Below are 72,089 nucleotides of genomic sequence, written 5' to 3'. Positions count from 1 at the left end.
AGGTTTTTCTAGTCTTAGGGCAGGATCTTGACAGTACCACGTCTTTTGTGTGAAGAGAAGCACATTATTGTCGGTCGCGACATAATGTGGGTCTCTTCTGTCTTGTCTTTTGCCCCGCCCCTCTCGTTCTCTCATTAGCTTCCCTTTAGTGTTTCAGTCCCCACACCTGCCTTGTATTAATTATCCTTGTTAGTCTCCATATATATTGCCCTTGTGTTTGCTGTCATGTGCTGGATTGTTTTGCATTACATTCATGTCTGGTGATCCTGTTGCCCTGCCTTGTCGTCATCGCAATACCTTGCAAACTATTATTTGGTCTCACCATCGTGTATCCTGTGTTCTCGTTTTTGCCCTATTGTGGGAAGTCTTTTGTTCTTGTTCCTATTTAGTTTTGTTACTGCTTTACCCCATCGTGGGCTTTATTTTATTATTAAATTGAATTGAATTGAATTGAATTGAATATCTTTATTGTCATTGCACAAGCACAACGAAATTGGAAAGAAGCAAACCCCCAAGGCAAAAAAAAATACATATAAAAGTACTAATAATTCACAGTTACATTCACACTTCCACAAATACTCCTCTCATTGCCCAACAAGTGCAACGCAGAATTAGGTCTTCATTGTGTTCAGTGCAGTTATGGCTCTGGGGTAGAAACTATTTTTCAGTCTATTTGTCCGAACTTTCATTAATCTATAACGTCTGCCTGAGGGCAGCAGTTCAAAGTAAGTGTGTCCGGGGTGAGATGGATCTCTGAGAATATTATTGGCCTTCCTAAGACAGTGGGAACTATACCGATCATCCAGGGAGGGGAGGGGACATCCGATAATCTTCTGGGCCGTATTGACGACCCCCTGGAGCGCCTTCCTCTCTGCAACTGTGCAGCTGGAAAACCACACACAAATGCAATATGTGAGGATGGTCTCTATGGAGCAGCGGTAGAAGGACACCAACAGTTCCTGTGAAAGTTTATTGTTCCCCAGAATTCTCAAAAAGTAAAGTCTCTGGTGTGCCTTCTTGATGGTGGCGGTGGTGTTGGTGCTCCAGGTCAGGTCATCATTAATGTGAATGCCCAGGAATCGGAAGTTAGTGGTCCTCTCCACATGATCCCCATTGATGAACAGTGGCTGAATATCAGTTTTCCTCCTCCTGTAGTCAATAATCAGTTCCTTGGTCTTGGCAATGTTCAGAGCCAGGTTGTTATCTGTACACCACGCTGAGAACTGCTCCACCTCTTCCCGGTAAGCAGACTCATCTCCCCCAGAGATGAGCCCCACCAAGGTGGTATCATCAGCAAACTTGATGATGGTGTTGCTGGAGTGGGTGGGGGTGCAGTCGTGGGTGTAGAGAGTGTATAGAAGTGGACTCAGCACACAGCCCTGGGGAGAGCCGGTGCTGAGACTAAGGTATGAGGAGTAGTAGCGGCCTACCTTCACCCTCTGAGGGCGATCGGACAGAAAGTCTTTAATCCACAGGCAGATAGTGTGAGGTATTCCCAGATCTGACAGTTTGGTCACCAGTCTGTCAGGGAGGATGGTATTAAAAGCAGAGCTGAAGTCCACAAAGAGCAGGCGCACATAGCTCCCCCGCTGCTCCAGGTGGCATAGAGCCAAATGGAGAGCTGTGGCGATGGCATCCTCTGTGGACCTATTTGCTCTGTAGGCAAACTGGTGAGGATCAAAACTGGGTGGGAGGGTTGAAACTATATAAGTCCGAACCAGTTTCTCGAAACACTTCATTATGATAGGTGTGAGTGCCACTGGACGGTAGTCATTCAGAAAACTTTTTAAAATTTCCGTTAATGCACTGCTGCCTGCTCTTGGGTTCTTCCCCCACAAACCCTGACACCTTGGGCAAGCATGGACTCACTACAATGAAAGTCAATTGTCAATGATGTTAATGGTGATGTCCATGGCTAGCAACATTGACCTTCAAAAGCACAAATAGTCCACAAAATTACAATCCACCGAGTCAAATCCTTAAACTCAGGACGTTTATTAATCCATAAGGATTACTGGATGAAAACATTGTCTTTCTAGCAAACCTTAATATCCAAAAGGTGGAGCTTTAGTAAATTGTACAGATTCTTCACACCATAATACAAGATTACCTATAAAGAGTCCATCTACAAAAAGGAACAGAAGTCTAGCATTAGTTAGAGAGCCTATACACGAATAAACAAATGCACAACATAAAAAAGGAAAAACTCAAATTTACAAGATTGACCTAGAAACTAAATTTCTCAATCTGGACTCCCAACATGTGTTCGCTGGAGGTGCTAGGACAACACCATGGTTCACTCTTCCAAACACCACTTCTTCCTCTACCCTATTACTAGTTTAAATCAAAGGAGCTTTAGCGCTCAAGCGCTACTAGGAGTGTATATGAAATATTACATGGGTAACATCTAACACTGTTACAAGGGGATGATGGTTTATTTAAATTATTTATATTAAATTATTAAATAATTATTTAAATCATACAGAAATTAGATTCAGTACTGTATTATAAATACATATAAGATTGGAATGGAGGTGGAAAGGCTCCAGGACACCTTGACAGACCTTCTCACAGACACCTTATGGGCCTGGAAAAGCAGGCCGCGAGGATCTGGAATGTAAACTCCAAAAAGCAGAGACTCTTAAAACGGGCTGAAACTGAACTGAAAGAGAGAGAGGCAAAAGCCATAGACTCTGAAAGACACTTTCAAGCAGCCCGAGATGATGCCCCAGCCCTGGCTCAGCAACAAGACAAGCTTAAAGCTGAATTTGATACAGTGCAAAGAGAACTAAAGTACGCATATCAATTTCATGCTGAACAAAAGGGAGGGAAGACCCCACTGAACTTCCCCCGACAAGCAGGACCAGACTTCCCAGCCAAGCATCATCAGAGAAAGGGGAAGCTAGTAGCCCGCTGTTTAAAGCATCACTCGCCAGCATCCAAGGGCCCTTAACCGCCACTGAGGGACGGGAGAGTCTCCAAAGAACCCCTACAACGACCCACGGCATGGCTTCCAAGGACCTTGACAAGCTGGCCATAAACATCCCCACGTTTACCCCAAACCCTGCAGGAGGACATGATGAACACGCTTACCTGCAGGATATTGACTTTCATTTGCAAACCATGGTAAATGTTTCCACCAGAGACAGACTGTACTTGCTCAGGATTACCTCCAGCCGCTAGGTGTGCAGTTTCCTGGACCGGCAGTCAGTCAAAGGGTATTACAAGCAACTGCAGCAGGCTCTGAAAAAGGAGTTTGCTGCCATGGACTGCCAGGGCTGTCTCGAAAGCCCACAGAGACGAACCTACTTTGGTGCCAGAAATGAGCCAGGAATGGAGGAGGATTTTAACTTTAGAACTCTTTCCTGCGCATCCTGCATAGTGTGAGTCATCAGTTAGGAGTTATGGCATGCCCCCACACCATGACCCCTCAACAGCTGCGGGACCTAGCCCATAAGGCCCATGTTAAGGACAAGACTGCCACTGAAAATACTGCCACGGACTGGGTTGCCAGCTAAACAGCCATCAGACACAGAACAGGATTGCCCACATGACAGCCGGCAGACACAAACAGGATAGCCGGCAGACACGGACAGGATTCCAGTGCACTGGGTGCTGGCGCTGCTGGACCGGACAGGATAGCTGGCAGGACATGGACAGGATAGCCCAGTCATGAATGGCCGCATGCACCGGGCATGGAGATCTGTTACGGACGCAGGATTCCGGCGGCTTCAACCCTGAAGGGGAGCCTGGCAGTCTCGACCCTGGAAGGGAGACCGGCAGCCTCGGCCCTGAGCGGGAACCCGGCAGTCTCGACCCTGGAAGGGAGTCCGGCATTCTCGACCCTGGAATGGAGTCTGGCATTCTCGACCCTGAAAGGGAGTCCGGCAGCCTCGACCCTGAAAGGGAGTCCGGCAGCCTCGACCCTGGAAGGGAGACCGGCAGCCTCGACCCGGAGCAGGACCCTGGCAGTCTCGAGTCCGGTAGCCTCGACCCTGGAAGGGAGTCCGGCAGCCTCGACCCTGGAAGGGAGTCCGTAGTCTCGACCCTGGAAGGGAACCGGTGGCTTCGACGGCTGCCGCAACGATTCCTCTGTCTGCTGGGTCCTAGTTTGGCTGGTTCATTCTGGCATGATCAAGGGGGTGAGACACGGACAGAGGACCCAGGTGCAGGCAGCGGGTAAGGGGTGACAGAGACTTAATAATACATACAAAACAAACACCCACAAGGGGGTAACATAACAAAACACGGGAAAATAATAACATGACCAGACAGGACTAAGACTAACTACACTTAAACAAGACTAAAATGAACTATTAACATGAACATCACAACTACACTAGACTAAACTAACAAGACACAGGAACTCACCCAACAAACACAATGAACCAGCACAAGACAGAATTAAATAAAAGACCAAATCAAGAGGGGAACAGGTGTAGGGCACGAATCAATAACGAGGAAACGAGAGGATGGGAACAGAGTTCATATGGCAAGCCAAATAAACAATAGTCGCCTCTCTCCATATTAAACATGAGGTTCTGTCATGATCCTACCACTAGACCAAGAGAAATATGGCATGATGCGGCAGAATCATGACAATTAATTTTATATTTTGATATCCACAGTATGTATGTATGTATGTATTGTAGGCTCTGTGGCGTTAGGGGAATGCACTCTTAATAGAAGTCTGATAATTAATATGTGTAAATAAATGACAACATACAAACAGCAAATGTAATGTAACAATTAAAATGCTCATTATAAACAGTAACAAAGTTACTTACTAAGTTGGCATTTCAATGCCATTCATACCAGAACTACTATCTTTAAATTATTTCCCAATTAAATGTTGTTCATTACAAAATGTGACCCTGCTTGTGAAAACCCAGTCCTTCATAAAATGATCCTACAGAATAATAGCCCTAGGTTTTTATTTAACACAGTGGCTAAATTAACCAAAAATAAATTGTCAGCGACTTCTGATTCTTTATACCAGCATAGCAGTGATGAATTTATGAACTCTTTCACAAATAAAATCCAAGATATTAGAGGAAAAAATATTATCCATGCAACCAGAAGTGAAACCCGCTGAACAAACGACTAACTACAGCGCCCCTAAGGAGAAATTGCTATTATTATCTACCATAGATCATCATGAACTGTCTAAAATCATTAGAACATCTAAATCAACTACATGCATGCTAGACCCTTTACCTACAAATCTACTGAATTTTGATTAGATTAGATTCAACTTTATTGTCATTACACATTTACAAGTACAGTGTAACGAAATGTAGTTTAGGTCTAACCAGAAGTGCAGTTAGCAAGTGCAGGATATACAGTTAGAATAAATACAGAATACAATATGAGAGAATATAATACAGTGGGCATGGACTATAAAAATATTTTGCAGTAGGTATGTTCTATGAAAATATGACAGTAGGTATATACTATGAACAATATTTACTGATGGCTATATACTATGAACATTAATGTACAGGTGGATATAAACAGATAATAATTTAGACTAAAATCACACAGTGCAACTAGTTATTTTTTTATACTGTTTAATAAAATAAAAATATTAATATACAAATATAAAAATATATATTACAAATATAAAATCAAATATTGGTTACTATATAGGTGAAATCTGATTTTACAGATTTGCTGGCTTTCCCTTACACTCACATGAAATTCAATTTACTTATATTCCACTTTTATTGTATCACATGTATTTGCATTGCATTTTTTACATTCTTGTCTGTGGTGCGGAACACTTTCAAACATCTAGGAACACTTTCAGTTTCACTGTATTAGGACATTTTTCTTTGTCCTGAACCGTAGTTTTTATTAAGGCTTCACTGAAATGACTGACCCTGGTTAATGGCGCAAAGACTAGTCTATTAAAGGTAGAGGCTTATGCATTCTGTTGTAAAAGCAGGCCGTTTTATTAAGTGTAATTCTTATATTTTCTTCCGCTTCTCTGTGTTGCAGAACACACCGCTATTTTATAATTCTGAGCTCCGTCTTCTTTCTGCAAAAAAAAACGATTTTTATCATATCAGACTAAAAGGAGACCAACATGCAACCAGTCCGCGTTATTTTTTGGGCAACTTGTTTGACATGAACCATCAGTACACGGTGCATTTATTGATTTTAAACACGTAAGATGTTAGAGTTTACAATGCAGAAGCGATGCGTGTCATTTGCCTGTGAAATTAGCTGTTTGCAGCTTTAACAAATTTGTACAGAAGTTCAGAAATATATGAGAATGAACTCCTCTCATGTGTACTCGGAAGGGAAATGATGAAGCAGATGTAAGGTTAACTTTCTTGCTTCTGCTGCCTGAATGGATGTTTTTTGTCCGCGCGCAGGTTAAAATTGCAATATGCGGGAGCTTCAATGAACATTGTTGTAATATTTCTGTACCCATGCCTTACATAAAAAAGTTGCCCGCAAGGACACGGACCCCTTGTAGTTCCACCGAGGACCCCGCGGATCCTGTTTGCCTACAGCACTACAGTAAATATGTGTACTATATAGTCTTTTAACTTGCGCATTAATGCAATCAGCAGTGTTTCTGAAACACTTCTCTCTTGCGTAGACAGCAGAAACATATCAGTCCATGGCTGAAATTCATGTTTGTGTTCATATTGTGGAAATTGCTTTATCCATTTATAATGCAATTCAATTCAATTCAATTTTATTTATATAGCGCTTTTCACAATTTGCATTGTTCCAAAGCAGCTGTACAGGGGAAAAACGAAAAACCCAAGAAAGGGTAAAACACACTACATGGTGTGTTATATAATAAATCCAATTATTCTAGTAAATAATATCTAATGTCAGCATCTCCTGGTGGTTTATTAAGCATATTTGCTTTAAGTGAATGCTTGGCTGAAAAGATGTGTCTTTAATCTAGATTTAAATTGGGCGAGTGTGTCTGATCCTCGAATAGTGTCAGGAAGGCTATTCCAGAGTTTAGGTGCTACGTATGAGAAAGCTCGGCCCCCTTTGGTGGATTTAGATATTCTAGGTATTATCAAAAGTCCTGCATTTTGAGATCTTAGAGAGCGTGATGGGTTGTAGTGTGATAGAAGCTCTGTTAGGTAGGTAGGGGCTAAACCCTTTAAGGCTTTATAAGTGATTAAAATAACTTTAAAGTCAATACGATACTTAATGGGTAGCCAGTGAAGGGTTGATAAAATTGGGGTTATGTGATCGTATTTTCTGGACCTGGTTAGAACTCTGGCAGCTGCGTTCTGAACTAACTGTAGTTTGTTTATTGATGATGCAGGACAACCACTAAGTAGAGCATTACAGTAGTCAAGTCTTGAGGTCATAAATGCATGAATAAGCTTCTCCGCTTCAGCAACACACAGAATATTTCGTAACTTGGCAACATATCTTAGGTGGAAAAAGGCTGTTTTTGTGACATTTGAGATGTGATTTCGAAATGACAGGTTGTTGTCTAATATAACGCCTAGATCTTTAACTGTATTTGTTGGAGTAAGGGTACATCCTTCAACTTGCAGTTTATAATCAGAAATATTCGGTTTGCGTGTCTTTGGTCCGATAAGGAATATTTCTGTTTTATTAGAATTTAAAAGAAGGAAATTACATGTCATCCAATGTTGTATATCTTTAATGCACTCTGCCAATTTGGATAGCTGGGAGGAATCATCTGGTTTTGATGAGATATATAGCTGAGTATCATCAGCATAGCAGTGGAAGCTGATTCCATGTTTTTTAATAATGTTTCCTAGGGGAAGCATGTATATGGAGAACAGCCCAGAACCGATCCCTGAGGTAATCCATAATTTACTTGCGTTAGATTTGATTATTCCCCATTTAAATGGACAAATTGATGTCTGTCTGACAAGTAAGATTATAGTGCCTGTCCCTCAATACAGGTATAATTGTGTAAGCGATCTAGAAGTATGTTATGGTCTACGGTATTGAACGCAGCACTAAGGTCAAGCAGGACCAAGAGTGAGATGTTACTTTTATCTGATGCTATAAGCAGGTCGTTTGTAATTTTAACGAGCGCAGTTTCTGTGCTATGATGCGATCTAAAGCCTGACTGAAATTTTTCGTGCATGTTGTTATTTTGTAAGAAAGAGCACAACTGAGTGCACACTACTTTTTCTAGTATTTTAGACAGGTATGGGAGATTTGAAATCGGTCTATAGTTTCCAAGTTCATTTGGATCTAAGTTTGGTTTCTTGATTAGAGGCTTAATGACGGCCATTTTAAAGGGTTCTGGGACATGGCCTAGATTAATTGACGAGTTGATAATGTTATAAATGGGCTCAATTGCAACAGGTAGTAGCTCTTTTAATAGTTTAGTTGGTATGGGGTCTAACAAGCAAGTTGTAGGTTTAGAAGTTGCGATAAGTTGAATTAAATCTTCCTGTTTTATAGGTGTAAAACGCTGGAGCCTTTGTTTTGGAGCGATAGTTGGTGCTAATTCATAGGACAGATTTGGAGGTTGAGTTTTTACAATTTTGTCACGAATGTTTTCAATTTTCTCTGTAAAGAATTTCATGAATGCGATTGGTTTAGCCATGCTGACGTCACTCGTTCATGTGCACGCGCGCGCAAACTAATCTTAGCTTCAGGATCAAAGCTTGAGTTGACAAAGAAACTCCATGAGCTGCTTCATGGTACCAACAAAGCTTGATCACGTTGGTTTGGTTTTGTCAACCCAAAACTAATCAAACTACCCTGAGTTTGTTCAGCTACATTCATGGTACAGGCCCCAGGTGTCTACAGTTCAGTCTTGCATGGCAGTCCTGTAGTGCAATGTAAACAATGTTATAGCAGCGATGAAGTTAGGTAAGAGAGGTAGTGGAATCAGTGGGGGGCAGAGTTCAATAATCAAGAAAAAAGCTGTTTCTTAGTGTGCTGGTTCTTGTCCGGAGGCACCGGAAGCACCTACCGGAAGGCAGGAGAGTAAACAGTCTATGAGCGGGGTGAGAGGAGTCCTTGAGAATGCTGCGAGCTCGACGCAGACAGCGTTTCTTCTGGATGTCCTCAATGTCAGAAAGTGTAGTCCCTGTGATGCGCTGGGCTGTTTTCACCACCCGCTGCAGTGCCTTGCGCTCAGCAACAGAACAGTTCCCGTACCAGACTATAGTGGAGTTCTGCAGTTCCAAGGCCTGCAGTCGAGTGTGAAAAGGGAGTAGAGAAAGTGGCTCAGTACGCAGCCCTGTGGTAAACCAGTGTTGAGGGTGGTGGTGGTGGAGCAGATGGGGCCTAACCTAACAAGCTGAGGCCTGTTCGTCAGGAAGTCCATAATCCAGTTGCAGGTAGGGTTGTTGATGCCTAGGGTTCCAAGTTTGACGATTAGCATGGAAGAGATGACGGTATTGAAAGCAGAACTGAAGTCTACGAACAACGTATGTGCATAAGTGTCCTTATTGTCCAGATTTGTGAGCATGGAGTGCAGTGCCATGGACACTGCATCATCTGTGCTCCTATTGTTGTGATGTGTGCTCCTATTATTGTTGTTGTGTGCAAATTGGTATGGGTCCAGTGTGGGTGGTAGAGAGTCCTTTAGGTGTGCCAGGACCAGCCGCTCAAAGCACTTCATGACAATGGGTGTGAGTGCCACAGGGCGGTAGTCGTTCAGGCACGTTGGGTTAGAATGTTTTGGAATGGGCACAATACTTGGGGGTGAGGAACAAAGAAAGGTGATCAGATTGACCCAGGTGGGGGAGGGGGGTCGTGGCGTAGGCTTCAGCCATGTTTGTGTAGACATGATCCAAAGTTTTGTTTCCTCTTGTGTGGCAGGAAACATGCTGGTGGAATTTAGGGAGCACTGTCTTTAAGTTTGAGTAATTAAAATCTCCCGCAACAATAAATCAGCATCCGGTGGAATATAAGCTGCCGTTATAATGGTGGAACGGTTTACATTTAACCATGAGAAACTCAAGGTTAGCCGAGCAGTGTCTCCCGACAATAACAGAGTTCGTGCACCAAGTTTTGTTGATGTAAATGCACAATCCACCTCCTCTTGTCTTACCGGATTCCTCTGCCGTTCTATCCGCCCGGAAAGAGATGCTCCCAGAAATTATAGATCATCTTCTTTACATTTACATTTTACAGACGCCTTTATCCAAAGCCACTTACAAGTAGTTTTTTACAGTGGCAAATTACTGCAGAGCAATCAGGGGTAAGGTGCCTTGCTCAAGGGCACTTCAGTCATGACCTGCACTGGGAATCGAACCGGCAACTTTCTGATTACAAGCTCAACACTCTAACCACTAGGCCACAGCGAAAGTTTAGGCTGCACTAGTTAGACCAACCGGAACCAGGAACACTTCCAATGACAACTGATGCATTTGTTGCATCAAAGAGTGCAGAACAGTACTCTACTCTCAGCCAGTCAAGTCTCATTGTTCCAAGGTTACTAGAGCGGGCAGGATGCAGTCCAAGGTTACCAGAGCGGGCAGGACGCAGTCCATGCTCAGACCTGACAAATGCTGTGTTGATAGAGCTGGACAATGGACGTGGTAAAGGTACAAAATGATTAATGATAATCTTAAATCTAATTATTTGTTTATTTTGCCTTGTCTGTAATGACGAGTCAGGGGCATTCGGATCCATTTGCAATGTTTAATATAAATCGTGGTATAATCAGGCAAGGGTCAATCAACAGCGACAATGATAACACAGGCAGAAAGAATCAAGGTCGGTTACCAGACTGAGATCAGGGCAGGCAGTAAGGGGTCAAAGGTACAAGAGTAGTCACAGGTAATCAGGGCCGGATTGGGACTAATTTTCAGCCCTGGAGTTTCATGCCTTAGACCGGCCCACTTTAGTTTACGACTGACTATATTAAAATAATGATAATTAAAACTTCAGAATATAAGTCTGCAATAGCGCACTGTTCTCTACAGCCTTTTAATTCATTGTATTTTTCAAAAATATCATAATTTCCAATTCAGTGAAAATACAGTAGCCTAAGTTTTGCTTCACAGTGAAGATTTATTAGAACAGTAAATAGCAGGACAGTATCAGAATCTATTTTCTTTAAGAATTAGTGTTCATAAATATCCAAACATTGAAATGAGGAAAAAATCTAACAAAAACATAAAACAAAATAAAACAAAATATTAAAATAAAATGTATTGGACTGTCTAATGACACCATAATTAATTTTTCAATGAAACATCTGCTTTACAACTTCAAATATTTTTCACAAATATGAGAACATTAGTTAAATAATAAAACAAATATTGCACTGTTATCTGACTTTTTTTCACAGTATAACTTTCTAATGATTGTTCAAGTGTAGCTTCAAGGAAACATGGACAACTCTAAAACATTAATAAACGCCTGAGCAGAGCATTGGTCTCTGCAACTTTATCTATCACAGTGTCATTGTCCAAAGACATTTTCTTTCTCAGTGCACATGAGCATGAATGCCTCAAGGTTCTTCTGGGTTAAAGTGCTCCTTAGCCTGTTTTTTATGAATTTCACTGTTGAGAAGCTTCTCTCACAGGCTACTTGTGTGATGGACAGTGTTAATAGCAACTTGTATGTGAGTCCAATCACATGGTAGGCATTAGTTAGAAGATTGTACTGAGAGAGAATGAGATGAACACAGATGACACAGTTTTTACAGGAGGAACAAGTTTTGCTCTCTAGTTCGACATCCTGCTGTTCCATGGAAGGATGCTCATCACCTCCTTGTGGGATTTCACTAGCTGTCCTGACAATGTAACCCTCCAGAGGGGAGATCTTTAGTCTGTCCCACTGACATGCAAGGCTGTACAGTTCACATAATGTGCCAACTATAGCCCTGTCGTCAAACTTAAGCAGACATTTGCTTATTTCTTCCAGAGCTGAGCTGGGTAGTCCATTTTCCCTCACATGAGCAAAGTTTCTAGGGTCTAAACAGGCAAAATCTGAGCAAAGTTTTGCATTAGCAGAAAACCTCCTTTGGATACTTCCTGTTACTGTATCTACAATGACATTGTGTACTTTTACCTCAAAGTCAGTATGAGCTGATGCTAGCTAATCATCTTCTGCAAGCTCTCCTGGCATCCTTTTCTTTTTTCTGATCATTCTCTCAGAAAAGGCAGCCTGCACTACAAGCTCACACTCTTCCTCTTGCAACTTTCCATTAGCCCACATCACAAACTCATCAGCTGCAGACTTTACTCCTTCAAAGTCCCTAGCACACTTCCTGAGACCCTCTTCTGTCCCCTCAACCAGACGTTGAGCTGTGATGATATCCATTCCCTTTGTCTGCAAGTATTTTGAAAGGGGGGATGTTAGCTCAAAAATGAAAAGGAAGAGTTGAGCAGTGACCACTGTCTCATACTTCAAAAAGCCTTCTATGAATCCCATTGCCTTGGCCCTCACAGTTGGCTTTTGTGTACTGTCATCTATAATGGTGTCTAAAGTCATAAGCACTTCAATAAACAAGCCTCCCTGAGGATTCCTGAAGCACCCAAACACTTTACTTAGTGCTTGATCCTTAGCCCACCACCTAGTTGCCCCTATTGGGCACAGTCGTCTGTGATGCTTGTCCTGACTCTTCTCCTCCCACTTCTGCATGCGCTTGTATGGCTCTCTTAAAAAAACTGCTACATCATTAAGCAGTGAAAACAGAGATGCACTTTCCACAACACTGCCTGTTTTCTCTGCCAGTACAAGATTCAAAAGATGTGCATAACACCAAATATGAACCTGATTGGGGGAATGCTCAGAGAGGAGTGTAGAAAACCCCCTTAACTGACCCTGCATATTCGCTGCACCATCTATTGAGTTGCCCACACATGTGCCAATGTCAAGGTTCAGTAGCACTTTTTTCAGAAGCTCTACAAAATTCTGGCCAGTAGATGTCTCACAGTCGACCACAGCAATCAGTCTTTCATGAATGACATCTGTTACATATCAAAGTATGATTGAACACTGGTCTTTGCAGCTGATGTCTTGGGTTGTGTCAATTTGAACTGAAAACATGCCAGCTTGTCTTGTCATGTTTGCTTATTCACACACACACTGACTGTGGTGCTACAACAACAGCTTACCGTCTGTGTCTTTCACAGTGAGAGTCTCTGGCATGATACAACTCTGTTTCTAGAGACTAACTAAATACTATATTAAACATTTATTTCTGTTACCACAAATATCATTAATTATCTCAGGGCATTTTTCAGGGCTCTTCATTACTAGTTCTAATGAATGACAATCCTACCTGCCCATTCTGGTGTATTGGGCTCATGACTGGAGCTTGGTAATGTTACCGGGCCTGGCTCTTCATCACTGTTATCAGCAAACTGGACTAGAGGCGGCTGCTGCTGAAGAGCTACAAGAAAAACTTTGATACATGAACGGTGGTTTGCAGACAACTTTGTTTTCCACGGCCGCTAGCATCTTGCAGTGCTCCTATTCCTAACAACCTTAACGTCAGCTTACCGGCCGTCTCGACGTCTTCATTTGTTTTGAAAAAAAATGTGGTCAGCTTCGAACATTTGGCCGCGTCAGTTTCCAGAGCTTTCTTCTTTTTTATTTTGGCCTTTTCAGCGCTGCCTTTGTGCTTTCTGTTATCCATTTTTATTTCTGACGTTTTTTTATTTTGAGCAACTTGCAGTGCCACTGTCGGGGGCGGGGCCAGGGAGTCAAAAGATAATCACGTCATCATTAACCTGCAGGCTATTAACCTGAAAATTGTCAAAAGCCCTATATAAATAAAGCTGACTTGACTTGACTTGACCAAGGGGTGAGTGTGATAAGGCACTGAGGCATCACTGTAATGCGCCTGATGCCGGTGTGCCACGCCCTCCAAGGAACAGGACTCTGAAGCCAGTGCTGAAGGGGTCGCATGTGCATCAACCCGAGAGGGATGACCCCTGTCGAGGAGCCTTTGAAAGTCTTTCAACAGGACCGCTAATGTCCGTCTGAAATGTTTCAGACAGTTCAATTTGGTTGTTGGGGGAGTTCCTGTGTTGTGTTAGTCTAGTCTAGTGTAGTTTTGTAGTTTATGTTAAAAGTATATTTCAGTCTTGTTTAAGTGTAGTTAGTCTTAGTCCTGTCTTCTCATGTTATCGTACTTTGGTCCCAGCTCTTTGCAGGTCATTCACTAGGTCCCCCCGTGTGGTTCTGGGATTTTTGCTCACCGTTCTTGACGGATCGTTGTTGAAACCTTGTATGTAATCACCTCCATTTGGTAGGATGTTTCTCCATTGCACTATCCCTCCTAGAGGTGTAATACGCCTGACATTGTGGCCTTGTCAGTGCCTATTCCACTTGACTTTTATACCGTACGCCCAGCCACCTTTGGTCTCACTCAAGACCCGGTCCGACACAGGTTCGACGGCCGTGCGAAAAAGGCTGGACGCAGCCCAACCCGCAGCGGAGTGAGCGTCACTACAGTGGGCAGGGGCCTGGGATTGGTAAGCCAAGGGATGGCGTCCACGATCCAGTGCGCCGGTCTCTATTTGGAGACAGCCTCCAAACTTGCAATTGCTATACTTGTGGTACAGTTAGGTGCTGTTCAGCCGATGTGTGTGAACGGCCAAACACTTCCGTCTAGCGCATGCTTACATTAAAAAACAATGGAAAACTTGCGCCACCCCCGCGGAATGGACAAAGACGTTCTCTGTAAATAAAGAGTTCACTGTAGCTCACGGCATAAATTGTTTGCAATAAAAAGTTTACTTCTTATTATTTACTTATTATTATTAAGTATGACTTATTTTCCTGTGATGTGACTGCTTAAAGAAACTGTTCACCCCAGAATTAGCTTAATCCATAATTTACTTTCCTTCATCCCATTCTAGGATTACATGACTTTCTTTCTTCAACCAGACACAATTTAAGGGAATTTGAGCAAACTATTCCTTTAAGCGTGTTGTGACACTTCACAGCTGGTATTTACCAACAACAGGGAAAACTGATTTCTTTGACTTAATTTTTTAATTACATTTTGAAAAACACTTTGATTATTCAGTTTGATTATTTTAATTTATGAGTTTTTCCTGCCTGTCTAGAAATGTGTTTATACATACAATAAAACAAGTGTTTTGGCTTTTCTAAATGTTTATCCTGTTTCATGATGTGCATTTAGTTGGCTTGTGTGATTTCAGCTTGATGGATTCAAAAAACGAATTCTAGGGTGTAAGGAAACATTGATGCTCCCTGATTTTTACGTTGAATTGTGGGAATTTTCACTGAACTAACATTTCAGTGCACTAGAAAGGTTTTGCAAATAAGACACACCTTAAAAATGGCCAACTGCATGATCAGTGCCCTGATTACTAAACAGGGGATACATTTGGTGGTATTTTGGGTACGAAAGCATTTTAAAAATTATAAAACAATATGTGCAATTACCTACCATAGTAATAGCACTTGGAGTAGCTATGAAAAACAGTGGTTTTACTTTCCTTATAATAGTATTTAGCACAATACAAACTAAAACATTTTGAAGCAAATTCATACAAATCTATTAATCTTTAAAAGACATACATAACATTTATCAAATGAAACAAATACGGACAGGCAATGTCAAACAATGTGCCATTTTGTGATGGGATAATGTTAACAATAAGGATTTATGTCTGAGGATTTATGTTTAGACAAATTTACCACAATAAAGAAGCATACCCTGTCTCAGGGATTTACTAGTTTTTTGTGCATAAATTAATATTGTGTATATTCTTACACATGACCATCACCATATAACTGAACTTTCCTTTAGTATACCGCAGACATCAATTGGACCAAACGCAAATATTTTTTGATCATGAATAACTGTACTGTCAAGAAGGTCATTAAAATAATCCTTCAAAATCCTAAAAAAAGTTTCACAAGGAAAACGGCAAGATACAGCAATGGCAAATAATGAACTATACATATGAATGTCTTGATAGGCAAGGCACGTTTATTTATATAGCACATTTCATACACAATGGTAATTCAAAGTGCTTTACATATAAGAAATTAAAATATCCATTTGATAGAGGAAATACGTTGTTATTGAAAGGCAGAAGCACATCTGAATCATGCTTGTAACTAAATGTCATCTCTTGTCAATAAAAAAACATTTGATGTATATGTAGTTTAGCAGGGTTTTAAATTTGTCCAAAATGGAAACGGTCCTTGAAGAGATTATATTCCACAATGTCTGAAAATGGTGGGTCATAAAATGGCATGAAGTATCCATTTGTCAGGAGGTCCAGGGTGTTGATAAGCTGGTTGGAGAAACACACCTGCTCTGGCTCACACCTGCTCAGAGTCAAAAGAACAAGACATGTAAGAATGGACAAAAACAGAAGATTATGTTAAGAGACAAAGAAGATCTACTTATGAAAAGTTGAGCAGCAATGCAGGGCCATGCAACGAAGGTGCTATAACAGCAACCCAGAGCCAAAAGTATGTGGTGAGAATGAAATCAAGATTACAAGTTTGTGTGTAATTGTGGTGCATTTATATACAAACACATTTATAACAAAACCAAATATGTGGCTTTGCCAAGTAACAGGGGGTTGTTGATTTACACTCTAAAAATAATCCAGTGGCTTAGTAACTATCCCAAAATAAACAGCTATATTAACTTTAAAATCTTGTCCGTGGGACATTTTAAACAGTCCCTCTCCCACAATCTTCTCCCACAAAAAAAAAGGAACAGGTTTTTTCTAACTGTTGTACTGGACTTTATCCTGTTGTTAGTTAAGATTATTTTAGCTTGTTTATTTAATTACTTTTTGACTGAGTGAATAGATGTTAGCGTTTGTTCTTCCGTTTGAGTACTGTGTTACTGAAGTCACAGTAAGTTGCCGCTATGGCTAGACATTTAAATGCACAGAGCTAGTTGATTGCTGTTTGATCTGTGGCCCATTCAAGTGCTTCAGGCTTTGTTTTGCTAATCGAGAAGGCATGTTCAGCTCTATTCTGCTCGCACAAAATTTTAACACATACTTAAGCACTGCCTCTGCGCTGGCGCGGTCAGCCCTTGTGTGAAGACAGACAAGAGTAAAGACCTGCGACTCTACCTGCATGACTCCACCGAGCAGATTCACTGACAAGCCCTAGCACCCTCTCTGCTAAAGTGACATCCTCTTATCCCTCCAATTTTGCATCTCTAGATGCTGCCAACGACACCTTATGCTCTACACTTACATCCTGTCTACCTTTGTCCTATGTCCTACAGACCAGCTTGTGTCACCCCCTCCTGCCCTTGGCTGTCTGACATCCTCCGTGAACAAAGGAGTACACTCAGGGCTGCTGAAAGGAAATTGCACAAGACCGAGAATCCTGCTGACCCAGGGGACTACCAGTCACTATTCTCCTCTTTCTCTGCTAGTGTTATCACAGCGAAAACATATTTTTATCATATTTTTAGCTTTTCAAGACCTTTAACTCTCTTCATTGCCACCCTCCTCCCCCGCCCACTACCTTTTCGGTCACAGAAGCACTGCGGCTAGCCAAGGCGGAATCTAAATCCTCGCTGGCTCGCTGTCCACTGCTCACCACATGATCACTGGGGTCCCTCAGGGATCAGTGCTCGGACCGCTGCTTTTTTCCATCTACACGACATCCTTGGGACCCATCATACAGGCAAATGGCTTCTCGTATCACTGTTATGCTGACGACACACATAGTTACATCTCGTTTCACCCAGACGATACCACTGTAGCAGCTCGCATAACAGCCTGCCTAGAAGACATCTCAGCTTGGATGAAAGAGCATCACCTCCAGCTGAACCCGGCAAAGACAGAACTACTCGTGTTTCCAGCACACCCCATGGTGCAACACGGTCCCACCATCTAACCTGGCAATACCACAACCACTCCTTCCAAAACAGCCAGGAACCTCAGAGTCATATTTGATGAACAGCTGTCCTTCAATGATCACATTGCAAAGGCAATGCGATCATGCCGATATGCCTTATTCAACATTAGAAAGGTAAGACCCTATGTCACTGAGCATGCGGCACAACTCCTTGTCCAGGCCCTGGTAATCTCAAGGTGGGACTATTGCAATGCTTACCTTGCTGGTCTTCCTGCAAAGGCTATCAAACCACTCCAGCTGGTTCAAAACGCAGCTGCACGCTTCGTCTTCCAACAGCCCAAATGGGCTCATGTGACACCCCTTTTCCTTTCTCTCCACTGGCTACCAGTTGAAGCCTGTATCAGATTCAAGTCGCTAATGCTTACCTACAGGACTATCACTGGATCTGCACCAGCATACTTTCACACTCTTCTACAAACCATCAAGAACCATGCATTCAACATGTGAGCGGCGATTTGCATTGCCTTCTCATAAGGGCAGTAAAGCACTTTCCCGCTCATTCTCCTTCACAACTCCTTTCAGGTGGAACATTCTTCCTAACTCTGTCCGGTCAACCACATCTCTCACAACCTTTAAAAAAAATACATAAAGCCCATCTCTTCTGTGAATACTCAAACACAAATTTATTAAAAAATGTATGTTCACTAACCCCCTTTCTTTCTCTTAACAGGTAGTGGTCTAGCTTTTGTTGAAACTAGAAACTTTGTATGAGCACCTATTGTATTATTGTTCTTATGACATATCGCTTATTGCTCCCTGAACTCTTTGTAAGTCACTTTTTATATGCTAAATGACTAAATGTAAACGTAATAAGCTGCTTGGACAGACAACCTATTGGGTCATATGTTTTACTCTTTTGAAAGTCGCTTTGGATAAAAGCGTCTGCTAAATGACTAAATGTAAATGTAAATATGTTTAGGTAAACAGGCATTTTAGAAACTATAGCTATAGTACGTACTGTATATCCACAAAGGCAGTTAATTTGCAATATCATGTTCGTCTAGTTCTTGAAAATGAGAAATCAAATTAAACTAGAACAAAGTGATAAGATGGGTTTGACATAATAGAAAACTTTGAATTCACCTGGTATCGCCTTGGTGCCTCACCTTTCTGTTTGGTCACTTTACGCACTGTCATAGCAGCCTGTCGTTTCTGATATTCAGAAATTTCAAAACCTAAAAACAAGCCAAAATATTAGGTCCACTAACATGTCACTATGAAGATATCAGAAGATATTTGTTTTCATAAAAATATATTATATATATCCTTAAACACAAAAAAGCACGGTATATATAAAATTGTACCTATATCTGCAAAACTATTGCAATACAGATCATAATCAATAAAAATAAGTTTACCAATTTTTTCATCTTCTTGAACCATCTTGCGCTCCTCTAAAAATGCCCTTAGCCACCGAATCTTCTCCTCTAACTTCTTGGCCAGAAATATGTGGATTTCATCAGTTTCTTTACTGCGAAGTTTGAATGCGTGTTTTACACTGATGTTGAAGTCGTCGTCTCTTCCGTCAATAGCCTCTTTCACCTCATACCTGTCCATGTCAATACGACCTTTGTAGTAAAGTAGGTCCCGTCTTATGAGGTCCTGAAACAAAACGTAGTGCTCACTTAAGCTCGTAGTGGGAATGCATGGTAAATAACAAAAGAAACTTGAGTTTGATTCTGCTATCACAAGCAAATATCGATAGTCTCTTAACAAGGCCACATATTAAGGTGGGGTAGAATAGATGGTAAGCAAACAATTATTTTTATAGATTCTATACGGACATATACAGCTTTTTTATATTTTTTTATTTGCATTGTGCAGCCTATAAACATAGTCCTTTTTGGAGGGCCCGATGTATTTTTTACAGAAAAGGTATAACAATTCACTGGCACAAACGCACCTTTTTGCACAAAACCATCTGGTGATCAAACAGAAAGAAAACTCGTTGCTGACTCCTGCCATAAGGCTGATAGATCCACGACATCTCACCAGTATAGATCAGCTCTGAGCTTTTGTCCAGAATGTCATCACCCTGAAGAAAAATATGAAAAGCTGTATGAAGCCAAGCATTCACATTTACAATTACGCATTTGGCAGACACTTCTATCCAAAGCGACTTTTGCTTGTATTATACATTTGTACCCGACTATGTGCAATCCCCTGGATTCGAACCCATGACCTTGACATTGCAAGTACCATGCTCTAACCACTAATCCACAGGAAAGCTAAAAACAATTTCAAATGACACCCATGTTGACCTACTGACAAAATTGGGACTTTATCGTCCAAATGTCACAATGAAGTTGAAATATCACAACACAGAAACAAACTGGTTCTATTCCATTTTTTAGAAGTCATTTTACTGAATGCACATATGGTTATAGTGTCATAACGAAAACAAAGCTGGCCACAAGGAAACACAGAACATAACACTATCAACAACTCACACTAGCCAATGGCAAATCAGGGCATTATATAGATTGAAAACAGGAAATGATTCACAGCTGAACCAGGTTGAACCCTAATGACAGCTCAATATGATGAAATCTATGACCAGAACAACAGGCAGGAACACAAGACAACACAGAAACGGCAACTTATGGCTCATAATGGTGCAGGCAAACAGGCGTGACATAACTCCCCCTTTAAGGGCAGATTCCAGATTCCCTTAATGCAAATGTCCATAAGGCGGAGGAGTGGTGGCGGAAGAGGGGGCGGGACTGAGGGCCGTGAAGCGGAAGAGCAGGCTGGTCAGGCCAAGGAGTCGCTGAAAAAGTGAGAGCGTGACAAGGACAGCATAAAAGACATGAACTTGACAAGAACATGAATGCTGGAGGCCAGGAATTAAATACAATTGTCAGAACTAAAGCAGGCAGTTGAGGAGAACAATGACACATTTGTCAATGTGGAATCCATTAGCCTACCAACAATAGTCCATGTTTTGAAGAGGCTCCAGGTATCAATGAAACACATTTGCATGGTGCCTTTTGAGAGAAACAATAACCGAGTGAAATAACTGAGAGCGGAGTATTTTCAGGTACAGCACCATATACTATGCTGTTACTATTTGAGGCATCACATAATCCATATGTATATTGTAAGTCACTGTAAAAATAATTAACCAAAATATACAAATTATTTAGAGGGTGATGGCGCTTGATGCTGCTGTGAACAATCACATATATATATATATATATATATATATATATGTATATATGTTGATGAAGCAGGCTTTAACCTGGCCAAAACTTACTGTGATTTATATGAAAATCTATGGCCAAATGCTCAAGACAGTATTCAGCCAAATTAATGGTATGTGTGCTGAATGTTATGTATTGTTTTCATTTATTTTGTTTTATTTAACTCTGAACATTTCATTTGAGAGTATACGTATGTTTGAAATCAATCTGAAAAATAAAATATTGGCAAAATGGTTGTAGAGGATTTCTTCATGAAAGTGTGTAATGCATTGTTTTTCATGGATTCATTAGTTGTTAAAAAGACTGAATAGATATCATTATTGTGTTTTAGTTATTAAACCATATGTTCTCATGAATTTTCACAAGAAACTTGTATATTGAATCGATGGTGGTTTGTTCTGACACCAAATTCTAATGAATGCATAACGGCAAGTTTTGAATGAAATACTGGCGGTGTAATTCATTGCGTTGCAGGTCTGAATCTGCCTCATGCCTACTTTTTTCCCCATCACATATCAGATCATAAAGCCACGTATTCTTAATAAAATGAAACCATATTGAAAAGTGGCTAACGAGTGTTAAAAAAGGAAGTTGTAGAATAAGATTAGGGTGAACAACAATGTAACTAACAGACCTGACAGGCATATTCTCTCCCACCAATGAATAGTCCCTCTGATTTTTTATATAAATATATTTTCTACCTTAAAATATTATTACTTTATTGATTTTAATATAATTACAAAACAAGCTGATAACATCCAAAATCAATAAAATGTATTTTTTGGATAATGTTTGAATGGCATCCGTTATCAAGGCTCAGCCTGTGAATTTGTGGTTGGCTGCCCAGTCAAAGTTTTCAAGTACTTTAGTGTAAGTAAATGTGACTTTTGGATATCAGCGAACTCAATAAATATCGCTTAAACAAATCGCATTGACCTGGAAGAGAAGCTCAAACGTTTTGATTATTCTACACTTTATACTGTAGGAACACGTCATGGTCTTTGCAATTTTTTTGATACAAAGAACAGAAAAGTATAGAATTGATTAGTTAGATTTTTGTTATAGAAGGAATACTTAGGCTAGCGATGGATCCTTAAGGACAAACGAGTGCTTGTGGATATGCTAACAGAAACTTGTGAAGTAATTACAAAATCATATGCTGACTCTATGCTACAGTACATTCTCTATGTCACGACCGTGGTAGGGGAAGAACCCAAGCGCAGGCAGCAATACGGGGTAAACAAACACCCACGTGGGGGTAACAAAACAAGAACCGGGGACACATTAACCAAACACGAACTACTGACAAACTAAACAAGAACTTTAACTTCAAAAGAAACCTAAACAAACTATAGTTAACTGCATAGGATTTCAGGACAATGTACAACTCAGAGGCATGATACAAGTACAAGCAAGGAAACATGTACAACAAACGAGCACAAGACAATAGACAAGAGGTCATCATATAGGCAGACTAACAAAGGAGATAACAATGGGCAGATGTGGGTAAAGACACAAGTGGAAAGCGATACTAGGAACGAGAGGGGCGGGGCCAAATGACGAGACTGGAGAGAACGCATATTCTGTCCTTATTGACAATAATATGTTTCTCTCCACATAAAACACGTGGGTCTGTCATGATTCTGCTCCTAGACCAGAAAATCAAGACAAGAGAAGGCAGAATCATGACACTCTATTGCTGTTTTCTGCATCATTTGCCATTTCTGTTTCGTAGGCTACTTTACACATTGCATAATGTTTTAAACAAAAAAGCACAGTATATAATGTAAGTTTAACTAATTAATTTAATTATTTAATACTGCTCCACTATTGACGGAAGTTCCATAAAACCCTCGTCTTCAGAAAAGAATCTTGAATCTTTATTCAATAGTACTCTGTCATTTGAGAACCGTGTCGCCAACACCTGTAAAATAGCATTATTTCCATTTTAAAAACATATCTAAACTACGTCATATGCTGTCACCATCAGATGCAGAGAAGTTAATTAATAAATTTATGACATCAAGACTAGATAACTGTAATGCACTTTAAGGTGGTTGCACTTCAAAAAAACCTCCAACTGGTCCAAAATGCAGCAGCTCAAGCTCTTACACGTACAAAAGAATATGAGCATATTAACCCGGTTCTGTCAACCTTGTGTAATGGAAATTTTCTAATCTTGCTTCATTATATGTCTATGTTCTATGTTTTCGGAATGTTATCATGTTTTTCTCAATACGCGTCATACCACTCTGCCTTTGCCCTCGAGCAGGGGCCAAGATGTTCTGTTTGGAATAACGGGCATCACTTCTCGTAAACCAGCTCGGGATTCTTGCTAGGGGGCGAAGGGAGGGGGTGTCACGTTTTAATCATATATATACTCTGTGTGCAGGAGTAAAGAGGGGCTTTTCTCTGCACCATGCTCCTTGCTTATGATGCAGATCACTTCTTCGTCACCCTCGACCTCACTGCTCCGGATATCGCAGATGTCTTACCGATGGTCACCTTCCGGCGCAACCTGCGAACCCAAGGATCATGACCTGAGGTCTCTCCCTCCCTCCTGTTTTTCCTCTGCTGTCTTCTCTGCACTCCCCCCCTCTGATGAGCTCTCTCTTTTGAATACAGACACTCTGTGTTCCACGCTTTCATCCTGCTTGGACAACCTATGCCCTCTTGCATCTGGACCAGCCCGTCCATCCCCGTCGGCTCCCTGGTTATCGGATGTACTGCGTGAGCATCGCGGCAGCCTCCGGTCAGCTGAGAGAAAATGGCGCAAGTCAAAAGACCCTGCAGACCTCTCTCTCTACCAATCTCTTCTCTCTTCTTTCTCTATAGATGTCACCTCTGCAAAAACAGATTACTACCACTCGAGGATCTACAACTCTCCGGACTCTCGAACGCTCTTCAAAACCTTCTCTGCTCTCCTCTGTCCGCCTGCTCCCGCACCTTCACCGGAGTTAACAGCTGCTGATTTTGCATCGTTCTTCGTAAGGAAACTACTGCCATCAGCAGCCAGTTCTCTACGCCACCATCTGTCGAACCTGCCCACATCCCTGACACGTGTGTGCTCCCCGCCCTTTCTCCTCTGTCTGAAGCTGATGTCTCAAAGGTCATTGGCTCCAGCCACCCTACCACCTGCCCACTGGATCCCATCCCCACCCATCTCCTCCAGGCCATCTCTCCAACGGTTGTGCCTGCTCTGACCCACATCATCAACTCTTCGCTCACGACTGGGACATTTCCCACAGCGTTCAAAGAGGCCCGCATCACACCGCTTCTAAAGAATCCCACCCTGGACCCTACACTGCTAGAAAACTACAGGCCTGTCTCCCTTCTTCCCTTCATCGCCAAAGCCCTGGAGCGAGTTGTGTTCAATCAGCTCTCCTCCTTTCTCATGCAAAACAACCTCCTGGACAGCAATCAGTCTGGGTTCAAGACCGGTCATTCCACAGAGACTGCACTGCTCTCAGTCATCGAAGCCCTGAGACTGGCAAAAGCATCATCCATGTCATTTGTGCTCATCCTACTGGATCTGTCTGCTGCCTTTGACACTGTCAATCATCACATCCTCCTGGCTTCTCTCAGTGCTATGGGTGTCTCTGGAATGGCATTGCAATATTTTACATTGCACTACAGGGCTGCATGCATGACTGAACTGTACACACCAGTACTTCATGTATCTGCTCTACCGGACTGTTTACACACACACAGCACCATTTGCACTCTATACTGCTCACTTGCACACCAGGAATATTTAACTGAATGCTCATTTGCACTAATGGACCACTTCCATAACTGCATTAACCTATATACTGCACTGTAATTCTATTAACTGCATCTAGTCATCTATTGCACTGTAACTTCAATAACTGCATTAACTAATCAACTGCACGGTAATTCTATTAACTGCATCTAGTCATCAATTGCACTGTAACTTCAATAACTGCATTAACTAATCAACTGCACGGTAATTCTATTAACTGCATCTAGTCATCAATTGCACTGTAACTTCAATAACTGCATTAACTAATCTACTGCTCTGTAACCTTATTAACTGCATTAACTCATCTTCTGGACTGCAACCTATTAACTACATTAATTCGTATACTGCACCGTAACTTTAATAACTGCATCAACTTCTACAACTGCATTAACTCACCTATTGCACTGCAACTTTAATAGCTAATGTCAATAATTTATGCATACCTAAGTCACTTGCACTATTTTTAGTCTAAATTATTATCTGTTCATATCCACCTGTACATTAATGCTCATAGTATATAGTCATCTGTATATATTGTTCATAGTTACTGTCATATTTTCATAGAACACACCTACTGCAAAATATTTTTATAGTCCATGCCCACTGTATTATATTTTTCATATTGTATTCTGTATTTATTCTAACTGTATATCCTGCACTTGCTAACTGCACTTCTGGTTAGACCTAAACTACGTTTCGTTACACTGTACTTGTATATGTGTAATGACAATAAAGTTGAATCTAATCTAATCTAAATAGTTTGAGTCCTACCTCTCGGGTAGGTCATTCAGAGTATCCTGGAGAGATGAGGTCTCCGCGTCCCAACAGCTCAACACGGGGGTGCCACAGGGCTCAGTGCTTGGACCGCTACTCTTCTCCATTTACATGACATCCCTCGGCTCGGTCATTCAGAAGCATGGCTTCTCCTATCACTGCTATGCCGACGACACACAACTCTACTTGTCATTTCAACCGGAGGATCCGACGGTCGCTGCTCGCATCGCGGCATGCCTGAGTGACATCTCGCTTTGGATGAAGGATCATGACCTGCAGCTAAACCTTGCAAAAACGGAACTGCTTGTGATCCCGGCCAACCCAAAGATTCACCACAACCTTGCCATTCAACTAGGCTCATCAACGATTACACCGTCCAGCACAGCCAGAAACTTGGGAGTGGTAATCGATGATCGGCTTAACCTCACAAGTCATGTTGCCAGCACCACCCAGTCCTGTAGATTCATCCTCTACAACATTAGGAAAATTAGACCTTTCCTATCGGAGCACTCTACGCAAGTCCTAGTCCAGGCTCTTGTCCTGTCCAAACTGGATTATTGCAATGCACTTCTGGCTGGACTTCCTGCTTGCACAATCAAACCTCTCCAGATGATCCAGAATGCGACGGCAAGAGTGGTCTTCAATGAACCGAAGAGAGCGCATGTAACTCCGCTCTTCATCAGATTACACTGGCTCCCTGTTGCCGCCCGCATAAAGTTGAAAGCTTTGCTCCTGGCCTACAAGACCAACAGCGGATCTGCACCATCGTATCTCCACTCGCTAATGCAGATCTATGTTCCTGCCAGATCACTGCGGTCTGCAAAGGAACAACGACTAGTGGTACCATCCCAAAAAGGAAAAAAGTCACTCTCCCGTACCTTCTCTGGATCTGTTCCACATTGGTGGAATGATCTACCAGCTGCTACAAGATCAGCAGACTCGGTTGCCATCTTTAAAAAACGCCTAAAATGCATCTCTTCCGTCAACACGTCGCTGATTGATTTTTCCTAATTCTCTTCTCTTTCCTTCTTTATAAAAAAATAAATAAAAAAATAATTACTAACCTCACTATTCTTAGCTTTTTATACTGTGCTAGGCTTTAATGGACTAGTTTGATGCACTTATGTATTTTGTTGCCTATGTTGTTATAATTGCTTCCAATGTTTCCTCATCTGTAAGTCGCTTTGGATAAAAGCGTCTGCTAAATGTAAATGTAAATGCAGATTAAACGACAATAAAATACTTTGCAAAGTACTTAAATTTTTTCTCTGTGTATTGCGTTTGTCAATGTTGACTCATCTAGATTAAGGAATAAGAAAATTCCACAACACTTGCATTCGTTACCTATAAAGCATTGTATTAACTTTAAAATCTTGCTTATTGCCTATAAAGCCTTACATGGATTAGCTCTAACGCTCTAACCACTAGGCCACAGCTGACCCCTATTTAAGACCTGTGTTTTGACTTGCATTTTGCTTATAGTCAATATGTTTTCTTGTACAGCTGCTTTGTAACAAACAGTATATATAGTATATGGGTTAAGCAGATAATTGTTCCTTCTTCATTTCGTTCCGTAATTCTTATACTTGCACAAGACAATTTGTTTGCCGAATTGTAAATAAATAAATGTAAATAAAACAAACAATTGTGTGATCCAACAATTTTACTGGTCAGACTTGAAAATCATTGATACATTTTTTCTCATTGTTTGGTCTTCCTTGCATTATCCAGTCAGACCAAGGTATGAATTTCATATCACGTGTGTTCAAACAGGCTCTGGATTAGCTGCACATCCAACATGTATGTCGATTTTTTACTACCCGGGAAGCAAGGGAGCACTCGAAAGGTTCCACCAGACCTTTTAGTCAATGCTCCATGCATTTTGTCTGGAGTTGCAAAAAGATTAGGATGATGGAGTGCCTATGGTTATGTATGCAGTGAGGGAGATCATGTATGTGAATTGGCCAAAGAAAATCTGGATATATCACAAAAACTAATAAAAAAACGTTTCGATTGTAGTGCCAAATCTCATTGTTTTGCTCCTGGGGTAAGGTGCTAGTGCTGCTGGCAGTACTTGGATCTGCACTAGAGGCTCATTATTATGGACCTTACCAGGTTAAGGAAAGGTAAGTGAGTTTGACTTTGTCATTGCAACATCTGATAGAAGGTAGAAAAAAATTGTCTCTTTCAAATAAACAGCCGTACTTTGAGGTGCCTAGACGAAAGTCGCCTGTATTTATTGTCTCTCCTACAGATTGTCTGACGCTTACGGCAGCTTTGCTGTCCAGTGCTGATCTACCTGCTGATGGGACACTGCCCAGTACTGTTCTCATGGGGAAAGAATGGAGGCAGCCCATAGCGCACTGACCCACCTAAGAAGGGAAAGGCGCTTTTCGCAGGCGTACGCCCTACCGGCCGCTGGTCTCACCTGTTGGTATCAGGCAAGACTCAAGCTGCCGGCTCCACACGGAGGTTGTAAGCCTCCACGAGGTGTTGGCCGTAGCCCAACCCGAAACTCTGCAGATGTCTGCCAGAGAGGCGCTCTGAGCCGGCGCCCATGAGAAGGCCACACCCCGAGTGTGGCCTGCAAGTTCACCACCTGGTTCCCGAATGGGAGCGGCGGGAACTTTGGATCACGTGAGAGTCACCAGGCCCAGTCAGTGGACACGGAATGCTTGCAGGTACTTCACCCTCTGGAGCCCCCTTCCTCGCAAAACGAGGAAGGGGGCTCTCTGCAGGGCTCGAAAAGGGGACCACTGAAGGCCCACCTTCAGTGCACCTGGACGAGAAGGGGCGCCACTTAAAGGCATAGAGCCGCCTTGTGGGCATGGCCCTTGCCTGAGTGATAGTCTCCACCACTCGAGGGAGTAGATCAGTCAGGAACTCCTCGTGCCATCGAGGAGCCAGACCCAGAGGTCTGGTTTCGAATGCCATAACGTGCCCATCCCCTGCGAGAAAGGGTCCTTCGTCTGGGGAATCGGCCAGCGGGGGTTGTCGTCAGGAGCATTAGCTCTGAGGACCAAGTGTGGAACTAGCAACACTTGATACTCCTCTTCCCAGACCTTGCACAGGACCTGTGCAATGAGGTTCACTGGGGGAAGGCGTACTTCCGCTTGTCCTGCTACCTCCCACAAGGTGTGGTAGGCTTGTGACAAGCAGGGCATTTGTCACCTGCTGACTCCACGGGAGGAGGCGTCGGGCGAGTTGCGACAACTCCAGTGAGCGAATGCCACCCTGTGGTTAAATTCGCTACGGCAGTCGTGCTGTCCGGACCAGTACGTGCTGGTCCTGCACGAGAGGCCGTAGCAAGTAGGACAGCTAACAACTCCAGGCAGTTGATGTGCCAGCGCAGGTGGGGGCCCGTCCAGTGACCCGACACAGCGTGCCCATTGCACACAGCATCGAACCGCATAGGGAGGGGTCTGTCACTACCACGACCGGCCTCGAGACCTGTACAAGGGACCTTGGTCCAAAAAAAGGTAATCAAAGACCCCAGGAATGGGATGCGGCGGCAGAAAGGCGTAATGACGATACACCTGCTGCCAGTGTGCCACGCTCTCCAGGGAACTCGTCTCTGTAGTCAGTGCTGGAGTGGTATCATGTGCATCAACCAAAGGAGGACCACCCCCCCCGAGGACGCCATGTGTCCCAGGAGCCTCTGAAATTGATTTCAGGGGGACCACTGGCTGCTGCCTGAAAAGATCAAGCAGTTCAGCACTGACTGTGCGCGTTTGGAAGTGAGCACGCCATCATGGAGACAGAGTCGAGTTCCCTACCGAGAAAAAAGGAGCTCTGCACAGGGGAGAGCTGTCTCTTTTCCCGGTTGACCCGTAATCCCAACGGTCTAGGTGCCAGAGCACCAGGTCTCTGTGTGTGTGCCTAACCAATCTCAACATCTTGACGTCTGCTCTCTCCTGAGCTCGACCTCCCAAGGGAGGGAGCTTCAAGAAATGTCTGATGCCAGCAGGTCGCGCTCCGATGCTGCAAGGGACATCTCATCATCTTCGCTCCTTGTTTCCGAGTGCGTGGCTGAGGAATAAGCTTTGGGGAACGGTTAGACGAACGAGAGGGGCACGAGCGGTCCGTAAGCCGCCCGGCTGACGGGTTAACACTCACGATAATCTCCATTTCACCGACGTTGTTCGCCATAGCCGCTGCGGTCACAGAGCTGGAAGCAGACGAGGTGGTGGCTGGTTCTTGGCAGAACACAGCCACCGACTGCAACGTCTGAATCGCCATCCGCCTGCAGTGTGGGCAGGACGTTTCCACGAAGGCTGCAACAGTGGTCGGACCCCCGAACACCTGCGGCAGCCACCGTGTCCGTCCCCGTCCTCGATGAGTGTATTGCACCAATGAGATCAGCAGGCGATGCCACGCTGAGGAAATTAGCTCTTTTAGAAAAACACATCTGGAACTGCCAAGACGCCTAGGGGAATCTCCACTGCACCACGTCGTAGAATCCGGCAATTCGTAGATTGTCATCAGATGCGAAGGCTCTGAAGAACAAAAGGTGAATGAATGTGCACGCCGTCTCCCTTCTATTGGCCTTTTCAAAACTAGTCAGAAGATGATTCTCAAGGGCGAACCCCATCTGTTGGTTCGACACAACGTTAAGAGCCCGACAGAAAGAGAACTGTGTTCTTAAACAGCCGATTTCTTGCGTGCAGTTAGGAAACAGCAGTGAACACTGTCTAGGGAGCATCAATCAGAACACAGTTCAGTCATGGTGTGCTCTTTTAAAAGGGCTTGTGATTTGAATGAGGTGTGTTAAACAAGAGAAAGATGCAAAATAAGCAGAGCAGGGGTCGCGAGGACCTGTATTAAGAACTGCTGCCCTAATGGCAAGAATGAAATGAGTGAAACAACGCTCCTCTCATACCTGGCATGCAATTTCCACTTTCAAATTCCCATTTTCCAAAGTTCAAAGGAGCTTAGCGCTATTGTCAGGTCACTGACATGTATGCTCCCTTACTGGTTACTTACAGATAAAATATTTATGCATAATTTTCCTATGCTCAAACATTTTCGTATTTTTGTTTTGAAAAACATTGGGCTATAAAAATGTAATGTGTATAACTGCCTCAGCTTTGTCTGACAATACCTTACAAGTCTTGCATAGCCGTCATACTGAAGGTCTGAAAGCTTTCAATGCTTTCTTTGGCCAAGGCCCTCCCAAGAGGCCATATGACTAACTGGTCAAACAATCACGTTTCGTTTTGTGCCACGTCATGTTTAGAGGCATGGAAATGTCCCCACAGTAACATTCACAAACGTGCAAAAAGTTTAATGATTATAAGTTTATGCCGTGAACCTCCCATACTTTTAAGAAATAAGCCTTTTAGTTGATTGTGATGAATTGTTATTGCAACTGTTGTAAACACGACAGCATACATCTTAGATCAGACAGCTTTGTGTTGTTTCCAGGTGGACCGTTAAAGAACGCGACATGCACGTCTCCCGGAAATCCTGTGAAATTCTACTATCCCAACTTTGAACGTGCTGAAGTGTTTCAAGAAAAGTGTGCCAAATGTATCAGATGTTTAGCTAACGTTCGGTGGGCATGACGTCTGATGCTGGAACTAATACCTACCTAACTAAACCCAAAATATTCTTCAAACAAACCTCCCATTCCAGGACTGAGGCCTGCCATTGAGCGATCTTGTCAATGTTCTCAAGTCTTCTTTTGCGCTCATTGATTTGCTGGGTGACATTCCTCATGACAGCCAGTCCTGCTGCCACATATCGGTAATCACTGTTGAAAAATAATATTTATTTTTATATTTGTTATTTTTTACAGCAATCATGGATATAGAGTGTCACGGAGATTATGTATTTTTGTAGGCCAACCCAGAATATAGCACAGCACTGATTCCTTCGGCAAAAATTCTACATATTTTTTCCATAGCCTTCTTAAAAATCTCCAAAATTTAGTCTATGATACTTACACATTTTCAACAAATTAAAATAACATTTTTTTTAAAGCCTCAATACATTGCCAGAAATAAGAAACAAACATGAGGCAAACATCAAACTACACTTTGATCGCTTTTCTGGTCGCCTTTATTAAAAACATTTTCTATACAAACAATAAAAATGTGCATTACATTGAACATTGTCAGTCATTGTTATATTGAACTTGGTAAAATCCCCTGAAACCGACGGAAGGAGCTGCGATGGTAAATAAGCAAATGTTGAAATAAAGACATTCCATTATATTGTTTTAGGAATTTGATTCATAATCTGTGCTCGTCGCGGCATGAGCTGGTTTTAGGGATTAAATCCTCTAGTGCATGAGTAGAGGATGCGAGGGAGAGATGCGCAACCAACGGGCGACCTTGCGGGGTGATTCGCATCGCGAAGTTCAGGTGACCTAGAATTGATAGTAGCTCAAGTTTGGAGCAGTGAGGGAGTCTATGAGGGAGGAAGCGATCAGTTTTGGTCCCACAGTTTTTTCTCGTGGAGAGGGATGCCGAGCTTCACAAAGACTTCTTGGACTTGAGAAAGACGTGCGGTTGGGACAGATTTGGGCAGCGAGATGATAAAAAATAATCTAGTAGATGGATGAGGTGAGGATTTGCGTAGTTGTTAGAAAGAATCCTACAGATTGCCTCTGACAACATATCAAAAATCTTTGGGCTGCTCAGGGTTTTGCTTACAAAAATACATCAACCTTGCACCAATGTTTAGTAAGGAGAATTTAAAAAAATCACACAGATCCAGTGGTTTAGGCTGTAAGTGTTACCTATGTTCCTGTGCTGTGTACTTGAGTAACTCTGCCAGCTGTAGTGGATACTTGCAGATCTTCTGCACAGGAGTGAGTAGAAACCCATTAATGGCAATGTCAATCATCTGCTGCAGGAGGCGACAGGCCTCAAAAAAGTATTGATACCGCCCATCCTTCATCAGCTTTGAAAGTTCCATGCAGGCATCAAGATGATTGTTGCAGTACTCTGAGTAGATCCAGAAACCATCTTTCTGTAGGGCAGACACATTTCAAGGTCATCTGACTGAATTATTAGTAAATATTTTAACTTAAAAGTTAAATAGTTGAGAGACTTGCAATTCCCTAAAGATACCATGATAATACTATGATGATATCGAAGCACATGTCAATTTACTCACATGCTCCAGGAAGCACGGTCCAATCTCACTGAGATGGGGTTCCTCAATGTTGTACTGTTTCTCCAAGTCCTTAACAAATCCCACTTGAAATCTGTAGATGTACTCAATGTTTCCAAAAATCACTTTCAGTTGGTCATCATTAAACATGTCCACCCTCTTTCGGCACTGCCTCAAGTAGCCCTATAGAGAGAAGCATCTTAAAAAATCTGATTTTGATTACAGTAAAAAAGAAAGATAGGAAACTTTACAAATCATCTGATATAATAAAAGTAATGCAATACCTCACATATGTCTTTCAGATGTTTGATGTAGTGGCGCTCAGTGCTCATGATCTCATTAATAACATTGGCCCTCATCTGATCTCGATTCTGAAGTGGTTGGCTAATACACAGATTTCCATTTGCTGGGTCAATTTGTCCATTTTGTACCCTGACACCTTCTGTTGATTCTGTGGCTTCATTATCCTGGTTAACCCACAGCTGACAAAAAATAAACATATCTAATCTTTCATTGTCACTGGTTTAAAGAATGTTATTTTAACTGCCAGATAACAAGTCTATGTAATACAATATTAATATCTGTCCTTAATAAATGGTTACAGCAATAGATACATATTTTGTACTACAGACTATTAAAGATGACTAATTAAGCCATTTAGCCACTGTACCACAGATTTCATGCACACAAACATATAAAATAACTTTAAGGCCTCTATGCAATCTTACATTTTAATGAAAATTTGAAAAGTCTGATTTCTTTAAAATGTATGTGGAAGTTATGTATTTTGTTAAAAATAAGAAACAAAACAAATGTTTGAAAAAAAGTGAGCAGGGCTGTATATGGATATTTTGCCACCCTAGGAGAGATTCCTAGTTGCACCCCAGCCAAGAATACACAAACGGGATAAGCTAAAGCCACTAATTTATTTTTAGATAACTTGTTTTCGACCATCAAAACACCAAGAGTGTTGGCTTGACAAAGCACATTTGTTTTGTTTATATCGTTTCGTAGCGAAAATAAAATCAGGTGTACGTTTTGTTTCTCCCAGGCCAAATACAAATTTTAGTGTTGAAACATATTTAGTGATTGACCTAACAAAAAATAATAAGCCAAGACTTACCCTAACAAAGCTGGCAGGGAACCAACCTTCCTTATCGTCAATTAGGCCCCACCACCAACCTTTGTTTGAGGCATCCAGGACTTTGATGACATCCCCTGCTTTAAAAGCCAACTCCCGCTCAGCCATTGTCACATGATCCCATACTGCCTCTGCACTGACTAGTGAACCTCCACTGATCAACTAAACAAAAAATAAACACATTTTATTCCACCACAGAGGAACAAAGAAAGTGAATGATCTGAAAAGTGATTTTCACTTTCTAGTAACAGAACCAAAATCTTGTTCATTCACTACAGAAAATAGTAGGGATACCACTTGCTTTTTCTGATGTGAAACCAGTCATAGAGCACGAAAATTTACATCAAAGAATGTAATTATTCTAAAAACTCTCATAATTCTGTATTTACAAAAATGTACTACAATTGCTACAATGACATATATTCCATGTGTTAATAGCAGGACATATATTTTCATACTGTAGACATCAACACAAATAATGTGAGGAGAGATAAGGTTAAATATATAATGCATTGTCAAATAAAGTTGCTTGGTGTGTCTATCGAAATAAATAAATCAAACAATAGGAAGAAAAGACTCACACACAAAGCACTTTTAGTGACACTTAAGAAGATATTTGTATCAAAAATGTTTTGCCATGTGCCATGTTGCTGTGTCTATAAAAAATATTTGCTTGTTATTGCCTGAGCTAATTTAGCTGTGATAAATACTATCAAAATTGAAAATATGAGCTAAGAATGCTGTAAAAATATATGTTGTGTTAACATGGTGTTTTATTTTATTTTATTTAAAAATCACAAAAATCCATGTTTTTCTCTAATATTTTCAATTATTATTATATACATTTGATTATTTTTGCTACTTGCTACTTTTGCTACGGAGGCCTAGTTTCTAAAATGGTGAGAAGCCGTCCGGTACCGTAGGGCCACTGGGTAAGCGCTGTTCCGTCAATGGGGATGCCTGCTAAGGAGACCACTTCCCGCCGTAGGGAGGAGTTCAGTGGAGACACCAACATGGTCTTACTAGCAGGGGGGAACTCATGGTAGGTTTGTGCGGACTGAAGTGCCGCAAGGTGGATGTCCACCTGGAGGAGGTCATGGGTTGCCACGAAGGGAACGATCTCATGAGGATACATCAGAACACCCTGTTGGGGGGTTCCTACGTGTGGGGCACTAGGTCCGGCACAAGCCGCGTGCAAGTTCACCACCTGGTCCCAAAAGGGAGTGGCAGGAACTTTGGGCATGTAGCCAGGCCGGGGTCTCAGGATCACGTGAGAGTCACCGGGCCCAAAATTTAGGCAATCAGTGGATACGGAAAATGCCCTTCAGGTCCCCTACCCTCTTGATGGATGCGAGCGCCAGCAGGAGAGCTGTCTTCATCGTAAGATGGGAAATAGCGGCCTCTCTGAGGGGCTCGAAAGGGGGCCTCTGAAGGCCGAGAGAGAGCGCTGTCTGGTTCAGGTCGCCCGGAATCCCACCCTGACGGTTGAAATACGCTACGGAAGTCAGGCTGTCCGAATGGACCAGCACATGCTGGCCCTGCATTAGAGGCCATAGCCTCCTCAGTGCAAGTAGGACAGCTAACAACTCCAGGCAGTTGATATGCCAGTGCAGGCGGGGGCCCGTCCAGTGACCCGACACTGCGTGGCCATTGCACACAGCACCCCAACCCTGCAGGGAGTTGGGAGTCTGTTGTTACAAATCACCTCGAGACCTGTCCGAGAGGGACCCCGGTCCGCAAAAAGGTAATTACCATGTGTCCCAGGAGCCTCTGAAATAGTTTCAGGGGGACTGCTGGCTGCTGCCTGAGAATGTTCAAGCAGTTCAGCACTGACTGTACACGTTTGTAAGTGAGCCTGGCGTTTGACAGAAGATCAGCACTTCTGCATGATCATCCTGCATGGCAGCTTGTGAAGGTGCTTTTTCAGGGTTCGCAGATCTAAAATAGGGCGCAACCCTCCACCTTTCTTGTGGACGATGAAGTTGGACATCTCAGCCGGGGGGACGGGCTCGATAGCTTCCTTCGCCAGAAGGGTGGCAACCTCGGCCCGAAGCACGCGAGCACTTGGTGGAGGTAATGCAAATTGGATTGTATAGCAGAGACGGATTGTATTCTCTAGCCACCGTGACGGTTTGAGAAGTGCTTACCAAGAACCCAGGAACCGCGACAGGGGTGTAGAGATACAATCTGCTTCATCAACCCCAAAGGGGGTGGTTCGATGACTAACAGTGCTGGTCCCATCCCGGGGGAGGGCCAGTTCCGCTGACTTACCTGCCCGGCGATGGCGCAGCTCAACGCACCGTCGAGGTGAGAGTGCTGCTTATGTTTATAATCTGCAATGCGTATCGCCGTGATGCAATGTCGAGTTGCCGAACACCGTCGTTCAGAGGGTGAGAGCGGCTGCAAAAATACCCAGAGAGAGAAAGCTCTTTTTGTGAGAATGTGGGTGCTAGGCCCCCGAAGGGGCCCAGCAGGTGTTGGGATGGGGCAGGGACTGTCCCAGTCCAACAGACCAGCGATGGAATGGCTGGGGTTGGCCCGATGGTGGTCTTGATCCCCCTGGGTCCGGCTGGTGACGAGACGGTGGTCCCTTCCTAGACGTCTTCTGGGAGGCTGTCTGAGGAGGGGCACCGGAGCTGATGCCTAAGAAGGCCGGGGCTGCATTCAGCGTAAGTGGAACAAGTGTCGCAGCAGGATTCAGATCTTATTCATCACGGGAGGAGAGTGAAGTGCTGACCTTACATTTTGTTTAGCTTTTTTGCATAGTGATAGTCAAGGACAAACTTTCAACGCACCCTTAAAATTATTTGAGATAGCAACTCAAAATGGCCCAGGGTATAACCCACCTTTGACGTACCTTTAAAGGTATTTTTAGATATAGCACTTCAAAATGGCCCATTACTGCAATGGCCCATTGAACTTTTTTGTGATAAATGTTAAATTCATGGGTCCATACCTTTAAAATGATACAGTAAAAAGGTCTGCATTTTGCATGATGATAGGCAAGGAGACGCAGTATGACCCACCTCAACATTTTTAATGCACCCTGAAAGACATCTGAAATATAACAACTCAAAATGGCTAAACCACGTGATTTTCACATGACTTCACATAATTGTTCTAATTGTATGTTTAGGTTCATTTTTACTGTTAAGGTAAAAGGGAGTGGTCATCTGACACACACACATATACACACACACACACATATACACACACATTTGCAGTGATCAAATTCACAACACCTTGTGTTTGGCATCCTATACAATTGGTGCCCCTGTAAATATTACTTAACTTTTTATTCTTGGTTATAATTAGTATTATAAATACTCCAAGATTTAAACAGCATTTGGGAATTATGCTGCATACTGTAATGAATTTCATGCAAATCCGACAAATGCTCTAGGAGTGATTTGAAAAAGTATATTCTTCAACAGACACCAAATTTGGTTACATAAGACACTGTGCTGTGTCAGTGTGCTGAACTTCCTAACTTCCCTATGCAGAAGAAGATAAAATTATAATTTCTAATCAGTTAAACATAACGCAATTGTATAGGAACGAAAAGCCTGTTACAGTGGTGTTAAATGAAAATGAGGTGCACAATTAAGGTTCCAAAAATAATAATTTCTTTCTATTTTTCTAATAAAATAACGGATTAGGAATGTGTGTATTAAATATGTGTATTATACAAAAATGTATTAAACATTTTATTTCAAAGAACTTCGGTTGACCATGGTTAGGGCAAGGTTATTAAATGTATAATTTTTCATAATATAAAATTATTCATCAGTAGCCAGTTGCAAGCCCTTAGACTAACAAATCATTAAAGCTTTTGTGTCATGAACATTTACCATGTTAACATGCAGTGGTCCGGATCCTGGTCTGAACGGCTTTCGTTGTTTGGATCCTGTGCTTCCATTTCCTAACCGTAGAACGTCTGCCATTGGTTTGGCTGCAAAAGAGAACGATCTTTGGGTGATTTCCAAACACTCCTGTTAAATAATAACTAAATAGTGTACATCAGGGGCGTTTCCTCCGAGGAGGCAAGGGAGGCAGTGTCTCCCCTCCCCCTCGAAAATAATCGAATGAGAATATTACTAACAGTTCAGAAATAGAATAGGACAGCGGATATAACGTATTGAGCTAAATATGAGATAAATCAGCGTGTAGAACAGTGTGAAACAGCGCCCCCGCTCGAAAGAATTCCAAAGGGAGGCAGCGTTTCTCTAGCCTCCTCTAAGCTCATTGACTTTACATATACCCCCCAAAGCGTGCCGTGAGTTTGAGTGGGGGTAATAGAAAAGAATGGAGAAAAGTCACGTGAGAGGAGGCAATGCCTCCAACGGGCTATGATTGGATTAACTCATCAGCGAGATCCCGCCTTCCTGCTCGTCTTCGTCATTCATTTTAAACTGCGGGCGCTAAATTAGATTGAACGTTAATTAAATTGTTTTATTAGTTGTATTAATCGGAGTTTAGGATTCGTGTCGGAGATGGCGGAGGCAGAGGAGTTATCGATTGTTGACAGAATATTACGTGGTTCAGATTTGTTCAAAAACTTTTGCTTGTGATCAGGCTTGCTCAGGATAGCAGCAAGGCTAAAGTAAGTAAGATCCAGCGCCGCTGCTCCTACCACGCGAGACGCTTTAGCCTCATCGTTAGAGCGCTCGTCTCCTATTCGGATCGACGTAGGTTCGAAGCCGGTGCAGAGCGGGTCGAGCAATTTTAATTTCGGTGCAGCTTGCGATCTGAATTGAGATTTTACTGTTAAACATTGATAGTTTTTTGTTTTGCTATTCTGTTTACTGAAGAAAAGTTTGCACCTTTAAGGGGGGGGGGCATCATAATGGAATTATGCTTAGGGCACCAAAATGGCTAGCAGCGGCCCTGGTCATATCTATTTGATTTGATCTCTTAAATGCTTTGTGTATTTCTGGGACTGCTAATAATTAAATTGATGGTATTGGTAATGATGTTATTCTTATATAGGAAATCCCAAATGTTCCAGAAGAAGATGAAGGTGCTGTTGTACCTTTTCCCAAAGCAGGCAAAATGCAGCAAAATAAAAAACTAAAAAAATCAGAAGTACATACTGTAATGAACTTGTAGTAATTAAAAGGAATTTTTCATACATAAACACTGAAATGACACTGGTTTTCTGACAAACGCACTTGTTAATAGTGCAGAGATTAACAAAAATGACATGGATAGAAATCTGCCTCCTCATTTTTTAAGTCCACCGCACACCACTGGTGTACATATAAATAATGATTTATCACATATGATTAGTAATTTATTAAATCTAGTGAATGTATGTATACAACTTAAAGAGAGTCATCAAATGTCTCTGTGTATCAATTGGCTTTAATTTTTTCATTTGAAGTTGCTTTCATTTAAATCGTCTCGGTTACGTATGTAACCTCTGTTCCCTGATGGAGGGAACAAGACGTTGTGTCGAAGCCGACAGATGGGGTTCGCCCTTGAGAACCAATCATCTCTGACTATTTTGAAAAGGCCAATGAAATTGGCGAATGAAATTTGCATGCCGGGCTCCGCCCCCCGATATCCGGGTATAAAAGGGGAGCCGGCGTGCTCATTCATCCACCTTTTGTAATGAGGAGCCTGAGAGCATCTCACGATCGCTGCAGCGGACGGCTATTGTCGTGGCATGAAGGACACAACGACTTGTTCCCTCCATCAGGGAACAGAGGTTACATACGTAAACCGAGACGTTCCCTTTCTGTCGGTCTCTCGACGTTGTGTCGAAGCCGACAGATGGGGTTCCTATTGAAAACGCCACGGCACTAGCCGCGTCACAATCTCCAGCAAAGCGACGTTGACCAGCCTAGGCGAGTCAGACGTAAGCGCTCTCTCGAAATTGTAACCTTCCAGTAGGTAGACAGGGGGACCCAGAGCTTTAGAAAAGATGGGTAGCCCCTGCCCTCTGCCAACTCAGACGGCCCCATTGGCGAGAGCCATCCGGTGCCGTAGGACCACTGGGTAAGCGCTATTCCCTCAAGGGGGAGGTGCGCTACGGAGACCACTTCCCACCCTCGGGGGGAATACAGTGGAAAATCAGCATGGTCTTACCGGTAGGGAAGAACTCATGGGAGGTATGTGCGAGATGCCGCAAGGTGGATGTCCACCTGGGGGAGGTCATGGGTTCCAGGAGGGGAACAACTCATGACGGAATCTCAGACGGAACCACCCTGCTGGGGGGTTACCACGTCTGGAGCACTGAGATCGGTTAGAGCTACACGTAGATAACTCAACTTGGGCCCGCCAAAGGTGGCAGGCTGCTCCGCCCAGCCCGCTGCCTTGAGTGCTTAGTGATGGATGGAATGCCTATTCTTCGCCCGAGGGGAAAGAAGGGAGGCAGATGATTGCGCACTGACCTACCTAAAGAAGGGGGATGCCGCACTTCGCAGGCGTACGCCCTGCCGGCCGCCGGTCTCACCTGGTGTTATCCTGTAAGACTCGAGCTGACACCGGTTCCACGCGGAGGTTGTAGAACCTCGCGAAGGTGTTGGGCGTAGCCCAACCCGCAGCTCTGCATATGTCTGCCAGAGAGGCGCCCCGAGCCAGTGCCCACGAGGAGGCAACACCCCTGGTGGAGTGTGCCCTCACTGCCAGCGGGCACGGGCAATCCTGAGATCGGTACGCCATCGTGACGGCGTCCACGATCCAGTGCGCCAGTCTCTGTTTGGAGACAGCTCTTCCCTTCTACTGACCTCCAAAACAAACAAAGAGCTGCTCAGAGCCTCTGAAGCTCTACGTGCGGTCCACGTAGAGGCGCAAGGCGCGTACTGGACACAACACGGACGGGGTTGCCTGCAAGGTCACCACCTGGTCCCGGAAGGGAGTGGTGGGAACCTTGGGCACGTAGCCGGGCCGAGGTCTCAGGATCACGTGAGAATCACCGGGCCCGAAATTTAGGCACTCTGTGGACACGGAAAATGCTTGCAGATCCCCCACCCTCTTGATGGATGTGAGCGCCATCAGGAGAGCCGTCTTCATCGTGAGATGAGAAAGATCGGTCTCTCCAAGGGACTCGAAGGGAGGCCTCTGAAGGCCCGCCAGGACCACATTGAGGTCCCAAGAGGGTACGGAGCGCGGCTGAGGCGCGTTAAGCCTCCTCGCGCCCCTGAGGAACCTGATGATCAGGTCATGCTGCCCTAGAGGCTTTCCAGCAACTGGTTCGTGATGAGCGGCGATAGCGGCTACATACACTTTCAGTATGGAAGGGGAGAGATTACTCTCCAACCTCTCCTGCAGGAAGGACAGCACGTGCCTGACCGAGCAAATCCGTGGGTCTTCTCTGCGAGAAGAACACCAAGACGAGAAGAGGCGCCACTTAAAGGCGTACAGCCGCCTTGTGAAAGGTGCCCTAGCCTGAGTGATGGTCTCCACCACCGCGGGGGGTAGACCACTCAGGATCTCCTCGTCCCATCCAGGAGCCAGACGTGGAGGTTCCAGAGGTCTGGTCTCGGGTGCCGCAACATGCCCTTCCCCTGCGAGAGAAGGTCCTTCGTCAGGGGAATTGGCCAGGGGGGAGTTGTCGTCAGAAGCATTAGCTCCGAGAACCAAGTCTGGTTGGGCCAGTACGGCGCAACTAGTACCACTTGATGCTCCTCTTCCCTGACTTTGCACAGGACCTGTGCAATGAGGCTCACTGGGGGGAAGGCGTACTTCCACTTGTCCCGTGGCCAGCTGTGCACTAGGGCATCCGTGCCGAGGGGGCCCTCGGTCAGGGAGTACCAAAGCGGGCAATGGGTGGTGTCCAGGGAGGCAAACAGGTCCACCTGTGCCCGCCCGAACTGCACCCAAATAAGCTGGACTGCACGGGGGTGGAGTCGCCACTCTCCACGGGGCGTCGACTGACGAGAGAGCGCATCGGCTGTCTGGTTCAGGTCGCCCGGTATGTGAGTGGCATGCAGAGACTTCGTCACCTGCTGACTCCACAGGAGGAGGCGTCAGGCAAGTTGCGTTAACTGTCGTGAGCGGATACCCCCCTGGTGGTTGATATGCACTACGGCAGTCATGCTGTCTGATCAGACCAGTACGTGCTGGCCCTGCACGAGGGACCGTAGTCCCCTCAATGCCAACAGAACAGCTAACAACTCTAGGCGGTTGATATGCCAACACAGTTGGGACCCCGTCCAGAGACCTGACACTGTGTGCCCTTTGCACACCGCACCCCAACCCTGTAAGGAGGCGTCGGTCGTTACCACGACGCGCCTCGGGACCTGCCCCATGGGGACGCCAGTCCGTTAAATGGTCACTGATGACCACGGGGTTAGGATACGACGGCAGAGAGGTGTAATGACGATCCACCTCCTGCCCGTGTGCCACGCTCTCCAGGGAACTCGTCTCTGTAGCCAGTGCTGCAGCGGTCTCATGTGCATCAACCCGAGGGGAATTACCCCCGCCGAGGACGACATGTGGCCCAGGAGCCTCTGGAAAAGTTTCAGGGGGACCGCTGGTTGCTGCCTGAAGAGTTTCAGGCAGTTCAGCACTGACTGTGCACGCTCTGCAGTGAGCCGCGCCGTCATGGAGACAGAGTCGAGTTCCATATAGAGAAAAAAGGCACTCTGCGCAGGGGAGAGTTGGCTCTTTTCTCGGTTGACCCGTAACCCCAAACGGTCTAGGTGCCGGAGCACCATATCCCTGTGTGTACACAACAGATCTCGCGAGTGCACCAAGATAAGCCAGTCGTCGAGATAGTTGAGTACCCGCACACCTCTCTCCCTGAGGGGAGTGAGGGCGGCTTCCACGACCTCCGTAAAGGCACGTGGGGACAGGGACAGACCGAATGGGAGGACCCTGTACTGATATGCCCGCCCCTCGAAAGCAAACCGTAGGTACGGCCGGTGACGAGGGAGAATCGAGACATGAAAGTACGCGTCCTTCAGGTCGATAGCCACGAACCAATCCTGACGCCTGACGGACGTCAAGATGCGCCTCTGCGTGAGCATCCTGAACGGCAGCCTTTGGAGGTGCTTGTTCAGGGTACGCAGATCTAGAATGGGGCGCAACCCTCCACCCTTCTTGGAGACGATGAAGTACGGGCTGTAGAACCAGCTGGACATCTCGGCCGAGGGGACGGGCTCGATAGGTCCCTTCACCAGAAGGGTTGCCACCTCCTCCCGCAGCACCGGAGCATCCCTGCCTCTGACCGAGGTAAAGAGGATGCCCAGAAACTTGGGCGGAAGTCTGGCAAACTGGATCGAGTAGCCGAGACGGATCGTGTTCTCCAGCCACCTTGACGGTCTGGTGAGTGCTAACCAAGCACTCAAAGACTGCGACAGGGGCACTAGAGGTACGATCTGTTTCATCGCCCCTGGGGAGGGCGGTTCGCTGGCTAGCGGTGCCGGCCCCACCTCGTGGGGGGGCTGGCTCCGCTGACTTACCTGCCTGGCGGTGGCGCAGCTCAACGCACCGTCGAGGTGAGAGTGCTGAGGGCTGCGCAATTTTATACTCGGCCTTGCGTGTCGCCGCAACGCAACGTCGAGTTGCCGAACACCGTCCTGTGGAGAGTGAGTGCGGCTGAAAGAGGGTCCCAGAGAGAGAGACTGCTCTTTTTGTGAGGAAGTGGGCGCTAGGCCCTGAAAAGGCCTAGCAGATGTTGGGACGGGGCAGGGACCGTCGCTTTCCGACCCGCCAGCGATGGAATGGCTGGGGTCGGGCCCGATCTCGATCTCCCCGGGTCCGGCTTGTCAGGAACGCACGCTTCTGCTTCTGCGGCGGCTGCTGACGAGACGCTTCCTCGCCGCCCTCTTCCGGGGGGCCGCCTGAGGAGGGGGCGCCGTAGCCGGGGCTGACGACGAAGAAGGCCGGGGCTGCTGGGAGACAGACGTTCCACGGGACCTCGACGGCCGAAAGGCGGCCGGGTCGTGGCGGGGTAGGATGTGCTTGATGGCCTCCGTCTGCTTCTGTACTGCCGAGAACTGCTGAGAGAAGTCCTCGACAGTGTCACCAAACAGCCCCCCTTGCGAGATGGGAACATCGCGAACTTTCTCTGCTTCACGCATCTGCGCAAGGTTCAGACAGTGGTGCCTCTTTTGGACCACTAGTGTGGACATCGTCCGACCCAAAGCTTGCGCTGTCACCTTCGTCGCACGGTGGGCAAGGTCAGTGGCAGTGCGGAGCTCCTACATGATCTTTGGGTCGGTCTTACCCACGTGGAGCTCTTTCAGTGCCTTGGCCTGATGGACCTGCAGGATGGCCATGGCATGAAGAGCTGAGGCAGCTTGTCCAGCAGCGTTATAGGATTTCGACACCAGTGATGCCGAAACCCTACACGGCTTAGACGGGAGTCTAGGTCGAGACCTCCAGGTGGCCGCCGTCTGCGGGCACAGGTGCACCGCGACTGCACGTTCAGCCTGGGGGACATCGACATAGCCCCTAGCTGCCCCACCATTGAGGGAAGAGAGGGCGACAGAGTCAGCTTGACGGGAACGAGCCGAAAAGGGTGAGTTCCAGGTCTTGCTGATCTCCTCATGCACCTCGGGGAAAAAAGGTACAGGGGGTGTGCGCGGCTTGGAGCCGTGCACGGACCCGATGTACCAATTATCCAGCCGCGAGCGCTGGGGCGTGGGCGGTGCGGTGCACTGCAGCCCGATGCTCGCGGCGGCCCGATAGAGCATGGCCGACATCTCGACGTCTGCCTTTTCCTGAACTCTATCTCCGGACGGAGACGGCTCGAAGGAATCGTCAGGGTCGGATGCCAGAAGGTCGCCCTCCGATGCTGCGAGGGACATCTCATCGTCGTCACGCATCGAGCCCAGGATGACTCCACGAAGGCTGCCTCAGCGTGTTGGACCCCCAAACACCTGACGCAAGCATGGTGTCAGTCCCCCTCCTCAATGAGGGAACCGCAACCACGAGAGCAGCGGGACATGCCACGCTGAAGAAATTTGCTCTTTTGGAATTTATCTCTTTCAGTAAACACCTCTGGAACTGCTGAAACGCCGGGGGGATGATCGCTTGGAAGGGACAATCCGCTGCACCACGTCAAGAATTCAGCTCTAGTAGTCATTCGATGCGAAGGCTCCGAAGAACAAAAGGTGAATGAATGAGCACGCCGGCTCCCCTTTTATACCCGGATATCCGGGGGCGGAGCCCGGCATGCAAATTTAATTCGCCAATTTCATTGGCCTTTTCAAAATAGTCAGAGATGATTGGTTCTCAAGGGCGAACCCCATCTGTCGGCTTCGACACAACGTCGAGAGACCGACAGAAAGGGAAGTATTGTTATAGTTGCATCACTGAAATCTTTATTGGTGTTCTATTTTCAGTAATATTTTTTAACAAGTTTCTCAGAGACACAAAAGAAACCACTCAAGGGATGGTTCACCCAAAACGTCTCGGTTACGTATGTAACCTTGGTTCCCTGATGTAGGGAACGAGACAATGTTTCGAGACTGACGGAAGGGGTTTGATTGAGAACCTATCATCTCCGATTCTACTTTGAAAAGGCCAATAAACTTGGTGAATGGGATGGCACGCCAGACTCCGCCCCGTACATATGGGTATAAAAGGGAAGATGGCAAAGGAAGAAGAACATTCATTCACCTTTTTGGGCTGAGGAACTTGAGAAGCACTCTCGTTCACTGCAGCGGTCCAGTGCAGCGCTCGTGGCACGATGGACACAAAGTCTCTTTCCCTCCATTAGGGAACCAAGGTTACATACATAACCGAGACTTTGCCTTTCTTTCTGTCTCGCTGCGCTGCGTCACGATTTCCAGCGGAACGACACTGACCCGCCTAGGCGAGACACGAATGAGCGTCCTCGCGAATCGTAACCATCCAGTGGTGTACTAAGACAACAATTTGTGTGGTCACGCCGAGAGGTTCTTACTACCGGCCGTACAGGTAGTGGTGTTGCTACTCTAGAGGCGAGTAGGCCGCCCGACACCATAAGGAGCACTGGGAAACGCTAGCCCCTAACCTGCGGCGAGGGTAATACTTACACGGTCTCACCAGTGGGGAGAACTCATGGGAGTAGTTGTGCGGGGCCCAAACCCAGGGGTGCAAATAAGCAGTGGAGACCACCGAGGGGAGGTCACAGGTTCGCCGACAGGGAAACCAAGAGTGAGAAAGCATCAGACGGGACTACCCAAGGAGGGGAGTCACTACACGTGGAGCACTAGCCCAGGTTCCCTCGTGAGGGAAACTCACATATACTGATATGATGCTGTTAAAATAGTTTTTGTGAACTATTTAAGTTTTATTTTATGGTATTTTATCCAATGCTCGTTTCATGCTAGTGATTGCAAATAATTTCATGCCTCGCACCTGTTCCCCTCTTGATTTGGTTCTCTTTATATTGCCCTTGTGTTTGCAGTGTTGTGCGGTTCGTTTGTCTATATTCCCATTACTCATGACGCTACATAATAAGGTTATCTAGTCCTGTCTCTGGAGGATCTGTCAAGTCAAGTTATTCTAATCAGTTTGGTCAAGTGTTTATTTTTAGTAAAAATCTAGCCAGTGTGGTGTTCGTTGCCTTGTATCCATTATTGTCTTGTTTTTTTGCCCCCCTCATGTGTATTTTTTTTAAAGTTATTAAAGTCCTTTAAAATTTTACGAAAACAGAAAATGCTCGGTTAGGTATGTTTCGATGCTGTTTTTTCAACAGGGTAGGATAATCTGACATGGTATTTTGCATTGTAAAATCATCCTATCTGTTTATTATGTAAACACCGGCACCGAATTTAATTTCAGACGGACATTGGTCTCTATCCATTGCCAATACCAAGCTGGGAAGAGCTAGGATTTTTGTTCAATATAGCTCTGATTGTAATCCGCTATAAATAGATTATTTAACTGTCATATATTTCCCCTGGGTGAGTAAAATATAGGCAACTTCTTTTTTAGGTAACTCTATGTTTTTATGATCACCAGCTGGAGAGTCCTTGGTTATCCACCAGACGACTACAATAGAGGGTGTGCATTGACATTACTTTTCAACGAACACGCCGGGGCACGTCACATTGAGTGCCAGGACAAGCTCCCTTGAGTGGCAAAACACTCAGCAACATGGCTGCTTTGAATAAGAGAAACAAAAAAACACAGTTATTTGCTGAAATTTTAAGCATTTCGACTCAGGCACGTGCACAGGGGGGTTGCTCAGGTTGCCAGGGCAACTGCCCATATGCCCTTCTCGACTTACGTTGCCCTTCCGAGGTGGAAAATAAATAAATAAATCATGTACAATGGATGCAGAATTTCACATATGTCTAGTAAAACCTGCAAAGCCTCATTCACTTCCATATTGAGGCAATGAAAGTGAAAGTCAGAAGGGGAAGGGCAAACTCTGTTTACATGGGTGCAGCGCTGCACGCGACCGGCACCTGAGCTGAGCCTGCATGATTGGCCCTAGAAGGAGATTGTCGTGGATGTCGGCTAATACGACTCAACGTTGTCTAGGGCAGCCTCAAACCGGACACTCATTTGTCCTTCTTTTTGGAGTTGTGCTGTATCGGCCTAAACAAAACCTGCTTTAGAACCTTTATTGGGTCGCAGCAGCATAGCGTCTGACGCCGTAAGATCTACAGTCAAACAAATGATTGGCTAAAAGAGGTGTCAAATAGTAATAAAGTTATGCAAGTCAAAACACAGGTCAAATATCAGACAGACTATAAATTCATATATGCAGTGTTAATTAAATAAAACTATAAAATTCTAGCATCCCCCCAGCCAGGCAAACAGTGCAAAACAGTTGCAAACGGCGGCGAGGAACCCAAATCGGGTTAATTGAGGAGAAAAAAAACCTCAGAGGGATACCAGGCCTAACCAGGGGATTACAGTTCCCCTCTGGCAAAAGCTGCAGCCTCTGCACAAGCTTGACAGTGCTTTTACAACAAGGCAAAATAAAAAAATATTAGGTTTAAGATAATCATTAATAATCTAATAGCGGCTGAAATTGTATCGCAATTTCCTTTGTCCACCTCTATCATCACAGCTTTTGTCAGGTCTGGGCATGGAATGCGTCCTGCCTGCTCTGGTAACCTTGGACTGCGTCCTTCCCACTCTGGTAACCTTGGAACAATGAGACAAGATTGGCTGAGAGTAGAATACTGCACTCTTTGCAATAAATGCATCAGTTGATATTGGAAGTGTTCCTGGTTCCGGTTGAACTAACTAATACAGCCTAAACCTTCGGAATATATATATTATGATAGTGTAGTGTATGCAAAATTAAAAAGATGCATCTTTAGTCTAGATTTAAACTGACAGAGTGTGTCTGCCTCCGGACAGTGCAGGGAAGACTGTTCCAAAGTTTAGGCGCTAGATAGGAAAAGGATCTGCCGCCTGGACTTGATTTTGAAATTCTAGGTATTACCAACTGACTGGATGCCTGAGAGCATAGTGCACGTGAAGGACTGTAATACAAGAGAAGTTCACTCAAGTAGTTAGGAGCTAAACCATGCAGGGCTTTATAGGCAATAAGCAAGATTTTAAAGTAGAGGAGAGTGGAGGATCATTTCACACTGTAAGTCCTCTGTCCTCTGCTGACTGAACCCTCATAGACTTCAGAGAAACAGTTAAAACAACATACCACATCATGTTTTATGCTTACATTGCATCCATTTCTGAAGAGTTTTGCCTGTGAATGTATTGAAAATAACTTAATGTCAAATTCCAACTTGTGGTACAGTCAGCCCAGCTACACCCTTATTATGTGTTGGTTTAAGATGGTCATGTGCTGGTCCTTAGCTGGTCATGTGTTGGTTCCTCACTTAAACCAGCACATGACCAATTTTGGACCAGCACATGACCAGGTAATACCAGCACATGACCATCTTAAACCAGCATGTGACCAGCTTAAACCAGCACAAACCAGCATCAAAACATACCTAACCCAGCATATGCCGTTTTTTCAACAAGAGATTACCGTGAATGCACGTCAATGTAATCTTCCGCAAACGTTAAAAATATTTGTCAGATCACGTCACTCACACGGAAATAAGCTTTTCCCACGAGTAATAAAGAGTGTGAAAAGTGATTGGTCGCGTTTGGTGTGAACTCAGCATAAATACTAGTGCTTATGCTTGAGGCGATGCAGACGCAAGCGAATGTTGAAACCCATCCGTCTACCACGTGTTTACATAGAAAAACCGTGGGAAAGTAGCACCGCGGGATGGAAAATCACGTTGTCTATGAATGGACGGTCTGGTCACTGTACCTCACAACAGCACGCACATGCTTTTGTGCAGTTATTAAAAATAAAGATTTCTGTCAAAGACTGAGGTGCCTAAACTCAGATTAACAAAACCTATGATTAATCCGTTTGAAAAAGAAACACAAAACCAGTCCTTAATGAAAGAAAACAAGTTGGAAAAAGATTTAATCCAATATTATAGCATTGAGTGATTTATAAACTATCTATGGAAGGTGGGATTCAATTTTTATTTGTATTCATTCATTAAGGACAGAATTTGTGTTTATTTTTCAAACATATTAATCGTAGGCCCAGTTAATCTGAGAGTACCTTTACAGGATAAAAAGATTGTCCAAGCTGACTACGAGTACAACTGGGGAACCCAGTTTATGGCAGCGTCAGCAGAGGTGAATGGGATGGACGACTGGATAGCAGCAGAGGGTCACGGTGAAAAAATCTAGCGCTATGTGGGACCAGCGTCTCGAAGGGACAGACAGCAGTTGGAATAACCCATCTGCGGGTCGACTGGACGTTTTACCCGTGGCACAAATCGAGCAAGTCAAAACAAAGTCTTGAATATCGCGAGCCATTAAAGGCCACCAGAATCGTTGCTTGACCAAAAAAAGGGAAAGTCTACTCCTGGATGACACGCCACCTTAGAACAATGACCCCATTGAATAACGTCGGACTGTAATCCCTCCGGCACAAACAACCGACTTGGTGGGCAGCCGGGCGGAGGCGTTACCCCTTCTAAGGCCGTCTTGACCTGCCATGTGAGTGTGGAGATGAATAGAGTCTCAGGTAAAATACACTCGGGAGTAGACGGGCGTTCGGAGTGATAAAAAATACGAGATAAAGACTCGGGTTTGATGTTTTTGGAACCCGGGTGGTACGAGAGAGAAAAATCAAAACGACCGAAAAAAAGTGCCCACCGAGCCTGCCTGGAGTTTAGTCTTTTAGCAGATTGAATGTATTCCAGGTTCCTGTGGTCAGTCCAGACGATAAAAGGTACCCCCGACTCTTCGCCATTCCTCCAACGCTAACTTGACCGCCAACAATTCTCTGTTACTGATGTAGTAGTTACATTCGGTAGGCGATAAACGGTGAGAGAAAAACGCGCAGGGATGCATCTTGTCGTCTGTTGAAGAGCGTTGGGAAAGCACTGCACCTACCCCAACCTCTGACGCGTCGTCCTCCACCACGAACTGACGTGTTGGATCAGGGGCTATTAGAATTGGAGCAAAAGGAAGCAGCTCTTCAGGTTAGTGAATACAGCCTCGGCTGCATCGGACCACCTGAACATCGTTCTGGGAGAGGTCAAGGCAGTCAGAGGAACGGCTAGTTGGCTGAAGTTACGAATGAAACGTCGTTAAAAATTGGCAAACCCCAGAAACCTCTGTAAGGGCCTTACGAGAATCTGGACTTGGCCAACCCACCACAGCCTTAACCTTGTCAGGATCCATACACACCCCCTCAGATGAGATGATGTACCCTAGGAAAGGGACAGATTGTGCATGAAAAGCGCATTTCTGGTTAGACCTAAACTACATTTTGTTACACTGTACTTGTATATGTGTAATGACAATAAAGTTGAATCTAATCTAATCTAATGCCCTACATGGTTTAGCTCCTAACTACTTGAGTGATTTTCTCTTATATTACAGTCCTTCACTTGCACTGCAGTCTCAGGCGTAATACCCTAAACCTAATACCCAGAATGTCAAAATCAAGTGCAGGCTGTAGGTCCTTTTCCTGTCTAGCGCTCAAACTTTGGAACAGTCTTCCCTGTACTGTCCGGAAGGCAGACACACTGTCATTTTAAATCTAGACTGAAGACGCATCGTTTCAATATTGCATACACTACACTTATATAATATTAATCCTCTTAGGGTTTAGGCTGCATTAGTAAATTCGTTCGGAACCAAGAACACTTCCAATAAAAACTGATCATAGAACTGCAAGCACCGATTTGACAAGTATTTACTACAAAATGTAAACTGCTATTAGATTATTAATGATTATTTTAAACGTATAATCAAATTTATTACTAAGTTTATTTTATTAAGCCTAGTTGTGCAAGCATTGTCAAGCTTGTGCAGAGGCTGCAGCTTTTGCCAGAGGGGAACTGGAATCTGGCACCTATACCTATAAATGCTAAATAAATACTGTTTCTTCATTTAACCTTGCTTAAACTAAGCCGTGTCTGTGACACCGGGCCATAAGAATTTATAATCTGTTTAATATTTAACTTTTGTTTCTCTCTCGTTTATCTTAAATGTGTGCTTCTCTGTGAAAACCATTGTGTGTGTGCACGCCTGCGTGTGTATGTGTGTATGTGTGTAACTTGTATAACTTTAAATGTTTTGATTATAGTCAATATGTTTAATCTACAGCTGCTTTATAACAATAAAAATTGTAAAAAGCGAAATATAAATAAAGTTGACATGACAAAAACTGGACCTTTATTTGGACATGCTTTTATTTTCTGAAAAGGGCTCTAAAGTAATACTTGTGCTGTTCCCTTTGAAATTTGACCATTAGACTTGAAAGCATTAGCTCAGAACACATTCATGCTATCATATAGACATACTGTATATATTTTATGGAACATATTTTTGGGCCCACAGTGTGCATAAAGTATATGTACAGTTTTTGACAGACACAACCAGTTGGTCATTGATTTTTCAAACCTTTTCTCCTAAGTAAAAAAATATATCTTACTGGAATGACAGTATTGTTATTGTCTATGAAATGTTCCTTGATATGTTCTCTATATGATAGCTTTCATGTGTTCTGTCTTGTATGTCACAGTGGTCAGATTTGACACATGAACAGCATAAATGTTATTTCACACCTTTATTAAGAAAATACAATTATTTAAAAATAAAGGTCCTGAGTTTTGTGATCTTCCAAACTTACTTTCAATGGCCGGTCATTTTTAAGGTGCCTTGAAAAAGAAAAAAACTAAACGGTATTATCTGAAAGAAAACAAGATTGAATCCAATATTTGGTGATAATATAGCATATCAAGTGACTTATAAATTATCTTTGGTAGGCCGGTCATGTTGATCCATGAACACCACAAGTGTGATTCTGTGCCATTTTTTACGGAAAGCATTTGAAAACAAACTTCCTGGTTACAACAAATTACTCAAGATTCAATTAGGCTAGTGTGAACAACAATGAACATTTACCCTTTTCAATCAAAAATGTAGGTGCCTAAACTCAGATTAACTAGGTCTTTGATTAATCTGTTTGGAAATGAAACAGAAAACCAGTTCTAAATCAAAGAATACAAGTTGACAAAAATATTGAATCCAATATTTGGTGAAATATTGCATATCATTTGGTTTAAAAGCTTTCTTCAGTAGCTGGGTAATCTTGAGGGTTTTGAACACGGCACATGTAATCACGGAGAACAGAAATAGGTGTAAACTAATAAATAACTATAGAAACAAATGAGGGAACAAAGGCAAAGCAGGAAGACAGAACTAAACCAAAACAAAACATAATTGCATTATATATCTTTTTTGTTGCCCTTTGCTGCTGTAAAACATATTGCTGCTGTATCGGACTAGAATATCGGTGAAGAATGTGTGGAAGTCTGATGGTCAAAAGCTGTGTTGCATGTGAACTCTTAGAAAACATTGCATCGAGCATTCAGGCGTGGTATCCGGAGAGCAGGGTGAATAGCCATTTACTGAGGACTTTGCGAGTAAGAGGTTAGCAGAATTCAGGGTGATACGAATGGGATTTTTTTGCCTTTGATGCCTTTGATGAGGAGTGAGATTTGGGGTTAATGATAGCGGGGCACTGATGACCGAAAATGTATTTGTGTATTAAGAAGTGTATTCCGCTTAGGCACACTTTGACGGTGCCTGGTTGAGACTTTTTAATGTGGTGAAGAAAAGTTGCTAAAGAGGAAATGGGATCAAGGGCTCCCTTATATGGGCATTGATTTCAAAGGATGACTCTTGTGGCACATTTGGCAGAAAAAAAATTGTGGTAATAGTAGCTGCTGCTGAATGAAAGAGATAATTCTCTGGTTAGAAAGAGTAAGCCAGCAGGGCTGTGTTTAGTGCCAGTCCTGATGACGGTTTGCTGTATATTGTTTTTTTTATTATTTTAGTTTGTTGTTTTTGGAGCTCTTAATCGGTACCCTCTGAAGATTAGTTAGGGTATAGTTAGTTTGATGGTTAGGTAAGTAGGTCCAGAGAGTGTTGGATTATCCTTACTGTTTATGTATTTTATGCACTGTTCCTTTTCATTTGAAGATGGCAACGTTTGAGTTAAATCAATTTATAGATCAACCCTGTGTTGAAGTTCTAGAGACATGTCGGAAAAATTATTTGTTTCTACTTGCTCAACATTTTGAGATTTCTATCTCTAAAACACTACGAAAACCAGAGTTAAAAGCTTGTTTAGTGGATAGCTTGATTCAAAATTGGGTTTTTCCCTCTATGGAGACTGTTCCAGTTGGTGGCACCGGCTGCAGGAAGTCCGCCCTTACGTGTGTCGAGTGGTGGTCCAGTGACTCCATTGATTCTGGTTGGTGCGGAGGTAGGTCCGTCTTTCTCGATGCCTAAATTTGAACCTTTTTCACTTTCCACAGAAGCTTCACCAGGTCTTCATTCAGATTCATGTTTAAGATTACGTTTAGCACGGTTACAGCTGGAGACACAGGACAGAGCTCAGGCGAGACAAGATGATTTGAAGCGTCAGATCGGAATGTACCGAATCGATGCTGATACAAAAGTGTGATTGTGGGAGTTGGAGTTGCAGGCTGTTCCAGAGGTACCAAAAAAATTAGGTCTATTGTTAAAATCTACTGTTAAAACATCTACGTTGTTGGAGGGTGATTCTGAGACACCGGCTCATCTTCGGGTACTGCAGCTGAGGTTGTAGCGCCGGTTTCGACACATTTTGATGTGGCTAAAAACATCTCTATCGTTCCACCCTTCCGTGAGAAGGAAGTTGAAGCATATTTTCAAGCCTTTGAACGGGTTGCGGTAGCCTTAAGATGGCCGAACAAGGTTTGGGCATTAATGCTACAATGTAAACTATCGGGTAAGGTGCATCTCTCTCGTTAGAGGAAAGCGTACAGTATGATGCTGTGAAAACTGCAATCCTACGGGCATATGAATTAGTTCCTGAGCACTATCGACAACGATTCCATACCACGAAAAAAGGTACTTCACAAACGTATGTTGAATTCGTTCGCGAAAAGTGAATCTTATTTGATCGGTGGATTAAAGCGTGCAAGGTAACTGATTATAACTCTTTGCGAGAACTTTTGCTGTTTAAACCTTTGAGGTTCTGTTTTGGTGAAAACTTTGTCTCCGTTGTTCTGATGCCTGATAGACACCTTAACACTTTTCGATGGATTTGTGTCATTAAATGAGAAGGCCGAAAACCGGTAAGAATCTTTTGTGATACAGGGGGGTCTCAGTACTTCATATTATCAGAGATTTTGGATTTTTGTGCTGACTCGCGGTGGTGCAGGGTATTGAAATGGATTAGGTGCCCATTCCTCTGCATCGCGTATACGTTTCGTCTGATTTGGCCTCTGGGGTTTTTGAAGTTGCAGTTCGTCCCTCTTTATCTGTAAAAGGTGTTGACTTTATCATGGGAAATTATATAGCTGGAGGTAAGGTAATGCCGGTAGTGCAAGTGATTGATGTTCCGTGTAACGACTCGCATGCTGATGTACTTGATAAAAATTTGCCGGATGTTTTAGTGCTGTTGTGACAGCGAAAGCGAAACATGACCCTAAATAAAGTAATATTTTCTGCGATTCCGTGTTTTCAAAGATTTTGGAAACCGATGTTCTTTCTGACTCTCCGGTCTCGTCTAGAACGACTTTAAAGTCTTCTGTTTGTTTTGATCTTACTGCTGACTTGCTCGTCTCGCGTGAAAGTTTGATTGAAGCTCAGCGAAATGATTAATCTTTAACCCAATGTAGTACGAGTGTTGAAAATGACAAAAGGTCACTGCGTATCCACCAGTTTTACTGGAAAGATAATGTGCTCATGCGTAAATGGAGTAGACAGTTACATCCTGAGCAGCAGGAAGATTGGAATGTGGTGCATCAAATTGTGGTGCCTTTGACATTTCAACCACATGTTTTACGCCTGGCCCATGACCATCCTTGGGCTGGACACCTCGGGATAACTAAGACCTATAACCGGGTGCTCCAGCATTTTTTCTGGCCAGGGTTCAAATCTGATGTTGGGAAGTACTGTAAAACCTGTTCTATTTGTCAGGTCAGTGGAAAACCTAATCAGGTTTTACCGCCTGCTCCTCTCTGTCTGCAGTCGGCGAACCATTTGAGCATGTGCTAGTCGATTGTGTAGGTCCACTCCATCGTGCCAAGTCTGGTTATCAATATGTGTTTACAATCATGTGCGTAGCTACTCTTTTTCTAGAAGCCATTCCGGTACGGAACATAACGGCCAAGACGATCACTAAAACGTTAACAAATCTTTTTACAACTTTCGGGTTGCCGAAAACTGTCCAAACCGATCGGGGTTCAAATTTTGTGTCTCATGTTTTTCGTACGTCGTTAAAGGCTCTGGGAGTGTCTCATGTTGTGTCAAGTGCCTATCACCCTGAGTCGCAAGGAGCTTTGGAGCGTTGGCACCAAACATTAAAATCGGCGGAGCGTAAGTATTGCCTAGAGACTGGAAAGGAGTGGGACGATGGAGTTCCATTAAAGTTATTTGCGGTGCACGATGCACTTCAGGAATCTCTTGGGTTTAGCCTGTCAGAGCTCGTGTTCGGGCATAATGTCCGGGGACCTTTAAAAATTTTAAAGGAGGAATTTCTTGGTAACGGTTCGTCTGCGAAAACCAACGTCCTTGATTTTGTATCACGTACTCGTGAACGTTTGCGCAACGCTTGTACTGTGGCGAAGGAAGTACTTTCTCTGTCACAAAAGAGAATGAAGAAACGTTTTGATAAGAAGGCAGTTGCGCGTCATTTTCAGCCCGGAGAGAAAGTTCTAGTGTTGCTTCCCATTCCTGGATCCTTTCTCTCTGCGCGTTTTTCCGGTCCTTACGTGATCAAAAGTAAGTTGAGTGAAACTGATTACATCTTGTACACTCCAGAACGGAGGCGAAAAACTTGTTTATGTCACGTAAATATGTTAAAACCATATTTATGTCGGGTGGAACCAAAAGTGAACCCTGTTGAGAATGTCTGTGAACCGGCAACTAAGTTATCCACGGAGCGTGTTTCATTGTTAACTTAAAACAGTTTCCTGAGTCTGTTCAATGACGTTCCTCCCGGTACTAATATCATCCAGCATGATATCGAGGTCGGCAATGCAGTACCTCTTAAGCAACATACTTACCGTTGTCCAATAAGTAAAAGAGAATTAATGAAAAGTGAGGTTAAGTATTTATTGCAGAATGGTTTCGCTGTTTCGAGCAATAGTCCTTGGAGCTCACCGTCCATTCCAGTACCGAAGCCTGATGAGTCTCTCTACGTTTTTGTACTGACTGAAAGGTCAATTCTGTCACTGGGGCTGATGCCTTTCCGTTACCGCATATTGATGATTGCATTGATAATCTTGGGAGTGCGAAATACATCACTAAATTGGACAGGTGCCTCTAACAGAGCGTGCTTCTAAGATATCTGCGTTCGTAACCCCTGACGCTTTTCTGCAGTATACGCATATGGCATTCGGCCTACAAAATGCACCAGCAATGTTTCAAAGTTTAATGTTGTAACATGGAGTCAGGGACGTTCAGATCCAAAATAGTGTTTATTAACAGAATGGTCAAATAGGCAGAGATCAACAACAGCGTAAGGTATGTAGGGGATATCCAAAATCATAAACAGTCACAAGCAGAGGTCAGGGCAGGCAGCAGAGAATCGCAGTCAATATCAAAAGTCCAAGGTACATACACGGAAGGAATCAATACAGGGAAACGCTCGAAAATGTTAGACTGGCTAAACACGACATCGCAATGACTGGGAGTCCAAACACAGTATATATAGCGGAGTGGTAATGGGGAACACCTGGTGGCGGTTAGCATGGGATTATGGGAAATGGAGTTGTAAGTGGGAGAGTCCTGAGTGGAGTGCCTCTACTGGAGTTCATGGGCACTCCAGCTGACGATCGTGACATAGCCCCCACCTAAGGAGTGGCTTCCAGACACTCCTAACTGAGATTAGACCACAATTAAGATGGGAGGTGGAGCGGAGGCAGAGGGATGGAGTGCGAGGTCCAAATGGAAGCCCCACCAGGGCGGAGCAGAGAACCACCACAGCCGAGCGGACGAAACCGAAGCAGGCTGAGCAGGCGGCCAGTGAGACAACCCTTCAAGCGGCCAGGGAGATGACGACCCTTCAGGCGGCCAGTGAGGAGTAGACCCTTCAGGGGGACCAGGCAGACCTGGCGGTTCAGGGGTATAGAGCGGATCCGACGGTTCCGGAACCGACACTGGCTCAGGAACAGGTGTGGATTTGGCCATCTTGTCCGAAGACACAGGTGTGGATTCGGCCATCTTGTTCGAAGACACAGGCGTAGCAGTAGCCATGTTGGATGAGGCCGATGTGTGTGACCATTATAATCAGTGCCTCTTCCTCAGGCTCAGAAAAGGAACAGGAGCAGATTCAGACTCTGGAACAGGAACAGATTCAGACTCTGGAACAGGAACAGATTCAGGCTCGGGAACAGACTAAGGCTCTTGAACAGGAACAGACTCAGGCTCTTGAACAGATTCAGATTCGGGAACAGGCTCAGACTGTGGAAGGACAGACATAACAGGGCGAGACTTTGGGAGGGTCATCTCGGGATGAGGCTCTGGCTGTGTGGTGGCCATTTTGTCCAAGGTCTCAGGTTGGGCAGACGTGAACAGTCTCTGGCTGGGCAGACGCGACGTGAACAGTCTCTGGCTTGGCAGACGTGACGAGAACAGTCTCTGGCTGGGCAGACGCGACGTGAACAGTCTCTGGCTGGGCAGACGCGACGTGAACAGTCTCTGGCTGGGCAGACGTGGCGTGCACAGTCTCTGGCTGGGCAGACGCGGCGTGCACAGTCTCTGGCTGTGCAGACGAGGCGTGACCTGACTCTGGACGGGCAGACGCGACGTGACCTGACTCTGGACGGGCAGACGCGACGTGACCTGACTCTGGACGGTCAGCGGTGACTTGACCTGACTCTGGACGGTCAGCGGTGACTTGACCTGACTCTGGAAGGTCAGCGGTGACTTGACCTGCTCTTTCATGCAGTGGCGCTGGGCTGGCGGCCATCTCGTCCAGTGGCGCTGGGCTGGCGGCCATCTCGTGCAGTGGCCGTGGTGGTTCTAGCTCCGCTGACAACTGCGCTCGACACTGTTGGCCCCCCCCAAAAAAAATATTTGGGGTTTCAACACTGTCCTCTGACTCTCCCACAGTGAACGGAGAGTCACATAACATCAGTGCATAGTCCATGATGTCCCTTAAACTGCCCTTAAACTCCCCTCGAGGTAACCACGATTTAATTGGGTCATTGAGTCCGAAACGGAACAAGTCCTTAAACAAAACTTCATCATAGAACTGTATCTGATAGGATATCTCTAAGAAATGTTTTACATACTCCTCAGTAGATTGGCCTCCTTGACGAAGGTGCAGTAGCTGATCGACTGGGTCAATGATAGAGCTGGATAGTTGACCTTCTGACCTGAAAGTAGGGGAACAGACATCTCAGTAACGAGAGGGTACCGGGCTACTGGATTCTGGTATGGCGAAGTCTTCTGTAACGTGGAGTCAGGGATGTTTGGATCCAAATGCAGTGTTTATTAACAGAATGGTCAAACAGGCAGAGATCAACAACAGCGTAAGGTATGTAGGGGATATCCAAAATCATAAACAGTCACAAGCAGAGGTCAGGGCAGGCAGCAGAGAATCGCAGTCAATATCAAAAGTCCAAGGTACATACACGGAAGTAATCAATACAGGGAAACTCTCAGGTTTCAAACTGCAATGTTTATTTAGACGATGTGGTCATTTATTTGTCTACATGGACAGAACACATTTTGACATTACATGACGTGTTTCGTTGATTCGAAGCTGCTTCTTTAACGTTAAATCTAAAAAAAATGGAATTTGTTAAGGCTTCTGTCACCTATTTAGGGAAGCAGGTGGGAAATGGTCAGGTGCGTCCATTAGACGGAAAAGTTTTCTGTGTGATATTACATGCAGAATCAGTTTTCTTTTCCCTTTCCCTTCTTTTCTCTTTCTTCCTAAGTGTTAGGCTCTGCCCCTGCACACCTGAGACATGTTGCTCTGATGGCTCGTGCTGTGGATAAGTGGGGTGGGACGGAGGAAGAGAGGGCGTTCCGCGGCGAACTATGTGAGCATCATGATGCCTAGCCCACTGGTCGAGACAAGCCGAGTTCTTTGTGTCCATGTGTTGTGATTTACACATTTGTTGGTCTGTTAGGTATGTTGATTTCAATGTGATAAGAGAGTGAGTGTTCCTGTGGAGAGTGAAGCGTGAGAGACGTGAGGTTGTGCAGTTATAATAAATGTGTTAAATTGCCTTTTGCCTTGCGTCTCCTTTTTATGTTGCTGACCCCTTTTTCACAACGAGCATCTTAAAATCAGGGGCTCGTAACACAGGGATAGAAGATGATCCTTATGACATCGGACACGCTGTGGTTCGGGGTGCCTAACCAAAGGCGAGCAAGAATGCCCTCTACGACAGAGCCTTGGCTAGTTGGTAGGAGGACAGTAAGAAGGGCATCCTCTTTCCATGTCATTCGGGACTGGAGGTGTAAGGTCTGCTGGTGAAGATTCTGCATCGCCAGACTATTTAGGCTCCTCCCGAACCAATATTTAGAACTTAATTTATGGTATTGACAGAGCATAGAAACCTTACATAGCTCAGAGAAGCTAAGGGTCCCTAGCCACATATGGGCTTTATTTTCTTCCTGTTCCAGTGTAAGATTGCATATAGACCTGGTTTTAAGAATGATGAGGTGGATGTTCATAGATCTCGAATCTATGCTTCTTATCATTCTAATGAATCTCAAGTGTCTATCCTAGATCCCAGAGTTTTTGTGAATCCTATTCAGTGGTACATGGAGGAAGAGCCAGTCAGTGCCACTGAGAATCGTCTGTTGGGTTGACTAACACTTATCTGTGGTTTACTTACTGTACCTGCACTCTTCAAACCTCCATCAATGACTTCTCTACTGGTCTCCCTGGTTATCAGTCTCTGAAACCACTGGCTGCTTTATCAGGCATTTACCAATCCTGAAATAAACCTGTGTTATTAATACTTACCACTTTTTTCAGTGTGTTTCCTGAAACTAATAAATGATTAGTCCATTTAGAGCAGATTAATGAGCAACAGTGTTACAGCAGATGTCACCAGGCCAGTATTGTGTGTGAAATATCATCCTTAAAATAAAGCAGTATGCAATAAGAGTAAGAAAAATATTGGGTTTTAGGATGAGTTTGGATACTTTGTTGGCAAACACAACAAGGAAAGTTTACAAAAAACTGGTAAAATACAGTTTATTACACATGACAACTCGCTTCTCATATTTGGTGCTTTACTAGCAGGCAAGTGCACGACTGAGGCTAAATTGCAAAGAAAAATTATGTGATTTAATAGATTGTGTGCACATGACATCATGGCACTGAGTGAAGTGCCAATGGAGGGCAGGAAGTTATTTTCTCCATAGGAATTCACTATAACAAACTTAAAATAGCTGTCACGACCCGGGTGAGACACAAGGACAGAGGACCTAGACGCAAACAGCAGGGAAGACAAAACAAAAACCCACAACGGGGTAAAATAACAAAGAACTAGGGTATAAAACATGACGGGAACACAGACTTACTATACTAGACAAGACTAAGACAACACTTCAATTAAATATAAATAACCAAACTAGACTCACCCACACAATCAAAATGAACCAGCAAAGGACAGACAACACAGGGCTATTAAATAAGGGGACAAATCAAGAGGGACAGCTGCGGGGCACGAGGTACTAATGAGGAGACGAGAGGGCGGGAACAGAGAAAAATGCTAAAATTTTGTCTCAGAAACGGAGATAAAAGTGGCTTGTAAACCTGAACCTGCGGTTGGGATGAGCTGAGCCTGATGACTTTCTAAAATGCTTAATGAGGTTATCCGTACCTACAATTTACCCCCCAAAAATGTCCTGCTCAAAAACCTTATCATGGCGCTGCAAAGATCGAGTCCTGATTAAACGGATAAAGTGATAAATCTCACCCATATACGTCCATTATAATGAAACAGCTTAACGTACCGAAACAACGACCACTAAAATTGTTTTTTTAATAAACACTAGCTACTGTGAAAAGAACACTTCCAGGAATTAGAATAGTCTCACATAAAGCTTGTCACTCATTAAAGTTCATTATAAAGAAACCACATAACATGGCTCACGGCAGCTACAAACTGGGAACATAAAACTTTTCATGTTTAATTTGGATATAAGTGATAAACAAATGAATGTGGGACAGGGTCAGACTAGAGCCCTGCACGGGACAGATTTTTTTTCAGTGTTTCACTCCTGCCGGCACCCACAATTTGTGCACTCGCTCCCGCTTGCACCCGCAAACAATTTAGCTTGAAGAACTTAAATAATGTTGAGGTATGCTAACATTCTTAACAATAGACACAGAACATTTGCACTTGATTAAATGCTCATCTTATGGTCGATAAAAATGTTAATATGAGGGTTAAGCACCATGCCCGACAAATAACTTAACAAATGACGACATGTGACGTGTTTTATTAGACCAATAAAACTTTTCGCTTCTGAAAGGCTAACGTTATACAAAGCCTTCAGCTGTGCCTATAACACCACACATAGTATTCAAATGTAACAATGTATAACTGACAAAAAACAAAGAAAAGAGGTATTTCTTGCTTAACACATGCGTGGAGAAGTGCTTTATCTTTGAAGCAGAGCTTACTTTGACCAGGTATAATCGAGCAGGTACCTGTATATTATCCAGACGTGCCAGATTTGTGTCCGTTGTATATTATCACTTTTGCACATTTATTGCAACTTACGAATTCTTATTCTTTATCACTTTTGTCAGTAATAATAGAGAAATTTGTCCAAATGTCGGACTTGCCTTGCTTCTGTATTGTGCAGTAAATCCCTGCTTTAATCTTCTTCTCTACTTCATTTACCGGCTCCATCCTTGCTAGTGGCTATAATTCGCGGGTCCCGCACTATTTTTTTTACCCGCCCAGTCCCGCGAGATTTGTGTTGGGTCCCCAATGCAGTCCTCTAGGTCAGACCCGGTATATTATCTCTTTTCGTTGCATTTTTATACAGAACTTTGATCTGCCACAGAGCCGTCTGAGTTATCTCGTCAATGTCAAGAAAACAATAGTAAGACAGGATGTATTTCATATTCTGTGGTACTAAAGCGATATTTCACCCCCCAAAAATATCTGTCATAATGGATTCATTCACCATAAAACCTTATATACAGGTTTGTGATTAAAAAACCTGAATATAATTGTGGGACACAAAAAAGATGGAAGAAAACATTATTCAAATAAGTTATACAGGTTTGGAATGACGAGGGTGAGTAAAGTATCAAATAATGTTCCTTTTTGAGTAACCTGCTGTAGTATACCTTTTTATTATGGTAAGATTAAAAAATACCACAGTATTACTACAGTGTACTATATAGTAAATACTTCAATATAAATGTTTACTGTGGTATATTTTGTTTTTCTTAAAATTCATTTTCATGATTTAATAAAAACACATTATCTTTTCAAACTGTATATTAATAAATGTACGCTCTCTGTCTGTAACACTTTTAATATAACCATTTTTTTTGTGTGTGAGCTTAAAGTAATGCTTTGTATCATTGCTATTAATTAATTTAAAGAATACAGAACACATTCTGTGTTAGCTTAAAAACGATATGCTATCGAAGAGTGATCACATATGAATGTATTTCTCCTTAAGACATATTTGTTTGGTTGACTGTACCTGCAGGATTGAGTGTAAAGTCCATTGGCTCCACTGCAGAGAGAGTGGCCGGAAGCGGCAAAGAGTGACAACGCTGAAGCAGAACTTTTATTGGCGGATCTGGAGGCGATTCGCCAGGAGGACGTGAGTGGGCCTAAAAATGACATCACTATATGATTACAATGACACATACTGTATTACAAAAATGACCTAATTTTCAATGAAAGCAGTGGGGTGTAGTTAGTTAGTTTCACTAATATTCTATTGTATAGGCTACTGATGAATATACATTCTACAAAATTTTGCCAGTTGGCTACAAGTGTGATGTCTGAATTACCAACATAACTCATTATTCTTTTGGCCGAAGAAAGTTTGCTGATAAAAAGCCAAAGAGTATGTAAAGGGATACTTTACTCCCAAATCAAAATTTCCCATATTTTACTCACCCTTAAGGCATCCTAACTGAATATAGTTTTCTTCCTGAAGTATTTTGCGTTTGTTTAAGAGAAATATCCACATCGACAGCCCTATTTATGTTGATGTCTAGCTTCCGTCATCTCTCGAATGCGTTTGAGCCAGAGGCTTGTTTTTCCGGCAAATGACGGTGACGAAAGCTCCCACCAGAGTAGGCGCTATTTATTGGAAAACGAATAATGCAGTGTATGTCGCCGGGACTTATGACACACATGCGTAATCTGTCGGAAAAAAAGGCCTCTGGTTCATGCAAATTCGAGAGATGGCGGAAGCTAGACATCAATGTTAATAGCGCTGTTAATAGTCAATATGGACTATAATTTCTCTTAAACAAACTCATCGATTTGCTTCAGGAGACCTTTGTTAAGACGACGGAGCCGTGATTCGTGGTATTATAACAGAGTAAAACATGGGGACATTTCGATTTATTAGTTAAGTAAAGTTGGGGTGATAAAGTTTTATCTCACACTGTTGACACACTAAATTGTGGCTTTTATGTGACTGTGAGCTTCAAACTGCATCCTGTTTATTGCAATATCCGAATGAATGTAAATTTTTGTGATAGACCACTCCCCCAGTGTATGACGTGTTGTATACCAACATTGTACAGTAATGTCTTGAATTAAATATTTAGCAGTTTAATATCCTATCTCTAAAGGAGAAGCAAGAAATAGAAAGCCAGCTTGTGTTTTGTTTTAATTTATCTAATTTCCCCCAAATAATCCAAATATTGTCAGAACCAAAAAGCATCTTTATTTTCTTTCTTTTATATATATATATATATATATATGAAATCATAGGCGGATATTAAGAGATGTATAGTTTATATATATGTGGTGTATATATATATCCTACAGCACCTCATATTTACTGAATAACTGATTAGTGTGTCTGTGTTCAGTTTGGCTGCCTGTGCCTGCAACACATATACAAGTACAGTGTAACGAGATGTAGTTAATCATGAATATATTGTGGTTTCACTACAAATCTAAATTGACAGACATAAACATTAGTGTAAATATTTTCACTTCAATGTATTTCTGTGAAGCTTACTCATTTGCAACTACTTGTCTGCAACTTTATAGGACTACATATATTAAACATATAATTTTAATAAAACAAATTAAAAAATAACCTTATTTACTTTCTTTATATATAACCTTAGAATAAATTGTACAATTTGTGCATTGTACATTTTTTTAAATATAATGCATTGCTTTAATTTACGTCATCTCTAAAACCTGTCCTTTCAGCTTTAATCACAAAGTTCCCATGATTTTAAACGATTCCCATTAAATCACTTGCTTTATTAATTTTAGCCAAGTCAAATAAATAAAAACTGTATTCATTTAGTAGATGCTCTTGTCCAATGCAACTAACAACTGAGAAAGCGTTTAACATTTTGCCAAAAACAATGTGACTAAAATAAGTGTAGTCTACAAAGTTATGTTTACATGTAGGGCTGCAGTTGAAGCCATGATTAGCAACCTAGAAGATTAAAAAAAATTGGTCAAAACACAACACTTCTCAAAGAATGATGTACTTTTCTTAATTTACTTTAAGCACTAATGTTTGGAATTTAACAGGGAGATACGATGCTTTCTCTATAACCAAATGATACCTAATTGATGTGAATTGTGTGCCTTTTTCAAATGGACCGTGCTGGTGCAATTAGGATTATATAGGTGGACAAAAGTATTTGGACTATTTTAGTCATTTGAGTACAAATATGCTTGAGCACATAAGGATGTTCTAGGGAATAGCGTGCTTCTTTAGGATGGGCCCTTTTCTGTTTCAACATGACAATGCCTCTTTGTATAAAGTAGGTTAAAAAGGAAATTATTTATTCAGTCAGTGTGAAAGAACTTGACTAGGCTGCATGAAGCCAAGTCTTTAACGTAGCTAGACAACTATGGTGTGACTTTTAATGCAGACTTCTTCTACAGAGTTCTTAAACCGATCACCCATCACCAATTATTTGAAAGGGGCACTAAAACTGTTGCAACAGATATGGAAGCAACATTTTAAATTATGTTGTTTAAAAATATTAAAAACATGAATTTTGTTACCATCTCTGTTGCAACAATTTTAGAAGAATGTAGAAGCACAAAATTCCCCAGAATATCATTATATGCTGCAGCATTACGATTTGTACTCATTTACTTATGTAGTCAGCTCTGTTGATTAGAAGGGGGTTCCCAATACTTTTAACCATATAGTGCATCTCTTTAGGGTCCACACATACTTTTGCATTTACATTTCCTTATATGTTTCAAGTGAAACATAGACATGTGATTTAGTTAATTTGTATTTTGACCCATATACAAACATGTTAGACTGTGAAAAAATGACAATTCGAGGTTAAGTGAATGCAGAACACAACTTTTTTCATTTCAAGGCCCATGATCAAGATCCTTATTTGAAAAAAATGTGTACTCATGTTACCTTAAATATGTCCTCTGGGCACTTTGGATTTCTCTTTGTATCAGTGCAAAAATCTTGGTCTTCATCAGTGGTTTCCCTACATAAGTGGTTCATTTGACAAGGAATAGGTAAGTTTTTAATGCTAGAGTTTTTCTTATCTATTGGCTCTGGTTCTTCACTTTTTGGGTGGTTCTCAATTGTGGCAAGACAGATTGAGTTGGGTTGCGACTGAGTTCCATCTGAGTCATTACACAGGGAACTACTGTCAGTTAGAAAGTCTGGATATGTTCTCCGGGTCTTCAGCACCACACTAGGAGGACCTTGACATGAGGTATCAGCTTTGTGTTCACTTCTGTTTGTCAAAGGTATATTCTGCATGGCCTCTCCTGACAGCTGGTGTTTTCGTGAGTCAAAAGGGGATCGCTGGCCTTGAGGAGGTGAAAAAGAATGAGACGAGTTTCTCCATTTCATGGCAGTCTCAGCCACAGTGTTGAAAAATCGGAACAAGCCTCTGAAATGGCTACTTTTGCCATCAAGTCCCGTTTGTTCAGGTGCAGAGTTCAAATCTTTCACAAATTCAAAGTTTACTGAGCCATAATCAGAATCAATAGTTTTGTCTAAGGTATTTAAAGATTCAAAACTACTCTCAGCCAAATTGGAACTTTCCTTTCCTTTGTGGGGAATTTTTCTCAGGTAATTCAAAACCTCACCCCCTTTAAACCACCTTCTTCTATGGGGTATCTTAAGTTTGTGCTTTATGTAACATTCTTCATGATCTGTCACAGATGAATCGTTGCAGTTTGAGAAGCTGGGGTGAGCTTTTTTTGTATATGTCACTCTTTCAGCTAATTTACACCCATTTTGGTGGCTAATGTCCTTGATCACGTGACGAGTTTTCTCTGGGATTCCAGAAGGGTCTGTGTCCTCAAATGAACAGAAGAAGTCTCCAGTGGGTCCCGCAAACGAATGTCTCTTGGCTTTATTTCTAAACATGTTCTCGTGCTCCAAAAAAGGGGAGTCATTGCACATTTGTATGTCATCCACGTCATCTTTCAGCTCACTGTTGAATTTGACACTGGAGAACTTGCCAGCTTTCCCTCTAAAAACAGATGGCGACGTAAGGTTCTTAATGGATCTCACTTTGTTTGTGATAGAAAGCTTGAGAAAGGATGCTTCACCTTGGAGGATCATTGAGTGAGGTCGTCTGTCCATGTCAGAAGTGGTCTTGCGGCGGTTCAGTATCCTCCAGATGGCCGCCGTCCTAGACTGTCGATTGAGTTCCTGTTTTTCCCTCCTGACAGGCTGGCAGGAAAACATGGATTGTGAGGAAATGGACTCTGGAATCCATGAGTTCCCTGCACTGTTCTCTTCATCAAGAGAAACACTGAAAACACTATTTACAAATCCATTGGTAACACCAGACTCTGACATGGGGGTGGTTGTGCTATCCATACTTTTTCATTGTAAGACAAGATGTTAGGTGTTAACCTTGAAATGTGTCATTGTTGTTCTCCTTGGGGGAAAAAATCACACAATATCCATGAGCTTCAAACAATATCTAACAAACTCTATGGTGTGCACACATATAAACAAATAACCATTGTCTTGAGTATACTTGTGTAGTTTAGATGGCCTTTTGTCTAAATACACACGGAGGACAGATATTGAACTCCTCTCTTGAAAACATCTAAATAGAATAGAAATTTTTTTTTCAAAGAACATTGAATTTAAGGTCTGTCCTATTCTACACTGTAAGACACATGTACATTTGTGTTATATATAAAACACTATTGTGCAAAATCTTAGGCACATTAAAAGTTTCTGAAATGAATTACTCTTTAGATGGTGATTTCTTTGCTTTAGTGTGTTGATTTTCGATTTCCAAGTAATAACATTGAAATAATGGAAATAAAATATAGAGTTCTTCAACAGCATACAAATACATTCACGAAAATCTACAGAAGCATGGATGGCAAGATTTCATGATGATTGGTATAACATCCTGGCAACAATTTTTCAAACTGCATGCATGAATGTTTAAAGGTACACAGGCGATATTGATTATATTTCTTAAAACCAACGTTTCTTAAAGTATATGCCCAAACTTTTGTCGATAATGATATATAAATATACATTAATTTGACACCATTATATTTATCCATTCATGTAGTATTAAGACTGAAAGCTTTGAACTGAAGTCTGATTATTTCTTAAGAATATAACATTATGAGATGTAAAAAACTCACCACTTTGAATTGGGGTTGATTGAAAGAAAATGTATGTTGAATTAAACCTGGTAAATCCTTTTGATAAAAAATCTTTGACCCAATGTTACTTGAACTGACTGTTCTTCAGAAGAATTGTAAATCCACAATATTTCATGAAAATGGTGCAAGGCTTTTTCTCAGATTAATGAAGCTGCTAAACTCTTGATCCTCAGAGAGCGAGTAGACGCACACAAAACATACAGTACACGCCCAGTTCCTCTCATTACATTTGTTGTCATGATTCACTAATGTCTGGAACTCCATTGTGACAAAAAGGTTTGGACAGTGTTAAATGTATTTTGTAATCTGTAATTAGCTTTTAGTTTTATATAACTATATGTAGGATACATTTTTGTTGCTCTATGTATATAAAACACAATGTATCAGTCGGGTAGCCTATGTGCATAGGAAATGGACACAATACACAGATCTTAAGGTCAAAGTTTAAAAGCCTATTTTAAACTTTTCCTTTGTGTCCTGTTTTGGTAGTACTGTAATTACATGCCATTTTCCTGCTATACACAGGAAAGAGCGGATCTTACAAAGACAGGAAGCCTGGCTGACGATATGTAAATATCGGCTTCATATGCTCTTCCCTTCTGTCTAAACTGCCCCATTGTGAGGAAAAAGCAGTTGCATTGCTTTTCCCATTGCATTTAATGAAACATTTCACTGGCACTCATACATCTATGAGAGCAGGGACTGATACATAAAAATGATATGTAAAGTATTTGTGAAAGAAGATAACAGTTCAGAAAAATACGCAATATTCCATACACGGTGAACCTAAAATTACTTTAGAACTGTGCATAATTCATAGCAATCAGACATCATGATCAAAGGAGTATTTTTATAAAAAACACTTTGACATTAAAATGTTAAGGTCTTAAAATTGCACAAGATGCCTCTTCCTAAAAAAGGGAAAAGACACGAAGACTGGCACACCTCACATTTAAAGCACTTCCTGTGCATGAGCAGGCAGCTTTCCTGTTGTCAACAATACATATCCCAGATAAATATACCCTGCTTAAATGTCTGCTGTATACAATCGAAGACAAGCATGTGTTGAAAATCCAAAGACCTGTGTACATAAATAAAGAGAAGTGGATGAGAGTGGTAAAACTTTGCAAACTATTCAAAAAGGTCCTCTTTAGATAGATTTTGACTCTGAACAAATAAATAACAGTAAATCTAATAAATACAAATAAAATTAAAACTACTATTAAAGTATCATCACAATATAATTTTACTAGTCGGGATAACAAAAACATTGATTCAGCTGACATCACATTGCCTAGGCTCTATTAATGCAAAGTCTGTTAAACCACTCTTTCTTCTCAAATCGAGAGTGAGCACATTTTTATAAATTTTGTCCAGGAAATAAAAGCAGTGTAATGTATATGCAAAGGGTTTGTTAAATAAAGTACACCTCTGAACCAATGATTCAATTATTTTCTCCACAAGTAAGACACCACAAGGAAATTGTTTCATGTGTTTTATTTTATTTATATTAACAGCATTAAAAATTGTTTACAAATTAATTCGATTTTATTAATTTTACTCAATTCATTTTCACATTATTTTGGCAATATTTACTGAGTAACACACATTTCCATTAATTGTCAAAGTCCGGGTAAAGAGAATTCTGAAAATGATTCTTAATTGTTCTTAACACATTATAAATGTTAGAAGTGTATTGCTGAAACACATTACAAAGACTGGAAATATTACTACTGAATAGCGAAGGTGAAGCGTTAAACGGTTTATCAGCAATTATATGTTTGCCAACTCTCACGCACACGCTTTCAGTCTCTCTCACACGCTCACTGTGCCCAGCTAAATAAATCTCAGGCCAAATAACAAGCAAGTTGTAACTCAGACGCGAATGAACGGAAGGGAATAACGACAACAGTGAACGGAAGGAGGGGGATCAGTGCGCGTCATCGCAACGCCCTTTGATGAATATCATGTTGGAATTCAAATCGTCTCATAAACTTTTCGCATATATCTCAAGTTGAGAGGCGAGTGGGCGTGGCCTCAGCGTTGTCAGCGGACACGCCCCTAGCATTTGAGAGCAGAGTGTACTTCTCATTTATTCAAGATTTCGATCATTTATTTTATTTACTTGGCAGGTTTTGTTTCGTTAAAATTAGGTTGCTTTTGTTAATAAAGCATTTTTTATGTTGTGACACTCTCATAACACATATTTACAGTAATATTGGTTAACCTGGACTTGTAGATCAAGGGCTGCTAAGTTTAACTAAATAATGAAAAATCTTCATTTTACAGGATTTAGCATTATTTATTACTGTACTATAACATGATTCTAAACACTAATACACAAAATGTACAATACCAATTGGGTTTGGGAACTTGTGGAAGGGGCAAATCTTGCTGTGACATTTTGACAGCTTCAGTATATAAACCAAGTTACACAAGCACATTCACTGCCCTCTGCCCAGTATAACTCAGACACATTCCAGTTTTAAAATTATAATAATGCCCTTCCTGCCTATTATTAACAAATCATTGATTTACTCACATTTGATAGCCCCAGATGTCCAATATGTTTATTACAAAGTTATGTTATACAATCATTATATACCATCAGAAAATACACATATCCATACAAATAGATAAGTCTGTGGAATTTTTTTTTCACTATTATTTCTAAGCCTTAACTGGTGCAAAATACAGTGTATCAAAAACCACACCAGGAACATCTGTAATGTATCTGCTTGTTTTACACTCTTTGGTACTTTGGCCACCAGATGGTAGCCTCGAGAAATGATCCCTTTTGTGAACCACTTTGCAAAAAAGCTTCAAAGCTTTATGAGGCTTCATCTCGCCACCACAACAGCAAACAAATACACAAGACAACGGCAAACAGAGTGATCCAAAAGACATCAAGGCAAGACAAAAACCAGACATCCAGCCATAGAGGTCATAGGAATTGCAGTATGAAATGATATAAGACTTGCCAATGAGTGAATAAGACAACCGGGTATGAATAGGCAGATAAAGAACAGTTAACAGGGCAATAACATATCATGCGTCGGTCAATGGTTATGGGTAATGTAGTGTGATGTGGCAGTCCATGTAATGAGGGGAGGGCCCTCTAGTGGATTTGGGAAGGCACTGCAGCTGGTGACTGTGACAGCAAGTTTATAGTTCTTTTCACACAGTAATCCTGGTAAATTATCATCAGTTGACCAGGATGACTTTATCAGTGAATACACAGATGAGACTGGAAATTTATGCTGGTGATTTACTAACAAACACATTAAAAAACACAGGTGCAATATTTGATTCATGACCAACGCAGGTGTTGAATAAATCCATAAATACCTGTACAATGAAGAGTGCTAACCTTAGTAAATCACATTGCATGATTCATTTAAATAGCCTACTCTCCTCCCATGAAGTTTGCGTCTAATAAGAAACTCCTACAAATGTAATGAGATCAGTCGCAAAAACAACCCTGTCCATGTATTTTCAGCGCAAATTTTCACTGCTTGTCATTAGTAAATACCCATATTAGTTTTTTACGCCAAAAGACTTCGTGCTGCCGCAAGTTGTTATTACATCTGGCCCATAAGCGAACCCAGTTAGCAAGTAGTAAGCCCAATCGGTCCGAGGCCGGCAGCCTTGCGGCACCTGTGGCTCAGTATCAGCATTGTCAAGTCAAGTCAGCTTTATTTATGTAGCTCTTTTTACAATTTTCATTGTTACAAAGCAGCTGTACAAGAAAACATTGACTATAAGTAAAACATAAAAGGTTATGGAAGTCAAAACACAGGTCAAATATCAGACACACAATAAATTCCTATATGCAGTGTTAATAAAATAAGACTATCAAATTCTAGCAGCCCCCCGGCCAGGCAAACAGTGCAAAACAGTATGCAAACTGTGGCGAGGAACCCAAAACTCCATTGGAGGAGAAAAAAAACCTCAGGAGGGAAACCAGGCCTAACCAG

General features: G+C 42.9%; 1 protein-coding gene across 4 annotated transcripts; it reads right to left on the bottom strand.

Moving 5' to 3' along the window:
• Positions 1-15,874: 15,874 nt before the first annotated feature.
• On the bottom strand, positions 15,875-68,311 carry arhgef9b (Cdc42 guanine nucleotide exchange factor (GEF) 9b). Of its 4 annotated transcripts, none has more exons than XM_079480289.1 (13): positions 68,092-68,311; positions 65,867-67,358; positions 62,969-63,101; positions 37,669-37,769; positions 33,800-33,979; positions 32,961-33,158; positions 32,680-32,859; positions 32,300-32,532; positions 31,180-31,309; positions 19,721-19,852; positions 19,176-19,419; positions 18,924-18,992; positions 15,875-16,251 (listed from the first exon to the last, which is right to left on the bottom strand). In XM_079480289.1, exons 2-13 carry the CDS (start codon positions 67,295-67,297, stop codon positions 16,193-16,195), a joined length of 3,090 nt encoding a protein of 1,029 aa, XP_079336415.1. In that variant the 5' UTR covers positions 67,298-67,358; positions 68,092-68,311; the 3' UTR covers positions 15,875-16,192. The 4 variants fall into 4 exon arrangements, 3 of the variants coding, with proteins under 3 accessions (XP_079336415.1, XP_079336417.1, XP_079336416.1); XM_079480290.1 differs by having other exon boundaries at positions 15,887-16,251; positions 18,901-18,992; XM_079480291.1 differs by lacking the exons at positions 62,969-63,101; positions 65,867-67,358; positions 68,092-68,311 and adding an exon at positions 49,311-49,451 and having other exon boundaries at positions 15,883-16,251.
• Between the last annotated feature and the right edge of the window lie 3,778 nt (positions 68,312-72,089).

This window comes from Barbatula barbatula (genome assembly GCF_947034865.1).
Source record: "Barbatula barbatula genome assembly, chromosome: 18".
In the NCBI taxonomy this organism is placed as follows: Eukaryota; Metazoa; Chordata; class Actinopteri; order Cypriniformes; family Nemacheilidae; genus Barbatula; species Barbatula barbatula.
This window is presented reverse-complemented; position numbering and strand designations above follow the sequence as displayed.

Excerpts from the sequence above, each read along its gene's own strand:
- arhgef9b (XM_079480289.1), bottom strand. The coding sequence starts at position 67,297 with ATGGATAGCACAACCACCCCCATGTCAGAGTCTGGTGTTACCAATGGA. Across the intron at positions 63,102-65,866 it reads GCCCAGAGGACATATTTAAG|GCCCACTCACGTCCTCCTGG; the intron begins GTAACATGAGTA and ends TGTCATTTTTAG. Across the intron at positions 19,420-19,720 it reads AGATGGTTTTGTGCAAAAAG|GACCTCATAAGACGGGACCT; the intron begins GTGCGTTTGTGC and ends GTTTTGTTTCAG.